The following is a 72,089-nucleotide window of genomic DNA, read 5'->3' as shown; positions in this document are numbered from 1 at the left end:
ACCAGCTGACTCCAAATACAGCACGGACCAAGATCCTCTGGATTGCTTATCAGTGGTGGATGAGTTAGGACTGGTCCTTCCAACGTGTTTCCAGTAGCCTGTCAGGAGACGGCCGTCTTCCTTCTGGAGGAGCAGGACCATGGGGACGAGCAGCTGAGCTGGAAAGGCTGATGCACACTGTGTCTCTGAACTTCAGCTGAACTTGACCACCCACTGATGTGGCATGAGGCACCTGTCCAATAGCTTGGAAAGCTTGGGTGGATAAGCCCCCCTTGTCTCAAAAGCCCAGCAAAGAAGTCATCTGCTCCAGCCAACAGGCAGAGCAAGGGGCTGCTGTAGATGTAATGTGGAGTGTCTTGTAACACCACCTAGCTGGTGGGGAGCAGGATTTGGAGTAGGAAACAGCTGATGGAAAAATAAGAGCAGACCTGAGTTGCTCAGAGCCAGGAAAGGGAATGAATTGCCACGCTCAGGCCAGCCCCAAGGTCAGTTATCTTGTCTGACTGCTGTATTTTACCTGCAGTTCTCATTCTCAACTCAGCTTAAGCAGAGCAACAAGTCCTAGGAGAGAAGTCCAAACCTGTCTTTGCAGATGGACTCATTGCTGCATTTGTAATGCAAGTCCACAGCCCTGGCTCTGAGGGGCCATTCGAGACTCAAGTCTCATTCTCGCATGCATTGCTCCTCGTGTACTGCTGAACAGATGCAGTTCATTTTGGAGCTGACATCTGGTGCTGTCAGAGTACATAACTGGTGCTGATTTGCAATGCAAGCTGAATACTCTGACCTTTTCCGTGCATTCATAAGAGATGATAGTCTGTATGCACTATATAGATAAACTAGTCAGTGTGTGGTATGCGCATTTGTTTGCAAGGATGACAAGGAAAAAGTAAATACACAAAATGAAGCCCGCCAAATTTGGCCAACATAAAACCTCACTAGTCAGCTGAAGAAGAGATGACAGATAAATGGAGGGCAAAATGTCCTGATAAACACAGGCATTTCCTCAAATCAGGATTACAAATGCTGCTTCTCAGTTCAGTCAGCCTCCTCCTTACCCATGCAATTAATGTTCCCAATCCTCTCACCTGACCTGCAGAGGATATTACAGAAATACTGTGATGCTTTAACAGGATGGTTGCCTTCATCCTTCCAAAATCTGGGAGGGCAATATGAGGTATCACTGAGGCTGGGACAAAGAGAACCGTGTCAGGAATATCTGTGCTTCACAGCATAAAATGAATCGTGACCTATCCATGAAACCTAACCTAGCACTGACTTGAGTGGGAACTTTTATATCGGGCAATGCAACACCCTGTAGAAAGGGTAGCTCCAGTCTGGAAGTAAGGTCTCTCAGGACAGGCTAGGCTTGCTTTCCCGTACGTGGCTCTGGGATTTATACTGTTGTATGGCTGGAATTGCTTGAGGTCTTTGCTCTACCCATTTTGTCTCTGCTTTGTGGTGTAGTCTTTGAATATCTCAGTCTTTCATGCATTTACCCCCACATGTCAGATTGGGACCTGGGCAATGCAGAGAGAGGCTCTTTAGGGAGAGGCTTTGCTTTACTTAGCCATTAGCATCCAACTCTTATGCACCCCAAAGCCTGTTGGCATGGGGAGATGTAGGGTCACACAGCGGAGACCCTTAGCTATCAGCTGAGAAGGGTGCTTCGTGCACTTGTGAAGTGTGAAATGAAGAAGGGATAGTCGGAGCGAGGGGGAGAGAGGCCAGGACCTCTCCTCTGCAGCCTCCTCTGCGAACCCTCACGAAGTCACACCCCACTGGGAAGGAGACGTGCATCCCCAGCTGTGGTTTGAACTTGCCCTGCGTTTTGAATTGCATCAAGTGGTGGAGTGATTGCAGGGCTTGGCTGTAATGGCAGAGTAGCTTCGATAGTGTCAGTGCAGATAAAAGTGAGATACAAATGTTTATCTGCCAAGAAGCTTGGGCACTAAGTGACATATTTAAGGGAGAATTGAACAGAGCTATCCAAAGCCAAAAGTTAGAGCATCCTTCCTCCATATAAAAATCAGGGTCCCATACCTGTCTAAAGACCAACGCATGCCCAATGAAGGGCAAGACTTCACACTGCCAAGAGAGAGTTGCCTGGGTCCTTGAGCCTCGAAGAGCCACAGTACGCTGACCCCTGGCTTAGTAAATTATAGGATTTCCCTTGGCTCCACCAAAGGTTTGCCCCATTACAGAGATTAAGAATCTAGCTCAAAATCTTCGAGACACCTTTAGGACAGAGGGAAACAATTTTCTTGTTTTTCTGAAGGCATCATGGGGACAGTCACAAAGGGGCATCCTGGGTTCCCAAATTGATGGCAGAGGAGAGGGACTGCAGCTCTCCCTGGGGCTGGTCTCCCCTGTGAGCTCAAGGGGTGAAACACCTCCCTGGGCTCCACAGGTTACAGAAAAGGTTTCACAGCCTGTACCTCTCCCGCCGTGTCCTCTGCAGAGCTGGCTTTCGGCAATGAGCAGCCTAACAGATTATTGCAATGGCCTTGAGATCTGTGTGTAAAAGTCAGAAGTAAAAAAATTTCTCCTTAAAAAATTTGCTCAGAAAAGTTGAATATTAAATGAGTAGTTCCTTCAGCAGTGGGACTAATAAAAGCTGATTCCTTACAGGTCTGTACTTTGTAGTTTGATTTTTCTGGTAGTCAGGAAGGGGCAGACTCCAGGTGAATATTTTCCTGGGTTTGGGGTACTGATAACATCTTTCCTCATGTGGACTCTTGCATGGCTGAGTAAGGATGAGGTCTGATTGCAGCCTTTCCACCACTGGGGACAGCAGCCATGTTTTTATGACAGCCAGAGGATCTCATTTGCTTTTGAAACTGCTGTTCCCTTTCAAATTTGGTGCTGAAAGCCCCATGGATTCAGAAATTACTCGGGGAGAACAGACATAGACACATAGAGGTACATGGAGTATGATTGTGTGAACCTCACTTGCTTGGGAAAATAGGCTAAAAAATAATAAAATGCAGAACCCTTGTTATTATCACAGCTGAACAGTCCTTTCTGACATATTCTATTAAGTCGCTTCTGTTTCACTCAGGTTTTGCATTACTGGCTCTCCTTTCCACGAATGACCTTTTCCATGCTAGGCTTTGTAAAACTATTGCCATTCTTCATTTAGAAATTTGCTAGAGTGTGTTTGCAGAAACCATAGGTTTTTTTCTGATGAATCATTCCTTTTTGGGGAAAGGAACAAAGAATTATGCTGCTGACCTTTCTTTATATTTAACAGAATCTTTTTGCAAGTTGAAAATCTTACCATTGACTCTAAGTAGGAACAGTTTTTCCTATCCTGTGTCAGTGTGTTTATTTGACCATTTCTTAAGTACATCAGTAATGGTATTTATAGCACAACGTGTTTTGTGGGGAAACCTAACTTTCTCATTCCACATAAAACATAATTGAGAAACCGAAAGAATATTATTAAAACATGTACGGAGAGAAGGATAGGTTAATAGAGTGAAGCACTTAGTGTGCAATATTTTGATGAGAGAGAACAAAACCTATCATCTATTAAGCCATATTTCAGTTGGTTTGCAGCTTTTGGGTTGTATTCAGGCTTCCTATCTCGTGCACAGTGCAACCATGTCCCCACAGAGCAGGAGGGAGCAGGGCTCTGATGGCCAGCAGTGATGAATTAATTGAATGTCTTGCCGCTGTATTGCATTGCGCCCTGACGGGTGCCCACACCAGCATGGCCCTACGAGAGAACAGGAGGTAAACGAGATTTAGCTTGACCTCCCCAGCTGGATGAAAGGTTTGTTTGATGGCTGAATGTACACAAAATACTCGTTCCGTGCAGTCTTATTGCCTGCTCTGGTAGTGTTAATTACTTAGGTCATGAGGACTTTGTTGGTGTAGAATTTTATTTGCTGCATGAAAAAGTTACTAAACATTCACCTTTACCACTAAACTAGTTATTCCAGCCGCTCTGTCGCTTATCCGAGATGTGTTACCCTTGCAATGTAGTACCTAAGCCTTGGTAATATATAACATCACCTGGTGCCCTGAGCAATGACGCTCATTAGTGATTTGTGATCCCATGGTATGTGCTAAAGGTAGACAAATGAAATCACGCAACTCCAAAGAGCTCATCCAGCAGCTCCTGTTCAACCCAAGCACATCCCTTTTGTGTGCCTGTCAGGGGTCTACGAGAGCAAAGCTATGGGTTGGTGACTTCGGTTGTTCTGAGATGTCATGTTATAGATCTAGCGAGGAGCTCATGCCCAGTTACAATTTGCTTCCTTCTCTAAAACGTGGCTCCTGGAAGTCTCCCCAGTTACATCTTGTGTCGTGATCATGTCAGCCATCTCAGGGATTCACTGCTCCCGATACCTGTGCGCGGGGTTTAGAAAGAACACTGGTTGTCCCCATAAATCATCACTTCCCATTCTGTCTGGCTGTATCCATAATGGGTTTTCATTCTCTCAGCATCTGGCTCGTATCTCACAGCACTGAGCAGACCTCTGAGCTGGGGGACCCTGTGGCATCGGGTTCAGCTATTCAACCTAATATTCTGCTGTTAAATGTGTTTAGGAGAGGAATACCTTGTGCTGCAGCCCCTTCCCATGCCACGATTCCCACCAATTGCCAGGGGTGACTTGCAAAGCTGCCATTGCTGGTGCTACAATTAACTGAGGACTTCTTCTCAGCCAAGGAGTGGAGAAGTGGCACCGAGAATTCCCATTAACTTCAGCAGCATATAGGTGCACAGAAGGACCGGTTCAGCCTGGGCTGCCAAGCCTCCCAGCTGATTTGAAACAAATCTCTTTTGTTCTCCCTCTTTGTTTGATGCAGTAAATAAAAATGAATCTCCCCAAGGACCAGAGCATTTAGGCTTAGTGTATTTTTGTTTGTTCAGAGCATATCAGTCTGTTGTTCTTCCTGGCTAATCAGATAGAGCGGAAGCTAAAACAATCTCAATTTGTTGTTCCATTTTATTCTATACATAATCACTACTTCTCGTCTGCCTCTAAATAGCTGCATAAATACACATTAAATGCAGTGACATCTCTTTTGGGACTCACTCCAGTGTTTCCCGGTTATTTTCTCTCTTTGAAAGAGATTAGGTTCTCAGATATGCCATGTTTCTTCTAAAAACCTCTGTACTGTGCACATGCAGGAATGGATATTATAATGCTGGCCCCATTCTTGTCCCCTGCAGACATAAGGGGTTTGATGACACTAAATGACTGCGTAAGAATAACATGTGCCCACATACCATGTGTGAAAACAGAAAAAAGTTCTCAGTCTGGGTAGCCATGAAGGTTATCTTGGACTGACACTTCTTGCCCTGTTCCCTCTTCTCTCAGCTTTCTTTCCTCCTACTCTGTCTCTGACTCTTAAGCTCCCATCCCAGCTTACAGGGATCACTTTGGGTTGGTGGTTTGTGGTTCCTGCAGAATGGCTGGCTTCTCTTTTGGTCTGGTTTCTACCACCCAGGAGACATGTGCTGTCACTTTTGGCTTTTCAAAGAGCCTCCCTGCTCATCACAAGTCTAATGTGTGGATATTAGCACTTCAGGCTTTCAAGATTGAGGTAGATACAGGTGTCAGAATCTGAATTTCTGGCTGGCCGATAACTGTCCTTCTAGTACAAAAAGAGACATTTGATGCCATATACACTAACTGCCAGCTCTAGAAAACCATGAGCAATAAAATCTTTGCAGAATTCATAAATTAATTTTGGCCATCTTCCTGTGCTTTCTGAAATTGTTTCTCAGAGATGGGCAGGAGGAGGAAAGTTCCAAGTGGCTTTCAAATTCACCCATTCAGGTAGTTGCACAGCATCGTTCCCAGAGCAGCAGTGACCTCAGGCAGGCACGTTCCTCAGGGGCTGCCACATCTGGCCAGCCTAGAGCAGGAGGAGACTGAGCCCACATCTGTCCTCAGCATAAAACACAGTCACATTGTTCATTTTAGCTTTCATTTTCAGTTTGTTCATTTTAGCTGGAAAATCAGGAGAGCAGCTTTGTCAGTTTAAGCCAACCCATAGGTAGGTTTTTGCAGGGTGGCATAATGAGAACTGCTATATATTTTTCCAGAAGAGACTGTAGTTAACTAAAAATATTTATTGCAGGTTAACTATTTCACTCTAATAGTGAGGCATGCACCCAAAAGATATGCATATCATGGGAGATGCACATATGAACATAAATACGTGCACATGCAGGCATGCACATTAACTCTGGTGCTCTTCATTTAGGAAGACAATCCCAGCTATTTGGTAAAGCACTGGGACAAATCCTGAGGGTGAGCACAGTTTTGCCTGAGACAAACTCACAACTGAGGTCCTATAACACAAATGAAGTTGAAGCCCAGTTCGTGGTGTTTTGCATCCTTTTGTATTCCACGTTTCCCACATCTACATGACAATTTGTCACGGCTGGTTATGTCGGCACATCATGTTCAATATATTTGAGGCACAAAATGAGAGATGATGAGAGAAGTTCTGAAACATCTGAAACAGGAAAACTCTGAGCTTAATTGCAGCATTAAGCCTGACCGTGGCACTAAGCGGGAGCTGGAAGAGCTCAGCTCCAGGGGAAGCATCTGCTGAGTTGCTCTGTATGGAGGGCCGCTGCACACTGCTTTGCCACTTTGGTTATCGAGCGGTGTGATATCACTGCCCCCAGTATCCCCAGTGCGTAAGCGAAGTGGTGTGGGCACGGGACAGGATGCAGGATGGATGCCCACCAGCCCTGCCCCGAGCATATAGCGTAGTGCTGGGCTTGTCATGCTGCCCGCTGCCTCCAATCTCAGAAAGGGGAGTGGGAATATGCTTGTAGAAAAGCAAAATATCCTTTTCCTTTGTCTGTTTTTATCCCCCCTCCCAGATTTGCATGTATCTAAGAAAGGAAAATGTCAGGCATAGTGCTAACACAGTCATCTGACAGCAGATAGGAGTCGGGGGGGAACAAAACTCTAAAAGTTTATAACAGAGTATAGTATAAAAAAACCAGCTAAACCAAAGCAAACAGCCTGAGGAAAGAGAGGGAGTTCTGCATTTCTGCTGCAGAGAAATGCACAAAATTTCTCTGCAAGAAAATGTATCTATTGTGCTGTCGACTAATTAATGACACCCAAGTTGAAAGTGAGGCGAAAAGCACAGGGGAATCTGAAAACGCACTGGAAAGAACATGCACATTCAAAAGAAAAAAAAAAAAAGTCGGATGTGAAAAGCCAAAGGTCGGGCGAGGACTGAGCAAGCCAAAGGCAACTAAAGAGTTTTTAGTGCGGTGCCCAAGAGCAGGGCAAGGCTGATCTCTAGCGGCTGCGGGCAAAGCAGCTGCTGGTGGCTGCTGCTTAAATGTTCCCACACATCTGCTTTTTTGGAGGGGAGGGGTAGCTTTCGGGGGTGTCACTCACAGCACCTCGACCCAGAACAGGGTGGAAATTTGTCCAGATTTTTTTTTTTTTTCCACCTTTAAGTAATACACCAGAATGTATTTTCTCTTGCAAAGAAGCTGTTTCTGTAGCAGCACTACCATGTGTCTCTTGGAGCAGAGCTCTTTCTCCAGTATTGGGCTGCTTAATAAGAATTGTCTGGATAAAAAAGGAAAACATTGATTTTAGATCTTTCTAGAATTTTTTAGATTCTGGTTCAAAACAATTGTTTCTTTTCTATTCTCTATTGAATACTTGGTTTCTTTTTACTTTCTCTGTGGTGTCCAGTCTTGTTCCTGCTATGACTGATGGAAGGGGAAAAGGTGGAAAAAGGAGAGGTAAAAGCCAGATGTGTAGTATTTTTCATTTGTGTGAAATAGTTTCCTTCCTAGTTCTAACAAAAAAATAGAAAAAGCAGTGGCCTTTCATGCATAATATTTGCAGTGCTATTAACAAGAGAAATAAAAAGACATTATTTCTTTGGAAGAAAAAAGGATGGTTCCTCTCCAATAGGAAAATGCAACTCCTCACTAAGCAACGTGCATGCTAATGCCATCAGCTAGACAGCAAAGCAGTTCTTGCTCAAATGTGCACCAGTCGATTAGCGCCTGGTTCATGTTTGCTGGTTTCTCAGAGTCTCTGAAAGGGCAGTTGGGAAAATCAGACGCCTTTTAGTCACCACTCATAGGAACCAGGAGGAAAGAAGGAATCCAAAACACATTTCAAAATAGCCAGAAATGATGAGCACTGTGTACTTTGGAGAACTATATAATATTGGATTTGTCAGGCAAGTCATGTCCCTCTGGGTTGTGCTGCACCACCTAAAACCACTAATTTGTTCTTAAGCTGCAAGACTAATAGTGACAATACTACTGCTTTTTCAGTCACTGTATGTATTTGTGTTCTACATGATGCTAACAAGACACTGAAACAGAAACCACACATTCAGAGCATCACTTACGTGATTATATATGTTCACACATCCTTAACGTAAGGGCTTTCTTTTATTAGCTGATAAAACACACAGCACTGCTGTATATTTCTGTATGTTCCATTAGCAGTCGTCGCTTAATAACATTTGCTGTTGAACATTGCATAAGTGTAGGGAGAAAAGCCTACAAACTTCAGGAAATTATTTCATCCATCGCTGTTCTTTGAAGCAGGCCATTTTTTTTCCAGATAAAATATTACCTTTCCTTAATTAAAGAAGATATGATTAAGAATACTTCAAATTGATCTAGCACAGTTCATTCAAGGGTGCTTTGCCTATCACATCCTTCCCACCCCAAGCTGTTTTCATTCTGCCCATACAGCAGCTAACACCCTGTGATCTATTCCCTGGCTGGGTGTCTCACAACAACAGCTAATAATACCATCACCAAAACCACAATCACTTCAAGGAAAGACAGAAACACCCAATCAGCCCATAACCATAATGTAGTGGGAAGGAGCCAAGTTGAGGCATACAGGAGTTTATAGAAAGGGCAGGTTTGTTTTTTTTTCTTTAAGTGTCCAACACTGGTCTAATTGTCCTCCCACTAAAGGTACTAGTAAGATCCCCTTTTTTAGGTGAGTGCAATCCCTCTGATGTTCCTCACATTTGAAAATCTTGGGAATTAGCATGTCTTAGGGCATCTCTCACTTGGTAGTGGAGCTTGGCCAGGGATAGCGGCTTGCTCTGTGCTCCTCACTGACCTCTGTGCTGCCATAGTCAATGTCCATATTTTGGCTGGAGATAGACCTATACTCCTCAGATTGTGCTTTCAGCCCAGGGAATCTTTTTTTTTTTTCCTACCTGTTGCTGAAATCTTTCCTTTTTGGCAAAAGCAGGGCTGTTCCCTGAAGCAATGCCTCACTAGTGACAAGTGCTTATGGGAAGAAAGAGACCTTGCTCCTCAAGAGAGGGGTGACAAGTCCCATCCATCTCTAAGCCAGGGCAGGTCTCAGCCTTTCCATCTGATGCCTGTGTCCTGAAATTTCCTTAATGTCTATAATGAAAGGATTTACTACAGGGCTTTGGGGGTTTTAATGTCAATTTGGTGTTAAAGGGAGGAAGGTGTGCAGGTCTTGCACAACGTAGTAGTTCATGCCACGAGTTGGTCAGGGCTGGAGGCTATTCCAGGAGGGCACAGCAAATAGGCACGCTCATGCCAGCATAAACTGGGAGCACAAACCTGTGCAGAGGAAGCTCCCCAATTTTGGCACCTTTCCTGCAGTTCCTTGGAGAGCGGTTAGGGTTTTGTTGAGGCAGACGCTTTCCCAGGCTCCTGCCATAGGGGCACTGTGAAAAATCAGGTATTCAGGGCTCACACCCTAGCATTTCAAAGCAACCCTGAATGCTTTCTGCTGGCTTCAGAGCCGTTTTTTTACATTTTGCTGCTGGCTGTCCTTCTCACGGCTCTGGCAGCCAGCACTGAAAGCATTTGTTGCCCTGTGATGAGGAGCTGCATGACAGCCAACGGGCAATAAAAGTCCTGCAGCAACCCGCTGCTGTCTGTACGGATCCTTAGGCTGATTCATGCCTCTCTCTCCAGCAGCACAGGCCTGACATATCCTGCTCTTTCGGGCGTTAAGGAGAAGCCAGTCAACAGCTTTGCGCTTGGAAGAGACAGCCTGTAGAAAATGCCACTCGCTGAGCCTTGCCGAGGAATCCTCCTCGTTTGGCCATGCTGGCAACGAGCGGTCCCGGCTACAGAGGCCACGTGTCCATTCGGTGGGCTGTCCTGCACAGGCAGGTGTAAGGGAATGAAAGAATTGCCCTACTTCGATGCTGTTTGAGGCTCTTCCATAGGAGGAGTGATGTTTCCCATGCAGGGTTTCCTTCCTCGCTCCCTGGCAGTGCAGGCAGGACAGGCTGTGCTCCACCTTGAAAGGGGCACCAAAGGGAGTGGTGGCTCTTTCTCCTCTGACCCCCATCCATGTAAGGCTATTGTACTCCCTCATTTGGAGCTCACAGTGATGGAAGACACACTTAAAAGCCTTCATACTTATTTATATACATATTTATATAGTTGCTACAAGAGCATTGAAGTCTTCTTTGTTATGGGCTTCTGCTTTTCTAGGTTTTCCAGCTCATATTAAAGTCATAATGTCCTGACCTGCATTTTAAAGTAGGGTCTCTGGGAAGTGCAGATCATGATCTGTAGATAAGTGTACAATTTCCTATCAGCCTGACAGTCCCACATGGTGCTTTGCTGCTCTAGGAGCGTAGAGACACTGGGAGGGTAGGAGCCATCAGCCCAGCTGAGTGTGGGGCTCGTGGATGTGCAGAAAAGCCACAGCTGCTGAAATGATAATGGCTAATAGAGAAGGACCCAGTGATACCTGAGCAACCCCAGGATGCTTTTAAGCCACTAGGAAGCCCTAGAAACAGCCTGCACAAGTATACATAGGACTGTCACGTGCATATGGTATCTGTTCTCTGCATGCAGTGTGTGCACAGATAAGCATGTGTGCGGTGCACAGAGTGCCTGGACACATCTGCACATCTGGATGTTCTTCACGTTGGCCAGAATTTTCCTTCCAACCAGATGCTGGGGGCCTGGGCTCATGGCTTAAAATAGCATTGGAGTAACAGCCATGAGCTGGTGCAGTTCATGTCCCTGGTGCTACCTCCAGCTGTCCAGCAGCTTTGTCCCGTTCTGCAAAGCCCCTTTGAACTTACACTCACATTTCTGTTCACATTATGCAAAATAGGAGCACCTCCAGGAGCAAAGGCCTGCTGCTCTCATCAGTGCTTGCAAACTGTGTGTATCAAGGGGAAAGCCCTGCTCAGCTTGTGTGCTCGCCATCATTTCTCACAGGTAATGGTTCCTGCTAAATCAGCCCCAAAACATTTCTCCAAACAGTGCTTAACTGCTTACCTGCTTATAAGTAAACCACATTTAGCTGCCTTTAACACTTTTCCATCACTATTTTTATGCATTAAGATCAATTTCATGAAGTTTCCTAGGTAAGATGATTGCCATCAGCAGGAAGAATGTAGTAAATTAATTATAGATGTATGTTAAATTACTTTCATTACCACCCTCAGTTCTGGGAGAGAGTCATGTGAGCAGGATGACTGATGAAACAGTGTTTTTACATATTCCCCCCGGTAATGGATATTTTTTCTTGGCTGCCAGTGTTGTTTCTCAGCTCAGAGAAGCTGGAATTACACATTTCAGAAAATGGAGGTTCAGTCTAAAATTAACCGCCAGCCATTGCCAGACAACTGTAGCTAAGACAGACTTGCTGGAATACAAGCTGTCTCTTCGGGGTCTTCTACTGGCAGTCCTCAGTGATTTACAAAGGTAAACTTTGGGAGGAATTGTCCTCTTAACATCAAGCACATCCAAATACAAGGGAGAGGGAGTCACTTGCATTTGGGGTGTTGTTTCTACGCACTGTCAAAGACGTAACAGACACGACAAAAGTCAACATGAATGGAAAGTTATTTTCCATATTCACCTTATAACAACCTTGGTGCAGGGTATTTTCTAGGGATTAATGACCAGGCCAGTTTAATGGCTCTCTGCTGAACTTCAGGCTATCAACTTTTCACAGCCTATCATTAATCCCTGGAAAATATCTAGGTTCGTGATAGATACAAGTGAAAAATAATACACAGTGTGAAGGTAAGTATATTGCTAGTGTTTCATCATGTCCTGGCCCTAATTGCTAACTTCAGATGCACTTCAGAATACAAGTAAATTAGCTACAGCTTAGTTACACTGTAATTACAAAGCTGCTTCACTGCACTTCTATTTATGTAGTGTATAATTACTATCTTCTCTGGCTGAAAGCTGAAATCATGATAGTATTGTCCCTCATACTGGAATGTACTACACAATACTATTTTGAAGGATGTCTGTAACAGGTAAGTCAGAGGACAAATTAATTCAATGTATTTCTAGGCAGTGCACTCACAATCTTTTTTGTTTAAAAAAAACCCAAAAGAGCAATGGTTTGCTAACAAAAAGGAAAAGAGAAAAAGATAAACCCAAACAGTCAGGCTGTTTTCCAAAGCGTTGAGCTTAGTGAGGAGGACACCAGCCTTCTGGATATTTGGGACTTTCTAAGCCAGTCCATTGATGGAGGTCTCCAAATGCAGGTTTTTCTTTAGAGGGGTGATGGTTCCTCCTTGTAGACCTCTGTCTAAATATCATAATACAGATGACATGTTTGCGCTCCATGCAGGAGGAGCCCCACATGGCTGTAGCTCATCCTTTGAGCAGCAGAGAAGTTTTACTTCTGGTCTTAATTAATCAGCACAGTTATCTTTATTAACTTCTTGGATGAGATATGAGGACCCATTCATCTTCCCCGTATGAACCCACTAGCACTGTTGTCTGACAGACTTCTGACAGACTTCCTGGAGAACACAACATCTCATAAAGGAGCACGTGTGCTCAAAAAATCTTTCCACATAAATACTCACAATGTTAGGGTTAAGTTGACTTTTGGGAGTAGCACTAAGAGATCTCAAAAAAAAAAGGAAGTCCAAAGAAATAAGAAATATGAATCATCATACCTCATGTCCCAGGTCATGAGCTGTGAATAGACTTTATTACCTGGGTTGTCGTGCCTGGAAGAGTGGAAAGGAGAGCCCAGCTATGGAGAGCAAGTTGTGCTGCCTCCTCAGTCCCTGGCTGTGGTCTGGGGTCGGGAGTCAGAGCAGGAGGGAGCTCCCTTCTTGTTTCACATTGCGACTGGCACCTGGCTAGGACCTACCCAGCACCATCAAAGATGCTTTGAGGATCCATCCTGCCACCACATTTGAGTGACTCGCAGTCTTTTAACACATCAATCCTGACATCACCAGGGAATGCTGCCCTCGTGCAAAGCTTTAGCTTGTGGATTTTTCCTCCGATCTGTTGGAGTGAAGCTGGGACGTGGGTGCATGCATGTGCACGCAAGGTAGGGACTACCTCGGAAGTCTGAAGCACATCAGAGAGATTTCCTTCCCCAAGCTGCCTCTGCAGGAGTAGGCCCGCTGTGGTTTCCATTAGACTTGTAGAAGTGCCAAACCCCCCCCGTAGTCTGCTGGGAGAATAATTAGACTTGGCAAGTTTGCCCAACAAGCACTTATTATACATAGTATTAATGGGTGATAGGTAGAGTCTGTGTTTTTTCCACTTAATAATGCATGGATCCTCCTAGATATCCTAAGGATCTCTCTCTGGAGAGTTGTGTTTTGTGATCAGATGGCATAACTAATGGCCAGGGCTGATTACATACTGATTAAAAACTACTTAAGAATCTCATCTGTCCAGGAAGGGAATGCCAAGCCCTGCAGTACGAGGGAAGTGCTTGTCCCTATTTCATTTCAGTTACACCAGTTCATCTGTTGCTAGCACAGGCACTGAACGACTCTGCTTTGCACATCAAAAGGAATCCAGGATACATAAGGAATCTGATGTGTCTGAGTTTAGCCAGAATTAGACCTTGAAGCTGACATCTTTGGTGAATGGGTATCTTCGCCTCCTCAGAAGCTGATTTGACCAGGAGAGCATAGAAGCACATTCTTGTGTGGTGCCTATCCGAAACTGCAGTGTTCCCACAGAAGGTGGGTATTTCTTCATGTGACACATTTTGGTGGGACACCTTTGCACTGAGCAGACAGAAGTCTAAAAAACTCTGGAGAGCCTACGGGAAGCCTGTTTCTCTATGTTTTTCTTCCCATGGATTTAGTCTGGTGTGAAAAATGACAAATTAATGGGCTGGGGAGTTGGTAGTGAAAAATGGACCATTCAGAGATGATCGTGGTGGGATGATGGGCAGTACCAGCTGAGGTGTTTGCACCATTAGGACTATCGGTTAGTTTGAAGTAGATCCAGACTTTGGCTCCTACAGGCAAAGTGCAGGATTCTGTCCTGTGTGTGTATTGAGGGACACCCCCATCCTTTCCAGCATAAGATACTTCTTAGCTGCTTTCGTAGTAATAGACATATTTCCTTCTTATCCCTCCTAAAATCTGCTAGGCATGTATGCCTTAATAGGTAAGACATAAAACAGACATTCACCAAAAAGCTTTAAAATATATGCTGGCCTGCTGGGACTGCCTCTAGCCTTTCCCACAGCATTGGCTGGGAAACACTAATTCAGCTAAATGCAAGCTTCTGTTGTGATTTTAATAAGCCTTTGCAGAGAAGCAGTTTCTGCAGTGCTGAACATGCAGTCTCTGAAGAGAGGGTCCTTTGCTGTGTTCAGTTTACAAAAGATAGCTGACGGGGACAGCCTTGGACACTTACGGCCAAATATCTGTCACTGAATTACCTGTGAATTCAGAGAAATCAAAATGTAAATGCATCTTTCAAACACTGGGAGGGACTGTTACATTTGGAGGGTACAAACCTCAGTGTCTGTGCTAGACTCCCCCTGAATTGACCTGTCCCTGCTGCAAGAGGCATGGTGTTGCTCCTCTTTCCCTGTCTGGCTTGTACTGTAACAGGTTTCTTAGGCTGTCCAGCAAAATTGCATCTTGAATTTCTGACTAAAAGATGATCTACAACTCTTAAATGACTTTGTAGTGTGTCAAGAATGTTGACATGGGGGAAAACTGCTTTTAAAAAGTATAGAAACAGCACGCTATGACAGCGTTCGGTGTAAAGTTACTGTGTCTGAATAAGGTAGTTTAAAAAGAGAAAAGAAAGGGAAGTCATTAGAGGAAGCATTTTCAGTCCAAATTCATCAGTAATACTAAAGTTGAAGAGATGTAGAGTATGTTTTGGAAAGTAGTAACATATAAACAAACAAATAAATACTAAAAAAAGAAAGACTATTTTTAAATAGCATCCAAATTTATGCCTTTTTGGAGGGAGAGGACATAAATACAATTTTTCCCTTGCCTAAATATCCTCTCTAACTGTTTGATTGATGGGCTAAGGGCTTGGGTATCTCAAGCCATGTAGGACTGAGTTTGTCTAAGCCTGCGCTGTTGAACATGTGGAGATTCACCCTCTGCAGACACACTGAAGTTGCAGGCACAAATGTCATAGCAGGGTCACACCTTGAGAGCTTGTATGTTTTTTAAAGGGGAATTATATGATGCCGTTACCTGTGATAGCAGGGTCTTGACCGTGGTGACATAGACAATCCCATTTACCTATATATGGTCATTTTTTTGGTGTCAGAATGTAAATGAGCCTCTCTCCAAATACAAACAGAAGCATAGCAATACTTTAGCAAGTGCCAAAGCAGACGGCAAATCAAGTCTTCGCTTCTGAGCCGCACTGCCGTTATGGGAAGCTTTGCTGACAGTTATGAATGTCACTCATCACAGCACCCTTACATGGTTCTGATAAGCCTAAATAGTACTATTTTATAGTCAATGTCACTGTCGCCACAGAGGGCACGAAACTCGTCTTTTAAATTCATTCCTCAGTGTAATCTGAATGCACCTGTATTGCCTACTAGGTGTTTTCTGAACGCAGCCAAATAAATTTGGTGTCAGCTGCCTCAGGAACTGTCCTTCTGAATAATGTCTTGTGTTGTCTAAAATGATTGCATATTTCAAATGTATAGGTTGGCACTTCATTTTTCTGTTTGCTTGCTTGCTTGCTTGTTTTTTAACATAGTTACTACCAAGTTACCTCTACTCATTCGTGGTTCTAGACTTCTCTGGTCTCCTCATGTCTTTTGCAATTTCTGGACATGGTTCATTCTTTTTATTAAAAGGAGGACAATTATATTTTGCTCTATTGCTGCACATATTGCCAGTGAACATCCTTCCCCTTTGCAGCCATGAGCTCCTCTGTGTGCCAAATGTGGAGGACTGCCCAGAGCAGTGTAAATACACACCAGTGGTGGTTACAAGACTGAAAACTGTAGCCTCCTGCGCTGCCTTAATGAGACAGCCTGGTTTTACACTCTGTTCCTTAAGTGCTGGATACTGGCGTCATCTTGGCTATCACCCCACTGAAGGTTTTCATTTACAGTATAAAATACAAAGCACTAAAGCTCTTCCTTGTGATGAGCTCAAACCTACAGCTGACCTTGCAGAGCTGTGTCCCCCAGCCTTGCTCATCAGCCCTGGTCTCAGGCAGTCTGTGTTGCTTCTTTCCCAGGCCAAGACAACACTATGTGTGGCAAAGCAGCACCTGGCACAATGTGTGATGGCAGAAAATGTCCCCTTCTAGTAGCGTGACACTGCACCATGTGGCACAGTCACTGCATTATCATTCTGTTAAAAAAAGGAGGTAGGAAGGTGTACAAATTTTGCCACTTCAGTGTAAGTAAGTGTTGAAATATTTGAATTTCTCCTCCATGCTTTTAAATTTGGAAACCTAAATATAGGGAGGGAAAAAGTGAGGGGAACTATAACTAAGAAATGAGTACGTGGGACAGATCTAAATCCAATCCACAGTACTTGTTGCACCTCCCCATCAAACACAACTCTTGCCTCACCAGCAGAACGCAGCTGCAGGGAGTACTGTGTTGCTGCCTGGTCTGTTGGGTTCTTTTCTGGTTGTTGGGAATGATGGTTCAGCATCAAAATCAGGCTCTTGTAGAAATTCATGAAACAATGGGCAATTGCTTCTAATAAGGTCACAAGCTAATGAAATATAAAAGATGTCTAATAATTGCACTCCAGTGAAAGTGTTAGCAATCATCCTTGCATGGCTGAGATCTCAAATATGCCCCTTGTGCCTAGTACATATGTTTACGGTACAACACTCACACCTCTTGACTTTCCTACACAGGTGCTTTCCAGACTTAAGCATGCATGTAAATGCGAATATTGCGTTCAATTTGCCACACAAATCACTAAATTAGATGCACAGGCAGCTTCTACTCTTTCACAAGAGGTTTTTCTAATAGATATTTCATATTGCACCAGTCATTTTTAATAACTAAAAATGTTCTTAGGAAAGTTAGTTTGAGAGTTTTCCAAACCTGGATTACAGCTTGAGCCTGCAAGGCGTTGAATTCATGGGATTTGATTCAGTGAAGCATTTCTAGGGCTGCTCATGTGCTTATAAGTACACAGTTACTTGGCATTGCTTTGCTGCATTGATTAGTGAGATGTTGTGATCAGCGTTTTGAACCTACGGTGGGGGCAAGAGGCAGGGTAACAGGGAAGAGGCAGGCCACCCACCACTGAAAACCAGCCGTAATCACCAAAATTGTATTAAAATAGTCTGCCTTCCTACGTGATAGAAATTGTGCCATAATCTTAAAGACGGTATATGTTTCTATGACAGGAGGTTGAGTAGGTTAAATGAAGTAGCTGCTTAATGTTAGAAGACTTTAGAAGCCATAAAGAACTACTTATCCAATGTAGCACTTTTTGCCCTCAGGGACAGGTTAACAAAGGTGTCTCTTTTCCAGAGGATTTTCACAGATAGCTGAACAGAAAGCCTTTTGATTGAAAATTTTATCTGTATTAACAAAGTTTTATGATCTAAAAAGCTTGCTTTGGGTTTCTGCTAGATAAAGAGCCTTAGCATCATCTCCTGCAGTAAGGACAGCTGGGAATCTGGGTCATTGTTCCTCGAATTAATTGATATGACCTGGTGGGAAGGTATGAAAATCACCTTGTCAGATCCTTGCCAGGTCATTCTCTGCTGCTTTCAGACTCATGGGCCCACACAGCTGGAGGTGTGAGTCAGGCTGGCCCAGATCACTGAAAATGTCAAAGAAACTGTGTGGCAAGGAGTTCGCGGTGGTGGTCCTGGAATAAGAGGCTACGACCAAGAGTTGTATTACCATCTGCATGGAGCCAGGACTGGAAACCCTATGAGGATAAATTCCTTACTGAATAGAAAGGCAGCATTATCCTACAGATCACAACGGGCAAATGTAAACTCATTTCATTTTTTAAAAAGAGTTTTATTAAGTATAGCAAAGCTTCCAGAAGGCATATTGGAAAATGTTCAGAGCCATCTATCAAGACCTTTTTTACTGAAATACTATAGATATATTTAACAGCAACAAAGAGTGTTAAAAACACAGCAACAAAAGCCTAAGCATATTGAACAGATTTGTTTTTTCAGAGAAAATACAAGATACTACATAAAGATAAAATTTAAGTCCTACTGAATTCAATGACCAAAGACCATTATTTATTAGTGGAACAAAAGATTTCACAGAAAAGGTTTTGCACAAGAAGAGTGGTCTAAGTTTAAGAGTATACTGTATTTATGAAAGTATTTTTACAAGCCATTCTTCATAGTGTTTACACAAGTGATAATTAAATACAGTTCTTCAGTGACAAAGTCATGAAAAAATACTATCAGATCATGTAAGGGTACCATTGAAGCAAAAAAAAGGAGACCTAGCCTTTGGACTGGTGTTAGCTTCAGCTTTGAATGATCTGCCTGAAAAGTCCTTGTTTTTATCTAGTCACTTGGAGCTAAATCCACAAAAGGCTGATGATTCAACCACATGATGCCATGCTCAGCATCCATGGCTCTTGGGCAACAGCTGCTTATTATAAAATACAACAAGTGCCTGCTGTTAAAGTCCAGATCTTCCTAGCTCAAAATTATCACCACTGGGTGAGAGCCTCCTATGTAGCCCCAGCTCCAGTTTTGCATCACTGACCTGGGGAAACTTTATTTCATGCAACAGGATGCCATGAAGCCACCAGGTATTGCAGTGCTAGCAACAGGGAGGTGCCTAACCGGGCCCAAACAAGGGGGAGGCAGCTATATTTGGATTCCCTCCAAGATGGATGCAACTTAACCAGGTTAAAAAAATATGGCACAAGGCTGCAGCTCTACGACAGCATTTAAAATCATTAATCCTGAGTAGTAGGAAGCACAAAGTAAGCAGGCTGCACTGCAGAGAGGGCTGTGGTTTAATGCATGAATATCCGTGGTATTTCCTCTTTTCTAGCAGGGGGATACCTGCTCTCAGCAGAGCTTTCAGGCATCTAACTCAGGGCAGTGGATCCCATTTCGGCTCTGGCATGCCTAAGTTTTATTCACTGATGCAATGATGCCCATAGCTCCTCTGTGCTTCAGCTCTTCATTTGTACAATTAATTAATAGTAACAATACTTACTGCCTCACCAGGGTGTTGTAAAGAAAAAGCATGCTAAAAATGGTAAAGCACTCAGATATTGGATAATAAGGACTTTGTAACCTCCTAGGGAAAATTTTAAAGAATTGGCACTGTTCGAATGTGGATCAAAGTTTAAGCCTTTTAAGACTAAATTTCTGCCCCGCACAGACAAAGGACCTGGAAGGACTCCTGTAGCATGTCGGCCTTGTGCTGGCCCCGTGCATAACGTCACCTTTCTCAAGGCATTTTGCTAAAGGCAGAGGTCCCTGAGAAAGTCCTTGGTCGAGCCATGATGAACTACCCCAAGTCAGTTCCTTCCTCGCATGCTCCAGCCACAAGGACAAGGCTGCCTTGCTGCCACTTCATGCACGGGCATGTACTGCCCTTGTTCTCTTCGAGCAGTGCTCTCATGTTGTGTTTAAGATGAGTGTAGGGTCTATTTTCCATTTCCATGAGACAGAGGTGCAAGTCACAGTGCAGCTGCCAGTGGAAGGCAGCACCAAATCCCTGGGATAAGTCTGACGCTGCAGTCAAGGAGAGTCAAAGAGTTTTGACTGCACGGTGAGAAGATCCATCCACCACAGTACTCAATGCAAAGCCCGTTCGGGCTGCTGGAAGGGCTCTGCATTGACTCTGATGGCCATTGGCCTTTTCACTGAGTAGAGCTGTAGTACAGGGAATAAAAATAGGGTGTAACTGACACCCTTACTCAGCCCCTCTGGGACATACCTAAAGAAAAATGTTGCAGGACCTTTGGTATGCAAATGGATACTGCACTGTGTCCCAGCACTTTATAAGAAACTAGACTTGTTATGGTTCTAGTCTTCTCCTACAACAAAGAAGAGGATGCATCTGGCAGAGCATAGAGCAAAATTTAAAAACCTAGTGTGATTTCACAGCTGGTGTCCACTTAAGCAACCCAGAAGTAATTTCCCATTCAGTCCATGAGAACAGGTTTAAACTTCATTTGTGCCATTCACTTCCTTCTTTAGTCCTTCTTGTTCCTCTCTCAGAGGTTCCAGCTCAGGCCCATCCTGTGCGGTTTCTTTCTTGCAGTTATTTCTGCCTTCATTTTCTGTCCTTACAGATTTAAGATCCTCTTCTTTTGCCTTTATTTCCTTCTCCTCCTTGGCAAGCATACGATAATTATAATAATTCATGATGAACAGGAAGGTTCCTGCCAGGACCATCACAGCTCCACATTTAATGAACATATATTTATAGTCCCCAAAGGTATCAATAAGAGTTCCTGTAAAACATATATTAAAAAAAAAAGGCGAAACTTAGAGATGAAGGCAAGAATATTGTGTTTTCAGATCCTAAATATAAAGGGACTTGGCTTTAGGATAAAATAATACATTCTCTGGACTTCTGATCTCTTCCACAAATACTCTGATCCTGCAAATACTACACACGTGTTCCACTATATAGCCTGTGGGTAGTTAACATTGATATAGGTAACACTACCAATAATTTGTACAGTTAAATAGAAGGATACAGAGAACCTACATGGCAAAGACTGGACTTTTCAGGCACACCTATTTATTTTTTCCATGTAGAAACCAAGTCCTCTGATCACAGAGTCTGCTGACAGTCTTTCCATTTACTCCAATGATCACCTACAAGGATGTCCATTTGACTTGGTAGTCCTCAGGCTGCCAACAAAAGCGGCAGCTCTCAGGACGACCTTCGTGAGATGGCACTGGCCACTGGGTCTCATCTCAGACTCTTGACAAAGACCTTCCAATTTATTCTACCACGGGTCGTTCACCAGGATTAGAGGAGACTCAGCTTTTGGTCACAGCTGCCCTTTCTGCATATATATTCATGATCTAAAGATGAAAGGGCACTGCGTGGAACTGGAAAACATTAGTTCCAGGGAAAGCAAAGATGATGCTGTCAACGTCAGATAATTTCAATGCCAAGACAAATGTGACAGGTTCCTCTCAAAGGTTAATGCCTCTGCTACGGAGTTACAGAGTAATTGAAGGGAGATGGCTTAATTGAAATGTCAGTGTTCTCCATTATGTCAAAATGTAACACAAATCTTATTGGGATTATGATCCTGGCATTAATTCCCATTTACTGGCGCAAAACAGACCATTCTTAACATCCCAAATCCTAATTAAAGTAAGACCCACTCCTAACCTGGCCTTCACAGTACAGATAGGCCTCCTTGAAACTGGCCCATCATCCATTAGCTCTCTGACTTTTTGGCATATGTTCTCCTCCTTAAAAAGAGGGACCTTTAATTACTTCCTGACTGACCCCTAATGTTGAAAAGCTGATGATTAATTACCCCACTGCATTACACTAACAGGGGATTTTATGGCCACCAGATAAGATTTCTTGATCACAAAAATAAAAATTTTTAACTGGTTTTGGTCAACGGTTCTTCCTGAATCATTCCTAGATGTCTTGGTACACCATTTTCAATGCACTGTGATTTTCATGTTACTGGTGAAACATCAGCTAAATGCTAATTGCAACAATTTTTCCTTTTCTGCTAATCAGGATGACCTAGAGGTCTCCTAAATAGGTTTCAATGAGAGTTTTAATGAGTAGAGTATTGGAAAATTCAACAGTAGGATAGTCTTGCCTCTTTTCCTTTGAGAATAAGATAAAGTCATAAAACACACTGGGAACAATTTACTTAGTTCATTAAAGCAGAACCCTGCAGTAGGTTATTAAAATGCCAGAGAACCAATAAATTTGCTGCTTATTAAAATGGTGGGGAAAACCCTACAAAACTAATATTATTGATTATTACATAGAACTGTTTTAGCCTCATTAGCAGTCTCTGGTCATTAACTTAATCCTCCACACAGAAAATTATGTAATTCAGAAAACGGTCATTTTAAAATTGTATTTTCTTTTGTTTGTCATTAATTAAATAATGACTAAGCAAGAGGATACAGCTGCTTCTGTCACACTGTCTGAGCTACTTGGTAATATGAAGAATTAAATGGCTCTGCAAGATGTATCATACAATTAGCCAGATCTCAGTTTTGAATCCAGGAAATGGGTTTAAACTGCCTTCTTCCTGTGCATTCTTTAAACTTACTATGATAACGTCATCTCAAAAGAATTAGCAGAGTTTAACTTTTATACATCCAAATACAGATAGCACACACAACCTAATTAAACATTTTAGCATACCTAAAGGTGACCAGTTTCCAAACCCGTTATTCAAGCTTGCATACAGGTGAAACGCAAATTCCAGGACAGGGCATGTACATGGGATGGTATCTATACACTGAGAGGATGTCACCTGTAAAGTCATTTAATTCATAGCCAACTCAGGTTTGATAAGGACTGCACTTGAGCCAAATGCCAGACTCAAATACGGTATCTTCCAGACATGGTGTGTTCCTTGTAGAAAAAGAAGTGAGCATGTGCTATAGAGGGAAAGAAGCGAAGGCTGTTAAAAATCACAGGAGATCAGTGCGCCCACTTATCTTCAGATGACTGTAAGCCCTGCTGGAGGTTCAATATTGTCAGCATGGACCTTTGAGGGGTTTTGCCTTTTGATATTTCAAACCATGCCATCCAAAATAAACCTTTTTTTATTTTTGGAACAGCCTTAAATCTATCAGATGCACTAAGATGATTGAAATCCGTAAGTGGAAATACTCAGAGCCTTAGAGACAAATAGCAAGGCTTAGGTTTGAGTCAACAACAGGATTTCATAGAACTGTTGTGTTTTACTGTGCTTAAATTGTGGTGGCCTCCACCCTTTTGCAACAGGAGGAGTCTCCAGGAAGAATTGTCTGAAGTGCAAGGTTCTTGGTGTTGCAGGAAGTTTCGTTCTGCAAGTTCAGTTCGAGTGTTTGAAGGGATCAGGGACTAAAAGATCACTCTCCAAAATGTTGACTTCAGCTGGAGGACTACAGAGAAAGGAGTAAAGAGAAAATGCTGGAGGAGATACCTAGGACCTGCCTTCCCTGGCCAATTACTAGTGGAAAAACGGTGGGTGGGACGCACTTCTTACAAACTGTGCTTGCAAGAGACTAAATACAAGTGACAACCCCATGGAAGCAGAGGAAGAAAATACACTCACCTCCAATAGGTGGTCCCAGCAATATCGTGCAGCACTCCGCAATGGTGACGAGGCCAACAGCACTGGTGAACCGGGCAGCTCCCACAAGGTCCATGAGCGTTTCAAAGAGCATGGCACAAACCATGCCGAAGGCCAAGCCAAAAAAGCTGGAGTAGACGATGAGCCCCGTGTAGCCAGAAGCCAGCGGGCACAGAAGGTGGCAGGTGCCGTTGAAAGCAATGGAGAAGCTGAAAAAGTATTGAATCCGCGGCCTCACCCACTTGCTGTTTGCAATGATGCCAGTGGTAGGTCGGGCAATCATATCCACGATAGCAAGGATCGAAAGGAGGAAAGCAGCTGAATATTCGTCAATGCCGATGTGCTTTGCATAGGGTGCCAGAAAAACAATGGGGGCAAAAAACCCCAGGAACATGAGCACGTTTCCGATCAGGTAAATCAAGAACCCTCTGTGCTTAAAGAGAGAAAAATCAAGGTACTGACTGATTTTTTCACAACAGTCCTTTCCTCCTTCCTCTTCTGTTTTGTTCTCCATGGGGACATTTGTGGGACTACTCATTCCCATGGCTTCTTCAGTGACCTCTTCTTTCAGAGCATCCTTCCCTTCCTCAGTCACCTGGGGTTTGACTGAAGCTGGGGCTGCCCTGATGGGTCTGAAGAGAGCTCCTGCCACACAGCAGTTTAATAAAATTGCCCCAAGAATTAAAAAGCTGCCCCTCCAGCCAAAATTGTCAAAAAGGAACTGGTTGAGAGGAGCCAGGGTGCACAGCATCACGGGGCTCCCTGCCATAGCGAGGCCATTCGCGATGGGTCTCCTCTTCAAAAAGTATTTCCCTATGATTATCACTGATGGCTGGAGGTTGAGAGCAAGGCCGAATCCTGGAACAGAGAAAAGTAGTTAAGATACACAAAGGAAAATTTGAGACCCATTTATCCTCAGCTCATTGTTTAAGGCAAATTCATGGACAGTTGGTCCACTGGTGGATCTTCAACACGATAGCCTGGATGTAAACTTTGCTCAAGATATCCCTGAGCTTCTGGCTGCCACATTTGGGTAACCAGACCCCCACAAAGACACTTTCTGTCAGAGAACGCCCCTTCCTCTTGTACTGCAGATCTCTTGGGTGGCAAACCTAGCACAAAGAGTTTGCTTCAGAATAAATTGAAACTATACCCTCAGTGAATATTGGCTGGTTTTGTCCAGACACAACAGCCTTGTTGGAGGAGAGGATGGATCTACTAAAAAAAAAAAATGACAACTCTTAGTTTGAGGAAGGTTGTTCTGGCTTGGCTAGTGCTCTAACCACCAAAACGCATCCTTCTCAAGTGCAGCTGGGTCTGGCACCCCCTTCCATGGGCAGCGGGCACCCAACACTGCTGCCGCGCAACAGACCTGCACAGAAAATAACCTCACCCTTCTCAGCCGCTAGTAATTTGGTGGGGTGAGCAATTCAGGTCTGATGCAAAAGAATAAGAGGTCTGCAAGTACACAGCAAAACAGCTACTGAGGATGCTAATTAAACAGGACCCTAGGGTGTTTCTTTTAATTAAAATTTATTTTTATTGCATTTAGATATATAAATGGTATTATAAATCTGCATTGCTAATTTAGTTAGCCAGCTTCTCTTGCACAGGTGAAATCTGAAGGCAGAGATAGCAAATGCTGTGATGGTCTCAACTTTCTGTGGTTCTGTTTGAGAGCACTAGCATATAATAATCTCTTCTTTTCAAACATTTCTATGATGTGCAGTATTTCCTTAAAAATTTAAATTTTCAGAACTCCATCAAAATGACATTTAAAAATCGTGCCACATATTTTCCACCCTATCATCCAGGAAAGAATGAGCCACATTAGAACAAAGCATAAATGTAATCCTTGAAGTGATTATATCAGAGAACATGAATCCTGAAAATAGGGTCATGCAGATTTTTTCTTGTTCATTAGTCTATATAATTAGTTTGTTTAACTGTGCAGTACATAATTAGGCATATTGCTTTACAGAAGAGAATTTAGAAAGGTCAAGGTCCTCAAAATTAATTAAGGAACACTATCATTAGTTGCTGATAGAGTAGAATCCAATTGATGCAGCAGAATTCAACTGATGTTGGATAGCTTCAGTTTGAAGGGGTTTACAAAATTATGATTTTTGCCAAGTCTAAGTTTTTTTTTTTTTAATTACTTGGAAGTTTAGAACATTAAAAATAAATTGAAATGGCGACATATTAAAATTAATCTTGATATGAAACATTCTCAGCATGAACTTTTCTAGATAGTCCACATATTTGGTAGGGCATGTCTTTGGGAAGTACAGCCTGCTCGTAATGCATAAGGGGCCAAATTCATCCCCAAGAGAGGGCTGACCCGAGAACTACAGAGGCAAAACACAGCCTTGGTTAGAGAATACCTGAGAAAATGCAACACAGTGGATTAGACTTTGCTTTAACTCTGTATTTCCCAGGCTGGTAGGTAAGGGCAGAAATTGAACCATCATTTCCACAAAATCATTTTTGGTAGGGACCTACTACATGTTGTGCGGAGAAGGAAAATCAGACTGGATGCCAGCTACCCACTTAAACAATAATAAACTCAAATTTTTTATTATGTGAACATTAATTTGCCAGTCAGAAAAATCTAATTTAATATTACCTCATGCTCTTCCCATTAATTAAATTTGGAGAGTTTCAAATTGACTGACTGGAATTTCAATTTACTTTAAGCTTTTGGCTGACTTTAGTTGGAAATATTTATATCCATTTTATTCCAGTTTTCAGAAACTACAGCAGCTTTTCCATGGCTGAAATTATTACTCAAATAACCACATTTTCTCCCCAGGGATAGGACAGAGAGGCCTATCGGTGGCATTGCATGAACAGAAGCAAGCCCGTGCCAGAAGGAGCATCCTTCCCTAGATTAAATACATCATCTCCCTCATATTAGAAGGAAATAAGTGGCGCTACAGGAATGAGATGTGTAGCTATTGAACTTGCTCTTACTTTATTAGCAAGGGAAGACCCTACCAGGTATTTCAATGCTCAACATTTATAGCTGAGGCAAAGACTCTAGTCTCATTAGTCAACATGCTTCACCCTAGATCCCATTTTATTTCGTGGCAGTCTAATTGGTACAGATTGAACTAAACCGACCAGTCATTATTGCCTTGTACGTAGCTTTGAAATTTGCTGCTTCTACCTCAGACTTGAAGAAGAGGTTGCATGCCTAACCCCCTATTTAATGCATCCAGGCTGGCATCTATCCAGGTCGACAGCACTATAGGGAAACAAGTGAGGAAGAGAACGTGGGGTTTACGGCATATGCAGAGCCCCTCGTGCAGCTCACAGCTCGGTGCCATCAAGGACAGAGCTGCTTCAGAGCCGCCTCTGACAGCGGAGCCTGGTCCCTGCTCTGCATGCAAATGGAAAAAGACATAATCAAGAAAGCAATTGAGATTGCCATATCTAATCCCTTCACTGTAAACAGATACTTCCCGCTCTGCTCCTCTGAAAAGATTTCTATTAATATGCCAAAGGCACAGGATGGTAGCAGAGACCTCCTACTACCATCTTGTTTTTATCTCCATTCCTGCGAATTGCATGCATAGTCTTTTACGTCAGTCTGCTTCCTTCTCAGGCTAGTAGGAAGGAGGCTAGAAAGAGTGTGATGTTTACAGGTTGCTTTAGAGTCACTGCAAATCGCCTTTAAAGAAGTCTCTCGCCTTGTACAGTAATGCTGCTTCACCTGCATGATGAGCAGGAAGCTTCATAATTGCCCTTGAACACTTCCATGTTAGGCCTGACCAGTGAAAGCACTTCAAGCATAATTGGAGGCATCAAGCATGTTAGCAGGATTACAAGCATCTTCCCTTCTCTGTCAAATTAATATTCCTTCCCCAGCACACACACCGTGCCTGGAAATGATGAGTTATTAGCTAAGACCTCATCCATACAGCTGCCCTCATTCAGCAAGCAGGAGGAAAAGATGTACACAACAAAAAACGTGCTTTGCTGTGAGGAGACATCACAGGATTAAAGGCGAGGAGGTACGGGGGCAGTTTGCCCCTGTACCCTGTTGCTGGCACGAGGGTTACGTGTGTGCATTGAGCACAGCTCGTATTATCAGCTCTCTGGGGTGGGCAGCGGACCAGGTTTGCCGTTATTATTCAGGGACCAAAAAAGAGCAGGGTCTTCATAAATCCTAGGCCCATTGGCGTTAGGCACAAAATTCCCTCCTGGCATGTTTTTAGACAAGTACCTTTGAAATAGGAGTTGGTGCCTTCCTACAGCACTGTTCCTTGCCTGAGCCCTTCTGCTCACCAAAACGCATCTATTTTTAGCAAAGGATTTATGGTTTCTATGTGCTAATCCAGTGTTAGCCAATTTGCTAGACGACATTTGTTTAGCAGGGAATGATGCAAGCTCATGCATCAATAAATACTGAATTTATCCATGGGAGACCTTGCTTATTTTTATTTCTCATTGCTTTGTTTCTGGAATCTCTTTCAGGGAATCTGCAGGAGTTATTCATTCAGCAATAACAGTTTCATCTAACTACAGTGACTCTCCTTAGAAAGAGTAAGGTTTAAGAGAGGAAATCCTACATGGGGATTTATTCACTACTGTACAGATTTAATAAAGCAATATTGGTGTAGGAGAACAGGGTGACAAACTTGCTGTCCCAATTTACTTTGCTAGTGGCTGGTTTTATTGATTTTAAATGTTGAGTTCGCACTTCTCATATTCAGAAAGCAGCAACACTTAATGCGGCTGCAGAGAGATAGGGAACATTCATTAAAACGTACACCTTGCAACCTCAAAAGCCAATTTTGAGCTCATTTTGTCATGTTTTCAGGCAGATGTCCTAGCTGCGCTGGAAGAAGCATTGGCTGTACCTTAGCCAAAATAATCAAAGAACAATGCTTACAATTAAGCATCTATACTCACACAGGTGGAGAACTCACTCCATCTAGCCTTAAAAGCAATAACCCAGCAACTGCAGGCTTTAAAGATGCTGGACTGAGCCTATGCCTTCTCCTGTTTGAGTTTCCAATATGGAAATTCATATTTCAATACAGACAATTCAAATTGTAACTTCAATAAGGAAATACAGTTTTATATTTTTCTCACTAGGTAGAACATTGCATATTTTCAATCAACCCCAGTAATTATTATTTTCAGATAAAGGACCTCCCAACCTCACAAGCAGGCAAAGGGCAAGTAAACTAAAGCAAACCCCTAAAATCTCATTTCATATAGAGACAAGATAATGCACAGTAATATAGGAACACAGGTGCTTTCTTCATAGTCACACTTGTATCTGGAAGGGCTTGCCTTGCCCAGGGGAGAGCGCAGTCAACCTGCATTCGCTTCAGCGGGAGCTGAGGACACTGATGGCCAAACCTACCGTCACCTCTGGCCGAGAGCGCTCATCTGCAAAGGGCACATCCCCTGCTAAGATCCCACACCCGATGCTCAGCCAGGAATGCAGCGCTTAAGCGAGGGATGTGCTCTTTGCTAAAGTTCATCTGGAGCAGTTAATAAGCGAGGGCCCTTGTCTCACCGGCTTTTTATCTCACCAGGTTCCCACTGCGTTTGGCTGAGGTGCCCAAGTGTGGACACCCCAAGCCATCAGAAGTGAACCTCAAGCGCGGGTGGAAAGGAGATGCTTCTTACCTGTAATGAAGCCCACGCAGATGTAGAGCTGCAGGATGCTGGTGCAGAAAGCGGCTGAGACCATCCCAATGCCACACAGCAGGCCTCCGAATATAACCACCGGTCGGCTGCCGTAGCGGTTTACTAAAATACTGCTAATGGGACCTGGGGAAAGAGCGCAAAATGGTCCTTGAGGTAGGTATCGTTTGACAGAGGGCATGTTTGACCCAAAACAGGTAAAACTCTGCACTATCAGTGCCCCCGACAGCTTCTAGGGTGACTTCAGGAAGAAAATGGAAAAAGATAGAAAGATGATCCGCATTGTGTGGAGAGGGCAGCATGTCCCATGCCACACGGTGGCTGTGTACTCCGTGACAGCTCCTGTCCCCAGGACTTTAAAGTGTCATCAGAGAAGGCAAATGGCAATAACAAATCAGGTGAACACATGATCCAAGCATAGGAGCTTCTTGATTTATTGTGATGCTAAACCATACACACAAAGCAGTGGTTCATATTATGAGGCTGATACCATGAATACTGTTGCATTTTTAATGCAGTTCCAATAGTGCTGACCAGGACTGAAGCTTCAGCAGAACATTTGTTAATTAAATCTTGATAGCAGTCTATGTAGGTAGAAACAGTTTGGGATGATGGATTAGCTGGAGCACAAATGAACCAGTTTGGTCTTGCATTTATGTAAAGAGGTGGTTCAGGAAAGTGCAAAATTATGAAAGAGGGAAATGGCTTAACAAAGACTCTGCACGCTGAAAGGAAGCACTTAAATCCGAGGAAGTGGAACATGCTTTGGGCGGAGGAGGAAAGAAAGGAGGTCTTGCGTACAGTAGTCTCAACCAGCTGGAGGACCAGTAAAAATCAGAATCACAGAATAATATATGTCAGAGGGACTTTGAAAGTCTCAGGACCAACCTCCTGCTCAAAGCAGAGCCAACTCTGAAGTTAGCTCAGGCTGAGAAGTCAGAATGAGAGAAAGCAAACTGAGCAGGAAAGAGTGGTCCAGAAGTCAAGCTATGAGATGTAAGAAAAAGATTCCGTATTACTCAAAAACCCTGAACCAAAATGCTGCAGAAATGATGCTGGAAATGAGGAAGGAGGATACAGGCAGCATTTAGTAGCTTATCTTACCTGACTATTTCTGGTGCTCCTCAGCACACAGCAATGGTGTTTCGGAGCCCAGTGTGCCCGTTTGCCTTCATTCCTGCTGTTACAAGCAGCCCACACTGTCCACATACAGATTACTGGAAACAGGTATTATAAGCTTACAGGCATCTATGAAGAATTTGACTGTGGGATCTACCTCACCAGAGCCATTTGGTAGGATATTTACCTTTGCTTAAATAGTCTCAGCCAGTAACAGTGGCACAGCTCTTTGCAGACCCTGCAAACCACAGCACACTTGAGCAGAAGAGCTGGACCCAAACCCCCAATATCCCCTCAGCATGGCTGACAGCATCTGAACAAGTTCTCAGCTCTTATAATGTGCAAGAATAAAAAACAGTAGGTATGACTCATTTAATCTAGGGAATGAAGTCCATTGTTACATCTGTAACATGTAAAATACTTTCCACTAGTTGTCTAAGGTCAAAACACTCATAAATGAAATACACACAAGCATAGACTTAACAGCATCCTTGTTACTGTGTGATCTGTGAGATGGTCCCATCGAATGCCCCATTCAGTTAAAATATCCGTAAGTGTATAATTACATGGAGAGTTTTTTCTCCTAATCCTGTAATTGGGTTCACATGCATGCATCCTTTTGCTGCACAGAGCACTACAGAATTCAACGAGAAGTTCTGGGGAAAGAGATATATATGTCAGATCAGCACAGGAGGAAAGGGACCCCTTTCTCACTGAATTTCCCCTGGTCAGGGCTTGGACTTGCATCATGCTTGAGCTGGTCTCCATGAGTCCTGTAATTCAAAAGATCGAGCCAGTGTTCCTCAGAACAGCACCAGCATGTTCATCTGCAGCCTAAGGGCACGTAACTCTTCCATTTTTCAATTTTCCACATGTCCGCATTTCTCCAGAATCAATCTAATTACTCAACTAAGAAAATGTGGTTTCAATTACCTTCTCCCACTGAAAAAGGGTTTTCACATTAGCCCTAAAAGTATAGGATGTTGTACGATGGAACACAGCATTTAAAGCCCACAAGATTCCTCCTGAGGCCCCCTCTCCTGCTCTGACTCAGGGCAGCTCCCAGGTCTAGCCCAGCTAGACCTACACTTTACGAGACACCAGAGAATCCAACCCAAGACCTCAAACAGTTGGGAAACCAAACTTCCCTGAGCTGCTGCTCATAGACCAAAGGTTTTGTAATAGTCCTGAGCAGACCTTTCAAATGCACTGAAGCAAATGCAAAATCACATCCCCAAAATTACTTCCACTTAAGTCATTTGGACCTACAGAAACGTCCATAGGCTTTAATGGAGCAGCCTTTCAAAAGCTGTCCCATCTCTCGGCAGAAACCGGTGCACGCAATATGTCACATAGCTGTGCACACTTCAGCACGCAAACCCTGCCAATTTGGGCAGGCGCACGAAGCACAGACACGTACACCTTCACCCTGCCCAGATGTCTTCGGTGATCAGCATCACACCCAACAGATCTAAATGCACCTCTCCTGCCCTGCCCTGCCACATGCCACCTGTAGCGTATTTCTCACAGAGGGCTGATGATTAGCCATCAAACATTGGATAACTTTAACAACGGTGTTGTGGGGATCTTCAGAAAACATCAAATAGCTCAAGTCAGGGCAGAGGAATTAAGAAGAGGGAACAACAAAGCCAGCGCCGCAGTTGAGGGAAATAGGAAACACGATTACTGCTTTGCTTGCAGCTATTGCAAAAATTAAAAGTGTGACAGCCCCTGGAAACACGGTGGAATTGAAAAGCAGGACCTGTCATTTACCAGTTATTCAGCTAGCATGAAAAGAATAAAGATGCTGTGTATTACCACACAGAAACCATTTCCAGTAACGGTGTGTGCAGCTTAGATCCCAAGGCACCTTTACTTGCTAATACCTGCCTGGTCAAACATGCAGGAACCACAGGCTCCCTGTCCTGGCATCCAAATGAAATCATTCTTCCTCCCTGCGAGCCAAAGATGGGAGAAGCTAACAGGAGTTAGGGTGATTTTTCCCTCTTAATTTACAGTCAGGTAAAGACAGGGCAAGAGAAACAGCCGGCAAAGCTCTCAGAAAGCCGCCATTTACCTGGCTTGACCTAGCAGAAGCAGCCACACGAATGCTATCTAAGTCCCTGAAAAGTCACGGCAAGGAGCAAAAGCCATCTCAGGTGCTGAGCGTGTCCCCAGCGCGTGGCTGCTCAGGGACCGGAGCAGCTAGGGCTAGTGTCACCCAGCCAGCGCTGTCCCCACAACCCCACCACCATGGCAGCACTGCAACTTCTAATGAGGAAATGAGAAGTAAAATTTAATCACCCCTTTGCACCCCAATAGATAACAAGGACAAGGCTGCCGACACGGGGCTGGTAGCAGGCAGTGCTTTGCTGCAGGGAGGGATGGCATTTCCACCCACCCAGCCTTAGGAAACAAGGCAGCTGCTTCCACAACCCAGCAAGTGGCTTCCTCCCTCCTAATGAACTTCCAGCCATGGCCATCATTTATCATCCACCACAAGGGGATGACACGAGACAGCAGAGGACACGGGGGATGCTGAGCTTCATCCTGCCGCTGGCTTCGCTCAGAGCCATGCCTGTGGCTCTGCACCTCCCCTGGCTCACAGGGCACTGCTGGGGGACACGCTCTCCAGTGGAGCTACCATCGTCCCCCGGGTAAAAGCAAGGAAAGCCTGCTCAGAAATGCCTTGCTTTACACCCCAAGCCCTTGCAGAGCAGGGTACACGCAAAGGGGGTTCTGCCTGCAATAAAACTGCAGTCTGGAGAGTAACAGTGTGCACCAAATATCCCCAAAAGATGCTGCTGGGATCATGGCGCTGCTGAAGACTGATGTAATGTAAAGCACTATCCTCAGCCTATATAAATCATGCTGGTTTAGTGCCTGTCCCGTATAAAGCCTCTCTTTTCTCATACCTGTGGCAGATTTCCATTCGTTGTTAGCTGGTACATGAAAGGCCATGTCAAAGAAGCTGATCTTGGTGGCAAACAAAACACAGGAACTCGCCGGTGGGAAATACAACAAAGCCTAAATCATTTGTTAGCTTGTCCAATTACTTTTCACCTTGAGTTTTGTGTTTGCAGAAGTGAAAAGGACCCTGAAGAGGAGATTGTAAAACCATAAAGAAAATGCAAAATACCCTGGACTCTCCTCTCTTCTCCTCCACAAAGCCAGGCCAACTTGTCATTTATTCTTTTAGAGCTGCTGAACTATGATCCAGAGAGGATCATAATGCAGCGTTGGCATTTAACAAGAAATATCAATCCAGACTGGCTTAAACTCTTGCAAGTATGACAGTGCTCAAAAAATAGACACCTGAATTGCCTTTCTGTTTTCCTCAATAAGCCTGATGAATTTTTTATGAGCTGCAAAACTTCCAGTGTTGGTGCAAAACACCAATGTTTTTTTAACAAGGACTAAAGTATTCTTCTCTCCCATACCTCTGACCATATATAGAGAGAGATCTCCCTTATTTGTAAAGTTTGGTTTGTCTTTTTTTTTAATTTAACCTAGTACTAACAGAAACACTTTTCCCCCTTTTCAGTGGAACCTGGCTTAGATGAATTTCTGCTGAAATACTTCTGTGCAGGGCTCTCAGAGAAGCAGCTAAGAGCTGAGACTCTGAAAGGCTGACCCCGTAACCCAGAGGCCTCCATGCAACGTGACTTTTTTCCAGGTTTCACAAGACTGACCTTCTGATAGTGTAAAGTGGCACAGAGCCATTGCAAACATGTCTGCTGGTAAGACCATTTGATGGCCATGCAGATGATAAAATAGCAACACTTTAAAATAGTCCACTGCATGGACCCCAGTGCTGGCAGATTTGGGACCACCAGTGTCCCCATCGCTGGGGCTGCAACGTGCAGCTCCGCTTTTCCCACTTCCGCAGTGACAAGCGGCTCTAAAGAGCTGTTACTGTACAGGGACATTGGTCAGCACCAAAAGAACTGCCCGGATAGTTAATATTTTCCAAAGTGCTGTGAAAACACAGATAATACTGAGGAACTCAGCGCGACATGACTGGCGTTGACTATGTGGAGTCACTGGGGACGTAAGAAGGAGCGGAGCGTACTCAGCTGGGAGGAAAGGGGGGGAAATCATTTATACTAATAAAACAAAGTCTATTATTACACTAGTAGTAAAACAACGACAGGAGCAGGCCTGCAATTTCCTCAGTAATAATCTCATTCCCTCGGTGGAATAACAACACTGCCTTTGGCCTCGTAATTTATCCACCAGGGTACCAGCCCATTGTAACACAGCAACCTCCTCATTACCCCGCAAATGAAAGCAAGTGCCCCCGCATTATTAACACGCTGCCAGAATCCACCAACCTCCCGAGGCGGAGGGGATCAGCATCAGCGATCAGCACCCGGTAACGATGCACAGCCCGAAAGGGAGGTGGCCTGAGAAAACACCGGGCACAGTCGCAAAGGCAGGGGGAATGGGATGGGGGGGTTTAAAACCTGCAGCCTTTCAGTCTTTTGCCTTGCTAGAAGAGAAGTCCAAGGTCCAGGACCTGGATGGCTCGTGCTCTTAAGTGTTTGTCACCTTGGTCTTGGAGAACTGCTGCTCACCAGCTGACCCACGGTAACTGAGCCCTGCACGTGCCTGCTCCAGATCACCGGAGAAGATTTGGTGGTACCTGGTAATAATACAGTGTATTAGTAGTCTCAGCTGCTTGGTTCAGATGGTTTAGTTTGCACCGGCGATGGCGAGGAGCTCATGCACAACTGGCGCTTCCTCAGGCAGTGCTGCTGGAGACGGGACGGCCGCACACGCCGGTGCTGGGGGACAAGCAGCAGCGAGCAAACACCTCAGGTGACAGCCATGGTATCAAACACCCCTCTGCCAGACCCCAAAGGGCAGCTTCCAAAGACCTGTCCACCCCTAAACTGCCCTGATGCCTTCTGTTAGTATTACTTTGCACTGCAAACAATCATTTTTAAATAAGGAGGCTGAAGCATATGCAATAGCAGCTCCAACAGCTAACCAGCCACCAGAAGCTGACTCTCTTTCATCCCCGTAGGTGAGGAAAATGGTCTGTACATTGAAGGAAGCAATGGCTGCAGTTTCAGCACAACCCCTGTAAGATGTATAAGCGAAGCATGGGAGAGACTGCCTGGACACGCGTTACTCGATCATCAAACTGGTCAGTCCAGGCTCTGTGGTGCTGGGTCTCCGGGGCAGGATTGGCACCGTATCGAGCTGAGAAGGCAGTGGGTATAATGATCTGCTGCAGAAACCAAGCTGCGGCAGCCCTCCCTCCCCTGCAGCCACCCGGCACGTCCTTGGGAAGCCAGGGACACTGACCTCCCATCAGAAATACATGCATTTGCCACTGCAGCATCCTGCTGTTAAAAAAAAAAGGAGAAAAACAAAGCAGACGAGGCCCAAGCTTCAGAAAGACAAAGCGTCCTCTTCCTTATCCAGCAATCTTATCTGATCAGTGCTTCGGCATTTCAATTTCCAGATTATAGAGCTGACATGCGCTGCTCCTGCGGCTCACGGAGGAGCCACAGGCCAACAGCTCCAAAACTGGGGCTGGAGCCAAGGTCCTTCGTGTCACTTCATATTTAGGCAATTAAATAACTGCTCCTGCAAGGGGATGGCGTCGCAGGTGCCGAGCACACAGCTGCCTGCGCTCAGTGGTTTCCCCACGCTGCTGGTTTGGATCTCACCCACAGAGCAGATCACAGCCGCTGACCTTCAGAAGGTCATGACTTCATGTTTTTTGAATTTCTTTCCCATGATTTTTTTTAGCTAACCTTTTGCTTTGGCAGGACCGCAGACTTCTATCCCTTCTGTCATTTGAAGCCCAGCTGCAGAACATGAGTTCCCTACATGGCTGAAACACCTATTGCCTGAGATCAGCAGCCCTTCGTTACCAGTCTTAACACACTGCTCTACAAGCAAATCAGTCCCTACCTGGCCATGCTTTCCAAAAAGGGTTTTGCCCACCTCCTGGAAGCCCTACATAATTTGACCAAGAGACCTGTTAGGCTGCAGAGCAGTCCAGGGGCAGAAAAAGCTGCAATGCTGCGGGACAGGTTGGCATCAATGCTTTCGTGCTCCTTCCTACGGCAGCACACAAAACGCATGCTGTACTGACCGGGGAAAGCAGCTTTCACGTGTTTGAACTTCACCTGTGGAAGTGGATTATAACTTACTCCTGGACTTAACACCTGCCTGCGAAGCATTAACAACTCCCCAACCAAAACTCTTTGCTTTCTTCTTCCTAGTTCTTACTAATCTCAGGTTTTATTAAGTCTATCACATCTCTATTACTGCTGCCTGGTGACCTTGTTAGCTCCAATGAAGGGCGAAATGATAAAGCTTTGTGGCCAAGTCCACGAACACAGAAATATTTCACCTGAACCTATAGTGCTATTATCGCTGTTAAGTAGAACAAGGCTATTTAAAAAAATAAAAAATACAAGCACATACATGGTGACCTTGCAGGGCTTGTGTGCTCTCTGAGAGGCAGGAGAAGTATATGAATCTGCAGCGCCATCCATTACAGAAATCAAATCATTCCTCATCCGGCTTTCTTAACAAAATCCACCATCATAATGGCGCTGCTACCCCAGGGATTGCCCCAGTGTGGGAAGACGTCTCGTTTCAATGACACGGGGAGGCTGATTGACTCTTGGTGGGACTCCAAGAGGTGGTGACAATAAGCAAAAGGAGAAAGTCCAGCACCAGGCAGCTGAGTCGCGGGTATGCAGGGAGCACCTGCCTGGGCTTGGGCAACGATGGCAGGATGCTGGATATCCACTGTGGATAAGCAGAGATATTCCTTTTGTTTCAGCCTACACAAAAGATCCAGGTGGAAAAGCACACACCTAGGGAAATCCTAGCGAAAGCCCTACCTGAGAATTTTTTTTTGTTGAACCAATGCTGTAAGCATGTAAGTAGAGACCTGACGCATGATACATTACTGCAAATATCGCCTGTCCTCCCCTCCCTCCCTTCACTCGTAACCCTCACTCAGCGCTAAGGGCTGATGAGGAGGTGCTCGTGTCATTTCAGACACCCTCGGGTAACTGAGGCGTCCCACGAGGTGGTTGGACACAACACAGGACCCAGAGGACACAGGTGCTGGATTTCCTGGAAAGACCAGCGAGCAGCCGGCTGCGCACCGCAGATCCGCACTGCATCCATACGGGCTGAGCATCTCTGAATGCAAACCGTGCCCAGGTACTGACCCTTTTATTTCTCTGCTAAGCCCACGTTATAGAAAGCGATGGGAAGCCCACAGAGCAACCACCCAGGCGTAACACACAAGGATAACCTCTGCTTTTTAGGAACGAAGCCACTTGTGTGGGAACTCACAGGTTTGGGGCTCTGGGTTTCTTGAAGAACAAGAAAAAGCCCCACCACATGCTGCGGCAGCTCATTTCTTAGCAGCAGGGGATGAAAACAGCAGCCACAGCATGTGAGCACAGTATCTGCTAAAGGACTCATGCCTTGGAGAGATTATTTCTTAAACCAGATGACAGCCCCGTAGGATGCTCCAAGACAGGCAACCTGCTCTCACGCAAACAGCTCTCTTCCCCGCAGTGAGGGGGATGCCCAGCCATTTCCACACACAGAAAATCCACTCCAAAATGCTGGGCAATGCACAACACACAATTTTGCCAGGCAGCCCCAACACCGAGCTTTTAGCAGGAAACACGGTAAAGCCTCCACCGGTCAAGGCACACCCTGCCCCAGCACTTGTGTTCCATCAGGCAACATCTGAGCCAAAACTGGCTTGCAGATAGCTTGCATGTCCTGAATCCAGGCCTGGGACTTGCTGCTTGTCCTTAAAAAAACCCCACACCTCCCTTCCCATGCCTCAGTTTCCCCTTTTAGTGCTGTGGTACTTCACAACTATTTGCAAGCACTGGGGATGGGTGGAGAGCCCTGGGTGAGGTGTTCTGGAGGCAGAGAAGGTTTTGATGGAGTTTGGACCAGACCAGGTGAGAGAACATTGGCAGTTTTGATTAAGTTAAGAACTGCAGAATCAAACTCATTATTAATATAGCTTTACGCCACTGCATGTTGTAAGGTGCTTTCTAAACCTGTCACTGCAATTTATCATGCTAGCACTGTAATAAAATACAGCTATAAAATTTTGGATTAAATGTTCAAGGTCAATGGTCGACTTTCAACTTCCCAGTCTCTTCCTTGCTGCTTTAGCAGATGCTCTATTAAGCAGTTACAAGCTCTGGGAGAAAGTTTCTTTGGAGAAAAGACTCAGTTGTGGAGCATCTCCAGAATTAAATCTTCAGACATTTCATCCAATTACAAAGCAATAAATAATAAATAACAAGTAATAAACGCTGACTGACTTGAGGATAAGGCTTTTACTTCAGAAACGCTCTCATTTTTCTTGTGTTTGCAAGAGGTGGCTCTCTGCTTCTGTCTTTGCAAAATAGACACAACATGATTCCCTAATTTAAATAGAAATTTGGATGTGTGAGAACAGCAGCCTGGAGATTTTGGGGAGAGTATTACAGCAGTGCATAGCAAAACTGAGACCAAGACTCCACTGCACTATATACTGAATAAAAAACAATGTATGGTCCTGATGCAACTTAGCTTTTTATGTATTAAGGGTCAACAGAAGCAGCACATATTTACATCTACAAACTGCACACGAACAGGCACAAGGCTTAGCTGCACAGCAGTTGCAAAAGAAAGAGTGAAATTCTTCAAAATGAGGGAAAAAAAGAGGTCAGATGTCTCCTGCTCCAGCCCCAGCTATTCAAGCTTATCAGCTGAAATGACTCTGTGTCAGGATCTGATCTCTGAGTTTCACTCAGATGACTTCTGTTGTTTCATTACAATGATGAAAGGAGCATTTTGGCCACAGAGACACTGTTAAAAAAAAACCCTGAAAATGCAGATACTGTCCTAGGTTAAATTATTCTCTCTATTCTGGCACGTGTGCCAGAAAGCTGGCTCATTGTTCAGGCTCTAACAGTTGGCTATAATAAAAGACATTACTTCTTCCCACGACCCTTACCTCTCTTATAGCCCTAGAGGAGAATGTAACAGCTACAAGAACATTGCTGCTGTTAAATTAGTGGCATCAGTATTTCTTATTTTTGGAATGTTTGGCTGCTTCCCCCGATGCTGAATAGGGCAACTAAATTACTAGCAAATTAATACTGCTTATCTTTTCTTTCCTGGGAGCTCAGCTGCCTCCTGCTTTCCCTGGGTCATGGTTATCTCTGGGGACTCATCTGTGGCCTAGCTTGAAACGTGTCACCCTTAAAAATGGGAGAAGTGCAGCTCAGTTTGGTATTGTGAACACAACATGGGCACACGGCCCAAGTCAGGAGGTGTGAAAGCCCAAAGGCTTTTGGTTTTGCCGTTGTAATTTTTAACGTTGTCTTCCTGAACAAACCTCATCCCTGTACATGAGGCAAGACCTTGGGAACCTTGGTCTTGTGCTGGCCTAGCAAAGTTCAAGGAGGCAGTTTGCAAAAGGAAACCCTGCCGAGGGCATGCAGCAGCACGACGGGTGCCCTGTGATGCTCCACAATGTTTTGACAATGTTGGCATGTCCTCGCCACCCCCAGAGCCTGATAGCTGGGAGCTGAGGTGCAGCTGAAAGCACCTTTAGGGAAGGATGATGGCATCTTCCCTGGTCCCTTATGGGCAGATCCTGGTTCCTTTTCTTTCCGTCCATCAAAGACTCTGCTCTGTAATACTTTTCTCATTTGGGGTAAGGAATGAGGTCTTCACCCGTGACAAAAAAAAAAAAAATAGAAACGTTGCAAGACAGAAATCCCTCTTTATCAGATTGATAGGGTTTCACCCTGCAGGATTTGGTCAGAAAAAAGCAGTTTTCCTTAGTGCTCCTCACTCACAAACCTCTCAGTTTTCCCTCTGCAACTGGAAACGTGGAATTGCTGAACATGAACACTGGCAAGAACTACAAGTACCCTATCATAAAGTCCAGGCTATCCACTTTACTGCACACTAATCTGTTTTACTACTTGTATTATAGTGACAGAATTGTTTTCTGCAACCTAGTTCAGATCAAGAAACTGGGGGATAAGACACATTAAAACTTCTGCAATATATATTGCCAGAGCCTTGGCTGGTGTAAAACGGCTTCCTAGGGGAATTAAGCAAAAAATGAAGGGCAGAAACAGTGTTGGCTGCTGATTTTCAGTTTTAGTCTGAAAAACTGGAACTGCTCTGGTGCTACAAGCCAAAGCCTCAGGTGGTCACTGTAAATCTGCATCCATTCTGTCAAAATCAACAGAGCTACTCCAGTGGAGATCTGGGTTAGTTCATGCGAGTATTTTCAGAAAATACGCTTCATTTGCATTATTTACAAAATGCAGACATAAGCTCTGTTACACAGTAAGCAGCACAGCCTGAAAACAAGTCCCCACACCAACGAGCATGCCACAGAAATGAGGGACTGTCAAGCAAAAGCTGTCATCAGTGAGAGCGTCAGATCCTCAGCACCCTGCCAAGGCGCCGGAGGGAGCCGAGCCGGCCAGCCGGGTCACTCCTCGTGGGGCACATCCCTCTGCTCAGCTGCCAGCCTCGCTGGCCCCGAGTCCTGGCTCCGAAAGCCACGGCACAGCCCAGAGACGTGGCCGAACACTGGGGAGGGGACAGCAACGCTACAGCTTTTCCCTCAAGCCAACTGAGCAAACAGCAGAACCTGTGCACTCTTGAGGAAAGCTTTTGATTACGCGGCCACCTTCCAAATCACGGCCATCTACTGCTGCTGGAGCAGGGGGTGGAGGTGAGGCAAGTTTGGGGCTTTCCTTTCGTGGCTGTGAAGCCCACACCTGACACCAGCAAATGCACCGTTTGGCCCCTGCAGCCCCCCAGGACATGGGCCTGATGCCTCACATGGGAGATGCTTGGTGCCCCCAACACGGTGCCCACGCGGCTGTAGACTGCACCCCCCTGCCCCTGCACGCAGGCTGCAACAGTTCTGCCTCACCACTGATTTGGGAAAGGGAGGGAAGCAACGGACAAGCCATGGCAATAATTACCCAGTTTAGCAACTCTACTAGTTACTCAGGACTATGTTGAAAGCTTACTTTGGCATTTTTAGAATTTCTTTTTTTTTTTTCAGAAGATTAGCAAAAATCCAGTGTTAAACTATTTTCTAGTTTTTCAGCAAAGTAAATCAAGCTTTGCCGCACGGGCATCCTAACAGCTCTAACAGGCACCGCAGCAGAGCAAGACTTTGGCAGCTCACAGGAACCAGCACCCCATTCCTTTAATGAGAATTTCCAAATCACTGAAGTCGCTCATAAGTCAAACCCGCTCTGGCATTAAATGCCCAGTCAATCAAATTAGATGTGTTAAATACGCTCTTGGGCACGTGTGTTTCATTTGCGCCATGTTCTGCAAACTCCCACCCCAACCCTGTCTGTAGCCACTGAGCAACTCGGCGTCTCAGCCTGGATTGCTGCAGAGAGAGGGATGATCAAACAGGCATAAATCTTATTCGAGAGCAGAGCAGAGGAGGGGAGGACTATTAAATGGACATAACTGAGCAACTGCAAGGTAAGTGGGAAGGTGCAAAGGTACAATCACCTGCAATTAAGTCTAACAGTTGTATCATCCCCCATATTACCGTATAATAGCATAAGGGAGGGTAAAGTTAAAGCTCCTTGCAAAAAGGCAGAAGACGCTGAGTTAATTGGCATAAAAGTCCACTACAACATCCCAGGTACAGAGCACACAGCACTGGCTTGAATACTTGGAGAGAAAGAGAAGAAAGTGTGTTGGAAAGCCTGCAGATGGGAGAAGGCAAGGGCAATCAGAGCAGCATTTCACCTGCTCCAGCACCAGCTCGTGACCTGCACCTGGAAAGGCTCAAGCCCATTCTACACCCCTGTGAGTAACTTCAGGCACTGCCAGGTGCAGGGTTAATCTGCAGAGCATGGTCCTCGCTCGGTCATGGTCAGGCACGAAGCACCTCTTCCATACCAGACAGTGGGGGGGACACATTTTTCTTGGAAGACAAAGCAGAGCTGGCAACAACCCAGAGGCAGTCAGGGAGCCCCCAACCTACAGGTAACTAGTTTGGCACATTTATTGCAGCGTTACGGGACAGGCAATGAGATACTGCTTCAGCACATGGCAGTCTGCAGAAGGGACGTGATTTTGGGGGCCGCTCCATCAAGGTCTCCCCCTCACTCCATGGCAGAGCAGGATTTCCCACTGCTTCGCTGTGGATGATGGTGGTTGAAATCTTAATATCATCATCCTGGTGCAAAGAGCCCCAGTTAACATCTACCCGAGACTGAGTGCAATGGAAGATACAGCATTTCCCCAGAAAGACGACTTGCACTGTATGATGCCCTGAGCTACTGGGAATACAGAGAGAAATGTGTTAGGGACCCAGCCATCAGGGACAGCAGGGGTCCCTGCTCTTCGTGGGACACATTTAGCACACTCGCCTATATTAAAACCCCAACCGCAGCCTTCCCAACAATTGATGTCCTAATTTTAGCACCAGACCACAATTTACAGCAGCCTCCACTCATTTGCATACTTTTGGTACCAAATATTAGCCATCTCTCTTTGATTTCCAAACTATGCAGCTTCCTAGACTCTCATCTGTAGACAACTGAACACACCAAAGGCATGGGCTGCCTACTTTTCCTTTTTTTCCCACCTGACTGCTTCAGAGACATTCCACATGATTTACCCCAGCCCTTTAAAACAGCGTTTAAGTAGCATCTAAATGACAAGCGGTCCTTTCGCCTGCCTCCCCATGGCAGTGTTTCCCTCGCCCACTGCAACCCACTTGCTCCTGTTCAGCCTACGCAGAGCCCGGTTGTTTCCTTTTCACTGCAGACTGCTTAATTATATTGCTGGGGCTGAGGCAAAAGTGCTTTTCTCTGCATTTAATTTCAAGCCGCAGTGGAAATCTATCCCAAAGCCACAGCGCTCCCCAGGGCTCAGGCTCAGCATCCCATCAGGGAGGCCAAGAGGGTGGCCTGGGACAACGGCACTGGCTTAAGCAGAGGATTTCTCTTTCTAAATCGCTGCTTGGGTTTTCCCTCAAAGTGCTCCATTTGTGCATTCTCAGATAGGAACCCGGCCCTTGCAGAGCTACTCTCCGTGGGACCAAGCCTTTGCAGTGGGTTACCATAGAGTGGATTATGATAGGCTCCGATTCAAGCATCGCGTTCGCTTTCCAAACTTTTACAAAGCATCTTTACTTTCATTACCAGCTGCGCTCTCCAAAGAGCACTACAGTGCATTATTAAGGGAAAAAAATAATCCCTTTTTAAAAACAAAGAATATTTTCAGAATTGCTTTAATGGCCAGGGTAAATATTGATGAAGTTTCCTGCAGTTACAGAGCATGGTTCCTGTCTACCTCCCATTGCAGATTTAATCAAAGGCAGCCCAAGTTTTTCATTGAGTCATGAAAGTGATATCAAAATCATAAAAAAAGAGCAAAGTTATATGCACTGCTTTGCAACTGGTAAGAATGATTGGCGATTTCATTCCTGTAATTATAAGCTGCCACAATAAACAAGCAGCTACTTCGTTTATTGTTCTCCACACTCACCTTTGGCTGAAACCCAGACCCAGCTATTTCACACCAGCATATTCTCAGGGCTTTTTCACTGATGCCCACGGAAAACTTTCATAGGTAATCTTCTGATTTCAGGGTAGGGGACCACCCCTGCTACCCTCAGCAATGCACCAGGTCCGGGTCATGCTCCTACTTCACAGCCTCTGGGTGCAAAGTTACCAACCTGTGTCAAAGTAAGGCAGGAGGGTGCCAGTGCCTCTTCAAAACAGCTCGCCTGTCCCCTCTCCACTCGGATACAAGGAGCAGGGCTGGTGCTGCCTGCCTTTAGGGTGAACGGAGGGGCTGGGTGACAGGGCCAAGGCTGCGTTTTGCTTGTGGTGTCAGAGAAATCGCCCAACATGGCCTGCGGCTGGCAGCGTGGCCGGGGAGGGGGATGCAGCAGTGGGACACATCATGCAGCTCAGCCTCTTGTGCACAGAGGATACCGCACCGCTTTATTAATGCTTCTGTGTAACACCGTGCCCATATTAGTGAAATGAGCCGTATTACAAAAAGCAGCAAAGGTGCTGCAAACCCAGCTTGAAAAAAAGGGGATGTCAGCACCAAACTGCTCACAGACCACGTTTTCAAAGGCATTTAGAGTCCCTCAGATGCCCAAAAGGCACCCAAAGGTGTCAGAACATGCCTGCACCCACTGAACATATTGACAAATTCGGAAGGCACGAGGCCTATTTGAAAATCCCAACCAACACCAATTTACATCTGAAAAACTGCCCCTTAGTCCCTCCAGGCTCCACGTATGTCTTGTTTCCCTAAATGACATTGGAAACATGATCAGAAAATGAACCTGTTGACAGTGCCCGTGCAGATGGCCACTGCCGCTTTCCCTGTACGCTGGCCCAGAATGGAGATTTCCGATTTATTTTTGCTTTTACAACACAGCGCGCCGCAGGGGCTGGTGCAGGTTTACTCACCGGCACCGTACGTCGTGGCCAACATGATGGAGGAAACCCACGCGATCTCGCCATAGGACGTGCCAAAGAAATCCTGGATTTCTTTGAAGAAGATGGCTATGCCTTTGGGGAAGGCATACGCAAAGCCGATCGAAATGAAAGCGCCGACGACCACCACCCAACCCCAACCGCCATCCGGTGGACCGGGGGCTCGCCCCACGTTAGCGGGGGGGGACATGGCCGAGCTGGGCAAGCGGCTGCCCAGTGTTCCTCAGGAAACCCTGAAACACAAAGTGCAAAGGTGCAGGGTCAGCCCCGGAGACGCTGCTCCCCCCAGACCCCCAGTCCGCTGCAACAGCATCGCCCCGACGCAGCTTTGATCTAGTTAGTTATTTCTAACATCGCACCCCACCCCTGCCGTTTTGCGTTGCCGTTTAATGCAAAGAATATCAACTATATATAATAACCCCTCCTGGCATCCATACTGGGGCGGGGGGGGAGAGCAGGACGGTGCCAGAAATACCCCGTGGAAGTGGGTATAAGATAAGAAACGGCAGCTCCGACCCTGCGCACGGCCCCACTCGCGCGTGCCCAGCGCCCCCCGGCCCCCCTCCGCAAGGCTGTAGCCCCCGGACACGCGTGGGACACCCACCCACACCCCCCCCAGGCAGCAGCAGCAGCAGCACCCACCTGCGGGACCGCGGTGCCCCCACGGCCGCCGGGACGGGACGGGACAAGCCGGACCAGGGCAGGGGGAGCCGCCCGCACCGCCCCACGCGGGACCGGCCCGCCCCGGCGGACGGGGACACAGACCAAACCTCCTCCGGCTTTTCCCTGCCTTTCTGCTTTTCCCTTTTTCCCCCCCTTGGTTTTCCTTGATGCCCCCCCAAGCCGAGGCGCTGCAGGAGGCAGTAGCAGCACCCAGCTGCCCCGCGGGTGTTAATTAAACCATCCTCAGTTATTTAAATGGCAATTTTTTTTTTGCCCCCCCCCCCCCCCCCCCGTGTTTCCACCAGCATCCCAGCTCTTTTCTCCCCAATACAAAGTTACAGGCTGCTCTCCTGCCCCAGTACCACTACACCATTGCAGACTCACCCAGCTGTCTGCCCACTGTTAACGTTCACCAATTCGCTGTATATTCCAGTTTTTACATTGAAGTCCATCTAGGGAAACGTTAGCAGTGTTTGCCCTTGCTGGAAAGTTGCAGTTTCGCTACTAGACACGCATCTTGCTCAACCTTGCCTCCCCCTGGCTTTAGTAACAGCCCCACACGTCTTGGAAGAATTCAGCCTCATGCCCTCCTGGCCCAAATTTTGGGGAAATTCATCGGGAGGTGGCAGGTGAGTGTCAGCTCCCTGTTGCCTCCAGCCTCCCGGGAGAGGGAGATCTTCTTCCCTCCATGTGTAACCCTGAAGATTGGGGTATGATCTGGGCAGATTTTACGAATCATTTTGGCAAAAGACATTTTGCCTGCAAATCGATTACCCTACCTGCATTGCATATCTGCCCCTAAGCAGAGCTTCCATTCCCCCTTGGCTTCTCTGTATGCGAAGGCTCCGACCAACTCTTCCCTAATCTCCTATAAAGCTGTAGTCAGCCTGTTTTCAAAAAAGACAACCTAACGCTCAAAAACCAAGTCACCCTAGTTAGGTGTGTGGAAATCAGCCGGTTTTAAAATCTGCATTTAAACACTGCTGCTGATCACGTTTTTCTTTCCTCTTCTTTTTGAGCCAAACGCCACCCATGTAGCGATGTCGCAGGGGGCAGTGGGCTTCCCCGTCCCACTCTGCCTGAGACAGGAGGTCCCCGCCTGCCCGCACTCTCTGCGTGGGAATGCTGGAAGCCCTTCCCAGATAGTCCGGGAAAGAGCAAATCCCTGTGCTCACGAAGGGCTCTGTAAGGCTTTGCTGTTGTCCTGTCTCACACCCTTCTGGGTCTGTACACAGCTCTTCCCTCCCCAAGGAATGGGGAGACAAAGCTTGCTGCTATGGGCTGGTGTTTTTTCTCTAATTTTGAATTAACAACATGATTTTAACAGCGGTACCACTTTCGGTTCAGGTGCAAATGTCAGTCTCCTCCCTCTTTCCACCCTCCCTCCAACGCTCCCAAAACAGACCCTGTGTTACCGTAAATCCCATTTTTCTACATATGCAATTAAGCAATAATGGAGAGGGGGGGAAAAAAAAAAAAAATCAGTGCCTTGCTCAGTAATTTTCCTGGTACACTTAATCTAGAGCTTTAACAACACATCTGTAAGATGTTTTATTACTACTGTTTCTTTCGTCCTATAAAACTGAGTAAACTTAAAACCACCAGAAGACCTTTACTCTCAGGTGCAGGGTCACAGTGTGACGACCTGGAGAGTTTGTTTTGGTACAGCCCAGACCCACTTTATGGGCTGTAAGGATACCTGCTTTTACTGCATCGCTTGTACGATGTACAGTCCTGCATGCATGAAGGCGCAGGGTGCAGTGGCGGGCAGTCTGCCATCCCAGGAGACAAAGTCTCTCCAGTATGAAAATCCTGTCTGCAGCTGAACAAGGGGCTGGCCAAGGGGACACGGCTGTTTTCTGCTGTTTTCCTACAGAGAGATGAGGGTTTGGATTAGTGGAGTTTTTCAAATAAATGGGAATGAAGTTTGTTTCAGCAGCTGGTTTCTGTGTTCTGCCAAAAATAAAAAATTGGAACAAATCTACATAAACGCACCTGAGGTTGAACTTGGGCACATCCTTAGCAGCAGTGTGGGAGGTGGGGAGGGCAGATGGAAATCCCTGGGAGCAGAGGGATGAAGAAGCAGGTACAGCTCCAGCCATGACCTCGGCTGGAAGATGGGAGTTTCCTTTTGCAGAAATCCTAAATTTGGTGTCACGTTAAAGACAGTCCTCCGCAGCAAACCCTGGCATGACACCTTCTGGGTAAACGTTCACACAAACTGGTGGCAAACTCAAAACTGGAGCAAGAAACTAGTTGCAGCAGGAGGTATTGGGGACAAACAAATGATTTCTAAAGATGTCTGAAAACAATTAGTCTTTGCCCTTGTGTTGCTGCTCTGAAGAGATGCTCACAAGCAAAGCGTGACAGCCTGTGGGCAGAGGGTGGGACTGACAGTAGAAATCCTGGGCTCACTAGGTCAAAAAGGACTTCCTAGCAATTTGGGGAGACTTGGCCTCATCTCACTGCAGCTGTCTCCGTGAGTGTTCCCCCTCCGTTTCAGGAGCACAGGTTTCCCCCGGGGCCAGGCTCTGCTTACTCATCCGCAGCCAGCAGACGCTTCCTGGAGGGCAGGTTTTTTAATTTGCTGGCAAGCGGCAGCAAAATTGATTAAAATTGCAAAATACCTTTTCAAATGAGTCATTTCCCTATCACAGTCCTTCATGTAAATAAGTGACTGCAATTGTATTCCCAGTGCTCTGGGAGCAAGGCAGAACCTGAAACTCTTTCTCTCTCCCCAGAAGGGCCCATTTTCCAATTTTTCCAAAGCTTTCTATGACGGTTCCCATAGATATTTTAAGTCATGATTTTTAAATCAAATGAACTAACATCCTTCACTTATTGAAGCCCAAGGTTTGATGGACAATATTTAAAATATAAGGTCACAAAAAAAAGTGACTAGTGTTGACAACTTGAGTGTTTTTTCTTTTCCTGAAAAAAAAAAAAAAGGAAAAAAAACCTAGGCTCCCCTAAGAATGGAAGCCATTTCTATTTATTCTCAGTAGACCACTTTGGTATTTGGAAAGAATTTTGTTTGAAGCCTTTTACGCAAGGCATTTTATTGCAGCCAAAGGTAGGAGCTACAACTCTATAACCCCAACAGTGTTTTTCCTTCACTGAGTCTTTGAAAGTCAATTAAAGGCTTTAGAAATTGCTTCCACATTAAAAAAAAAAAAAATCCATACCTAGCTCTGCTGCATGAAAACAGCACCGGGTAAGCGAGCACCTAAAGAGCTAACTGCACTTCTTTAAAGCGTCTGTGATTCTCACTTCCATTTCTCAAAACTATTCCACTGTCATTTTCTATTTGCTCATAAAAAGCATCAGCAGTGAAACCCAATCCATAACCATGGTTAAAATGGAGCTTCTGAATTAATGAATGAGATTATAAGCCGCAATTGTCCCCAAAACAGAAGGGCTGGCCCCGCTGGCCCAGGATGCGATACCGTTACTTTCCTCAGTGCAATCCATCTTAGGGGAAAGATATCCCAGTCCTCTGAAAATAGGCGCACACATTTATGTTCCTAATAATATTCTTAACTTTTTTCAAGGGATCAATCCATACTAATATAGATTATTACTTGGGAAAAGGTTTGAATTCAGCAAAATTCTTGGCTCTGGACCCCAACCAGATACAATCACAAAATGCAAGCCTGGGGACAGATCAATAGTTCCCTGCCCGGCAAATGCAGAATTACCCTTATGCCCCCACGCTCTCCTCACCACTGAGCGTGACCAGGCTGATACAACACATTCCTCAGTGTTTAGCCACAAGACCTCCAGCATTCAGGGATTTACCACTAGTATTTTCATGCTCGAGGTTTTAATTAAAGGGAACCTAACTCTGCCCGGCGGCTCCTGGGGCACCAAAAAGCAGGAGGGATGCAGGCAGTACCCAACCAATGCGGCACCCACACGTGCTCCAAATGGGGCACATGGGTCGAGCATGGTCGATCCGCATGCCTTGACATCCCCATGGCTGTTTTGGGGGGACCTTTAATTTCCACGGAGCCTCCTTGTTGCGGAGCCAAGGGACATCAGTGCTGGTGCTGCTCGGAACCACCCAGGACGGTGGCAGAGCCTCGTGGCTCTGCTTTCCACCGAGTAACGTTTTACAAGGGGGTCAAGGAGACGTCAAAACAGAAAGTAATGAAATGTCAAACTTGCTTTTTTGCTGAACCCCAGTATTAATCGTGTGGAGGCCTGGTAGGCAGAGGGATTCATACAACACGAAATAACTCTCTCTGGAGCCAGCAGACCTCTTAGATGGCTCCAGCCCTGCATCTGTGCTGTCAAACCAGCCAGGTGCATGAAGCATCGCTGCTGGTTGTGCTGGTTTCCTGGAGATGATAAAATAAACCGAGCAGTGATATCACTTCTTCTGTTTTTCCCCTGTTGCAGGAGTTTAATCAGCAGCTCAAACCAAAACATTTGTGTTGGTAAAAAGATGGCTACAATTAATCTAAATCTAATAACTGGAATGTTTTCACTGGGGAATTAAAACAAATTATTCCTTTGCTATTGCATCTTCGTCTCATTTACATTTTAATCCCAGTAGAATCTTCCTCTGTTATATTTGGAAAATGACTGCATAGAAAGGGAAAAACAACATGGTTGAAGTACTCAAAGATGCATCAAGAATTGAGCTATTAACTTTTATGGCAGAAGACTGGCTATGCCAAACCCTGAATGATTGAAAATTAGGACAAATATTGCGGGTTTTTCCAAACACCGCTGAATGCGGAGCCTAGTGGCGTTTCAGATTGTGCACACAAACATGGGCAAACAAACAGCTGGGGCATAAGGTTGTGTTGAAGGTGTAATTACACATTAGCCAGAGCAGAGCAGGCCACTCTTTCATTTGTACCAAAAGTAAAGGGGACTTTTTACATCTTCTTCTGCTTTTTTTACATCTTCTGCCGCTTTCAGCCAACTTACTTAGAGTCACTGCATAATCCCAGTTTTACCTAAAATAATTCTTTTCATGGGATCCTGCGCATCCCTTCACTTAGGAAGGTGTGAAACGATGGTAACGTACTAGAAAGGCAGCAACCACCTAAATCCTTGGAGTTGTTTCCAAGGGCAGTGTCTGCTGCTGCCTTGAGTTACCCCAACACATGTTCCACACGATGCCTACTAGGTATCTTAGAGCTCTTTGCTTATGATGCTACTTTACTACATTTTTCACCCTGAACGAATTTAGCTGATCTCCACAAGGTCACAGCCTGCAAACACAGAGAGAGTTTCTGGGCGGTGGATGTACCTCCCGCGTACTGCAGCCCAAGGAGTTGGGCTTGGGCTCACCTCCGCTGAGCCCCCGGGTCTCCTGTGGCTTCTGATGGAAGTATTCTTGTGAGAGTTTCCTTACTCATTTCAGTGAAAAGAAACCAGGTTAGCAAAGATCTGCAGCACATACTGTCAAAACTCATCCAATGAATTGTGGCTGCAGGGTCCAAATGCATCCAGGCCCTCTACAAGCACCTTCTCCAAGGAATGGCCTTAAGCAGTTGTGACACAGCTGGGGCCAGAAGACCATTCCATCTCCAAGGCCGTCCTGCCACAAATAAACTCTCAAATAGTTGTCAACAGGACAGAAGGAGGATCACCTGCCTCAGGGCTGCCTGAATAATGCTTCAACAAGGTAGAGAGCTTTAGATCTCATTAAACCCTCCTGATGTTCCAGAGAGGAGAGACATTACAGGGCCACCATGAAGAGCAATTCCCACTCCAGACCAGCAAAAAGCTGGAACTGCACAATGTTGGCTGAGCCTGAAATCAGGATCAGTGCCTTGGGGACAGGGGGACCTCACATGGGTTTGCAAGTAGTCTCTGGGACACTATTTTTTGCAGATCATAGTACTCTGAGCCATTATATGATGCAGGTATTTTCCCCCCAAATTAACCCCACCTCACACAAGTTTTAAGGTATTAGAGGCATAGTGCATTAAAGCTACAGAAAACTATCATAAAGAGGCAGCTGGGGCTTTGTTGTCCCCCCCCCCAAATAAAACTGTTGTGACAAGTGATCGTAACTCCATGAGGGCTTCTCTTCTTGATGTGAGTTCTCCCAAGAAATCTTCCTTTAGGACTCTAGCACTCTGGGAGCAGGTACTGCTGATTCCTGCACATATGTTGGGTACCTTTGATTTGCTTCAAGGACAAGGATGCCCGGAGCAGAAGTCAATCTCGGCTGCCACCATGCAGCTTTCATCACCAGTGAGGCTGCCAGTCACTGCAAGAGAGTGGGTGGGAAACAGGACCACAGGATCAAGTCGGCAGCCACTCTGCAAATAACCAGCTCCTCTTCACGGAGTGGAGGAAACCCAGCAAGCTCCTTCATTACCTTTTAAATTCAGTTAAATGCTGGGATATGGAAACGAGAAACAGAATCAAACATGGGAAGAGATTAGTTTTGCATCAGGCGGTGTGGATAGCTGTGTATAACATCACCCGAGGCTGAGCAGCCCTCTGTGCCCTTAACACAGGGTGATGCAATACACAATATTACTGTAGGTAAACTCAGCCGGGCTCCTGTGCCTGCATTTTCTGTGTTGCTTTGCCCTTCTGACTGACCGTTGTCCAGCAGATCAAGCACGATGCTTTAGTATTAACTTTCAAGGTCTTACACAGATTGTTCTTTAGGAGCTTGTTGAACTTTTGACGCTGTACATCCATGTTACCCCACAAGATCAAAAAGAGGAGACTTTTGGTCCAAGTGTAGTATTTGTTCAAGCTTGCTGTAATCCCAGGTTTACAGACTGACCTTCCCAAGAGTCCCCTAAGTGCCACAGAAATGACTCTTTTTAAGACAGGCTTAAAAGATCCACCCATTACCTAGGTCATATTTATAGGGGATTCCATCACTTAACATTCCTAGAGACCTTTGTGAAACAGAGTGTTTTCAGACACAGAATTAATTTCTAAAATTTCATTCAGTTGTCAGCCCTCTTTCCTAAATACCATGCTCGGGGCTGAAATTGTCCAGGCTTCTGGCACTATATATCAGCAGATCAAACTTTGCAGCTGTAAGATGAAATCCTGGCTCCACTAAAGGTGATGGCAAGGTGCCTGCTGACTTCAGCACAGCCAAAGTTTCACCCAGAAACGATATTCAATGTTACTGTTTGTTGAAGCTTTTTTTTTTTTTTAATTACTCTAGTGCAAAGAAACACACGCTGTCCTAAAAGACTACTTTGTAAACTGCTAGCTGTAGCATTTCTGAATATTGTAAAACTAAAGTTAGTGTTTAAAGGCATAATTCTCCCTGAAGGGATCCCCTGCCTGCCCTCAACCCCTCTGGGTAGGCTTTGCTGGTGCTTTCCTCCTCTCTCAAAGGCAGCGTGCAGCTTCACTGGATGTCACAGAATTGTTCTAGATTTATGCTGGTATAGCTGGAAGGAAGATCAAACTGAGTATTCAATTACTTATGCACTCAAAGATATTTATTCCCTGAGATGAAACTCCTAAATCTGCTATTATTGCCATTCCCTCTTTTATTACTATTAACATGCTGCTGCTTTCAGATCTGTGGAGATGTCAGCACCATTTACTGGAAACAACAACTGAAAGATGAGAACATGACAGGGAAATGTTTAGAATTATTAATTGTTCGCACAAACAGAGGAGATAATTGATCTTCCTTAATTCTAGAAGAGTCTATAATCATTACACAGGGATTCTTCCTAAGACTTTTTTTTCAAGATCTTTTTCTTTCATAGTTTTTGTTTTGTTTTGTTTTAACCCAGATGCTACAATGATTTAAAAACCGAGTGAGGTGAAGAGCAACAGCTACTGCACCACAGGGCAGACCCCCCAGAGAGGAAAGGTGCTTTTGCAGCAATGAACACAGATGTTTGTGAATACGCCAGGAAAGGTGGGACAGGACCCCCTGCCAGCACTCAGTTCTTAGCCCAAAGTCTGTGTAAAGGTAAATGCAATGCTGAAAAGTCATCTTGCTTCACAGCATCTCGTATTTTCCTGCTTACGCTGACACCCTCCCATTGTTACATGCGACATCTGGGAAAGTCAGGCGCTTGCACACGCGGCTGTAGTTTATAATGATAGCTCTGCAGCAATAAGATTTCATAAAAGTCTGTATTTAAAGATGGGAAGGATCAATGATGAAAAACACAGGGTTTATACTGCAACAGCTTCTCCCCCCCCCCCCCAAGATCACTGACAGCACTTCGCTTGCTGTACTCTTCCTCTGTATCTTCATCCAGGTGTTGAGGGCCCTAGCTCAGGGAAAGTGTAAAATGAAAAACCAGAAATCTAAACCAGTCTGAGACACCTCTAACGTTTGGTGCTCAGTTTCAGACGTCCGATTTTCAGACAGCCCTGAACAGCCACCCTGAGGAAACGAGCCTTCTAACAGCCCCCACAGCCTGAGTCTCTCTTCAGTCTCTTGCCCAGACTCCGTTAGCCCTTCTTGGCTCCTGACATGAAACTATCAGAGCCAAACAGTGGCCAGAGGATACACGTTCATTGTTTCAAGGGGAAATAGGTGCTCAGTATCGCTGCTGATTTAACAGCCCTGAAGGTGAACCTTTCTGTCCACCCGCAGCAGAGACCGTAGCCCAAAGAGCCCAACAAAACCTCCTCGCTGCCCAGCCGATCGACTCCAGCCAGACCTGAAAAGGCTCTTTCTGCAAGCAGGGAAGCAACTCATCCCTCACACCTCTCTGGTCATGTACCTCCCGTACCCCAAGCGTTCCAGTCAGCCCCAGTGGATTAGCGACATCGGTACGTGCCCGCGGGGAACGGGCTGAGAGAAGCTGCTGGCTCGGTGGCAGTAGGAGCCTTCAGTCTGCCTTGACAAGGGCTGGATTTGAATCAGTAAGTAAAAAGTCGCTTGTTCCCGTGCCAGCTTTCCAAGGCATGCGGTCATCTTGGGAATCGCATCACTTCTGTACACAGGGTGTATCCTGACGTTTGTAGTGTGTGACCCAGGAAGCCTCCAAACCGCACCGTCCTGAAGGCGAGAGGGTACCGAGAAGATCCCTCCACCTATGACTTGTTTGGAATAGTCTTTCCCAAAGTCTGTATCACTGACTTTGTTTGAGAAAGAATACCAGTTTAGATAGATGTGAGTCGGTGTGGGTATTCTTGTGTTCTTAAGTGTTAATCCTTTTACATCTCACCCTTGCAAAACAAGCTAAGAAGAACCAAGAGTCTGCAAAGAGCCCAGCAATAACCTCCAGCAGCTGCACCTCACAGGCATCAGCAACCTAAGAGCAAGATGATCTTCTACTAACCATTAACAGCAGGATACACACCAGCTACTCACATCAAAGTGGCAGACTGATACTTGGCATCAGTATCAGAGGCAAACATCCCTCTGAGAATATCCACTTGGAGATTTCACTGTGAGGACAAGCAGTACCTTCCCACAACCTTCGCACAATGGCAACTTTTGCAGCCCAGGTGCAAGTACTCAGTGAACATTTTAACTTGAAGTAACCAGTGGACATATTTGTCCTTTCAGAAAGATTCTGCAGAGAGAAATCTAAAACATCATCCCTTAATAAATGACTTGCAGCAAGATTTTAGCAACAGAATTAGGGAACATTTAAAAACATATTTACATACTATCTCAAGATTTACATGCATGTATGCCGTGCCTGTTCATCCGCAAAACTTCAGGTTTTGAGTTTCCACCATCTTCTCTACAACCGTGAGTGCAAGAAATACATTTTTTGTTTCAAAAAGAAAGCCAAGAACATGAATAGAACAAAAGACGCAATACTAAATATGCTGAAATAACTGTCCGAGACTCAAATAATTCCATTACGGCCAAGCCTCCACCCACACATAGCAAGATTTCTGATGAAATAACAAGAATTGGTGACATCGTATATGCTGTCAATAAAATACTCAGCAGTACCAGTTTTCTCTGTTTTGCCAATGTACATCATCAGAAAATAGAGTGCCAAAATTGCAGTTAGATCTTTCCAAGAACTTTCTCAAAGAAACACATTCTCCCCTCCCCTTTTGTTGTAGAAATCAGACCTCCTCTTTTCCAAAGAAAGATACAGTCTTGCTTCACTTACCTCCTCCATAGGTGGTAGCACACATGATGGATGTTATCCAGGCAATCTGGCTGTAGGAGATGCTGTAAACAGCCTGGAGCTCTTTAAAGTAGATTGTGAAAGCTTTAGGAAAGGTATATGCAAACCCAACTGAGACGGAGGCTCCAAACACCACTGCCCACCCCCATCCGCCATCAGGGGGTATGTAGCCCAGGTCTGAAGGGACCAGAGGAGACATGGTCAATCTAGATTTCAGAGCAAAAACCACTTCCCGGTGTCCTGCAGAGCAAGAGATACATGTGTTTTACAGAATATGAATTTCGTGTAATCAGGCATAATTTTAAAATGTAGTAAAGTAATTTAGACGTACATAGGATCACCCACTCTTAAAGCCTTGATCTTTTGCTGGCTATTAAGAGTTTTATTGTTCAATTCTAACACAACCAAAATCACCCTTCCCTCTCCAACAACCCTATCCAGTCCTTCCACCTGTATTTTAAATACACACCCTCAAAATACTCCTACAGCTTCTGTGTTCAGGGATGGACCTCCTTCAGAACTGAAGTTAATGCCTCCGTTTTCTCTTCCACATCCAGCCGGTAGCTTGGTGTCTCACCTCGGGAGATGGCTTCTGTAGGTTGTCCCTGTCACAGTTGCTCAGCCTGTCCCTCCGGAGAGAAGCAGATGCCACTGTTGTACCGTTTTTAGGGTAAACGCTTCATTGTGTACTTTTCAGATGTGGGTGGGAAACCTTATGATTTCCCATTATCCCTGCTTAAAAGAATAATTCCCATTACGTGAGCAGCAGGTGATCAGCCCCACAGTGTGTCCAGCTCCCCCGTTCTGCAGGGGGACGAGGCTTTTTTGGCCGCTTGCTTCCCCCAAGCCAACTGTGAGCAACTGCTTGCAAAGTGGCTGAAGTTTCTCCCTACTTAGGGGCAGCAATTCCTCTTGTGCCTGGCGCCTGCCAGGTTAGCAGATTATGCTCAGGAGCAACACAAATCAAAGAGGGCATTCACGCATTTGCATTCTTCCCATTTTCCCTGGCCATTAAAATAAAAGAAGGGTAAAAAAAAAAAAAAAAAAAATAGTAAAACGTACACGCTTCTCAGGAGTTAATCCACAAGTCTCCTTTCAAGGTCAAGACATTAAACCAGAGGGGAGAGGAGTAGGTCCCACAGCAAAGGGTGCCAGGTAGGTACACCTGCGTCTTTGTGGATAAAAGGTGGTTTATTGCCTTTATATATTCCAAACTCAGAAGCAAGTGAACCTGATAGGAAAGGGCATCATCAGAGCTAATGGGAAGGAGCAGGCCCAGATATCAGCTGGACATATTTTGCTGAACATCAGAGGTAGTAGTCAGCTAACTGGGGAGAGAGCGACCTTTGCTTATCTTGCAAAAAAATTTTAAAAAAAACCACCTTAGGAAAAGTATAGTGTAATTTGCATCTATTTGAGAGTCCATTGCCTCTCCAGAGATGCAGTTTGGATTCAAACTGTAAGTAGGAGGACACTACTGGAACGGTAGAGAAAAAACTATTATTTTAAGCTAGTGATGTGCTTACAGATATACTCCTGAATTAATGCTTTCTTTCGTCTACTTTTAGTGTTATCACTCAACAGCTGTAATATGGGGCCCTTACGCTACAGGCTTCAAGCTCCCCCTATGTTTGGACAACTGTTGCACACGCAGTAGGCAGAGACATGTTATCTCCTCTCCAACCACAGCAGCAAGCTGGGACAGCCCCAGATTGCGAATTGAACTTACAGCATTAAGACAAGTGGCTGAAAGACAGTTCAAGAACACTGTATAAATATAATGAGAGCTGGTTCGTAAACTCTCAACCTGCCGTAAGCATTTATTCCCTGCTCCTCCCATGAAGACATTGTCCCAGAGCCTCCCGCTTCTTGTTAATCACTTACCATCTAACTCAACTTTATCCACTTCTGTTTTATAATGGCTTTGTGCTGATGGTGTTATACAGCTCAAAGGCTTTCTTCTCTTCCCTGGTGTTATCCCCTGATGGTTTTACTGAGAGCAGTCGTATTCCTTTTAGCCTTTACTTCACCCAGGTGAAAAAGATGTATTTTTCCTCTCTCCTTAACAAGGACCATGGGAACAGAGAACTTACCTTCCTCTGGTTACCCGTATCCACACTGCCCATCATTTTAGTGGCAGCTGAAGGTTGCAGAAAGGAAGATAGCCCCAACCAAGGAGAGTACCATATTGCTTTTGGACGAGATTTCCAGACACATCAGGAAATACAGAGACAAGTTTAGGAATACCTTTGCAAAATAGTCTTCATCAGACCTCCATTCAAAGTTTTCAATCCACCCCCCGAAAGATAATTGTTGCTTTTTTCTATTGTTAACTTTTCTTCACTGTCTTTTTTGCTAGAGACTGAGACTGTTCAGCTCCATTTACTTTTTATTTAAGGAAATTTATGTAAACCAATGCTCAGTGTTGCAAAGACATCACTGCTGGTTCTGGATGCCCTCAAAGGGTGAGAGGTTACACTGGAGAAGGATCACCACACGTCAGTCTCATTTTTGCCCTCATCCCTTGGCATCCACTACGAGCCACTGTGGGCAAAAAGGACTTGTGGTCAGATCCAGTCTACAGCACATGGAGATTGCACTGCACATGTGGCTGCAAGCTTTGCTCCACTGAGACCCACGTGAGGATTCATTGCCATTTACAGCCCGAGATCTTCACTGGAAGACGAGAGGAAGGTCTGGTGGAAGAAGTCCTTGTGCTTAATTGGCCTTTAAATTAAAGCCAGTTTATTCCATTGCTTGTCCAGGATTATCACAGGTACATCTGCACAGACATGTCCAAGCAGGCATGACTACCGTTCACGTTTCGAGGTGGCCACATGCCTGCGAGTCTGGGACAGGAGCTGTGCAGCCACGAGAGCCGTGCTATGCTCTGGGTAGCACACCTCTCTGGTGTGCAGGGAAACGGGCAGGTAGAGAAACCCGTGTCAGCCTGTACCCTCACTCGAAAGTACTCTTTAAATGGGCCAAGAGCTGCTGCACTCTTCACTTAGTTGCTCCGAGGGCCACCTGGCAAATGCTCACGTAAGAACTACTAAACTCAACATAAAGGAAAACCCATACAGCCCTAGACCTCTGTCCAAAGCAGAGGAGCAAAACCTGATTGTAAATGGAGGAAACATAGTCCAAAATGCTAATATTTAATAAATCCAGCCTTTAAGAACTCTAATTTCTACCTGAGTAACATCCAGGGTGGCAAGTTTTTGGGTTTCCTGAGGTTTCATTGCTATATCAGAAGAGGTCCAACTAAGAAGTCTTTTACAACAACAAAATAATAAATAATAATGAAAATGTCCTGTTACAATATGAGGGATGCTATGTTATAATTTCAGCAGCAAGGAAGATTGTACTTGCAAAGTTTCTCCTGTTCTGATATTAAGTAATAAAATGGTCTGATAGAAATTCGTGGAACATTATTTTTCCATTACAGGCATCCAGAATATATGGATCAAGTTATTCTGACGCAGAATCTTTATCCCCTATCATCTAAGTTTTTCCATAGAAAAAAATAATTGTCTTCTAGCATTATATTAACTATACTTCCTTACTGTAGGGTGGGATTTTAAAAGAAAATCCAAGTTAAAGAGTAATACCAGTGATGTTGAAATGACTGTCCATTGACAGGATGTTTAGGAGCTTTTATTACTTATCAAATATGCATTTCATTGCACTGTTTCCATTTATGGTTATTCCACCCAATTTAGGCTATTCAAATATTATGGAGAATACCAAGCTCCCAAAAACATTGACATATCCTAGAGATTCTGAAATTAGACAACATAAAATTGATTAAGGGGTGAGCATAGTGAGGACACATTTCCTTATTTAACATTATGTTTGGTATTCACAATCTACCAAAGTTTAGGATATGCAAAAATTCTCAGTCCCCTCAAATTAAAATCTTTTTTGGCAGTGCTTTAAAAAGGTTGAGCCTGAACTTTACATATATTTTCAGGGATTAACAAGAAAGGTTATTTTTATTACCACCGATTCATTCTCCTTGTAAAACTGTGACTAATTGTACACCACCTTTAAAAGTCTCACATTATGAATATATTTGTTCATTTAATTTAATTTTCTGTTTAACGGGAGATTTATTGAGAAGACATTAGCATAAAATCAGATTATGGTATCAGCTTCATTGTCCAGCTTTTCTATATCAAGGCTAATTCTTACATAACACAAAAAAATCAAAGAGAGGAACTGAACTTAAATGAAAATGTAGTGTACACTAAAAAATAAAAATCACATCAGTTGACTCTTACTTCCCTGACTGTAAAATAAGGCTTCCAGAGGCTGACTTGGAGGAACTGAACTTCAGGAATTGTTTTAACAGAGTTTAGTAGCCTGAGCAATGAACAGACAGTAACATGATACATTTACATTCTCCCCTCATTTCTCCTGTGGCACCCCCATGGTTTGAGGGGACATCGGCACTAACAAGGGCCCAGGACCATTCTCTCATGGGGCTAATATTACCACTTCCATTACCACTCTCTTAGCCATGCCTTCGTCACCTTAAAGTTTCTCTGTACCAGCCCCCCATCTTCTACAGGTTTGCTCTTAACTTCCATGTGGCACCATAGCAGTTCCTTCTCCACTATCCACTTCAAGGAAATCTTCTATGTTGGATTTTCCTTTTTAATAACTGTTCTCTAAACTGTTTGATGTCCTCTGGGAAGCCCTTGTTTTGTTATGTCAATGCCCATTTACCTCCAGGACCATGCTGGGTTTTTCCCCTCAATATTGTTCAGGCCCTGCCACACCACTGAAGTAAAATTACAGACCTATAATTTTCTGGGCCGTATTTAAATGAATGGAGACACTACATTTCATTTGTTGTTCTCCAGTTGCATTGTGCATGGAATTTAATTTGTCAGCTCTTTGAGATAATCACATCTCACCCCATCCTTGACAGGTTTTATCTTTGCTTTACCCAGAGAGCATTGAAACCTCCCCCCCCCTTTATTCACTTGTTATTGTGGCAGAGGAAAATCATGAGAGTTGCCTTTGTATAGCCATGGTCTGACTCAAATTCACTTGTAGGCTCTCATTTTACCCCTATTTCCTTTTTGTGAAGTTAGACATGTCTGGACTTCCCGCTTCTCCATCCACCATTCCCTATAGGCTTCCTACTTTATTCCTGTTACTTTTTTAGAGTTAGTTATTCATTGGTCACATCTGGATCTTCTTTATCTACTATTCTTCCCACCTCTTTAGGAAACTGGCTGTGGCTACTATCAACAACTTCAGAATACAGAAATTCCAGGTCTCTTGCACAGTCATCGCCCTTATGTCTCAATCCAGTTGATATTACCGTCTTCTTTCCTTAATTTATTGAACTTTTGTCTTTTGGAACCAACGTATACAATCACAGTCCTCCATTCTGTAAGCCAAATCAACTGGGGACCATTCTTGGACTATACAATTATTTTCTACAATATTTGTTTTATTTGGTAGGAGGTTTTTTTGTTGTTAAATGAGACCGCTATGACAAATCAAAACCAAGCCTAATGCAGCTTCACCTGTTGATCCAGGGACTCCCTGGTACCAAGTTTCCCTCAGCCCAAACAAGCCACCATGCACCAGACATACAAACTTACTAACCGCCGTTCAGTGGGACTGCTCTCGCTTCAGCAGAGGTGGGTACCACTTGGACTCCCCTCCCTGTAGCCCTCCGGTTGCTGGCTCCCCTGGCAGTGACCTACTCAGCTTTTAAAGCCATGTGCTGAACTCTTCCCCCACCCCAGATGCAGCTGAGATCAAAGGTTGAGATCAGAGGCTGTATCCTCAGATGCAAGACCTTTCTGTAACTTGCAACACCCTCTGCCACCTGACCCCTCAAATTACATCGAAAGGCAACCACATCCCACATTAACTAACCTTTCATGAACAGGGATTGTCCTTCACCCACCAGGGACAAATTCAGGGCAAACTCCCCATTTGCGGTGCCCAGAGTGCTGGCCTGTCTCAGATCTCTGTGGATGTTAATAAATTATTTGTCAGATATCCATTTTCCTTCCTCCCTCTCTTCCCTGTACATATTAACTTATTCTTTCTTCATGACACATTTCTGCAGGCTCTGCTTCCACTGTCCTCTGGGGCAATTGGCATACGGAAAGCACCTATCTTTGCCCATCCTGCTATAGCAATTTTAACCTGGCTGAAATTCTTTTGCATGACCCCTAGGTCACCTAAAATCCTGCATCAGACTTAGTTTGTTCACTCAAGAACAAATGAAGGGATTCACAGGCCATGGCAACACTTATCAAGGGGTGAATTTCACCCTGGAGTGAGGGCAGGGGGTACAGAAACTTCCTGAATTTCTTGCCAGTAGCCGAGCAGTTGACTTGGACTAATGAGCGAGCAACGTCCACAACACGAGTCCGTGCTTTGCGGAGGTTTATATAACCCAAATTCAGTAAGAATGTTTCCACAAGACTTACGTTGCAAATCCCCGTTTGGGGGATTTAAAACATTCCCCTGCCGTGTTTATAATCCAGATGCTGCAACGCACTACTTAAGCACAAGAAAAAAAAAGAAAAAAGCTGACTGTAGGTGGGCCAGGGTAATGTTCTCATCCAATCTGAGTAGAAAACTCAGCAGGAAGGTAAACACAGACAAAGAGAAAAATGATTCATCCAAGCTAACTTTGCAAGTCAGCATCTACTGTAACCTGTATTTCCTGCCTTGTAGCCAGCCACATGCAGTCATCCATGCTATTTCATATTGTCCCAGCAAAAATATCTTCCTTGCAAGGACACAATGAATGCTTAAAACCATGCCCTAGCTCCCAGTTTACATTAATAAGAAAGGCTGCCACCAGTGCTATCGCAGCCAGCTCAGATGTTCTTCTCACAAATACAGGACACAAACCACACAATAGTAACAGCATGCTAAAAAAGTCTCCAATGGTCAAAAGACAGCAAGACAAATTCTTGGGAGAAATCCATCGAGGGATGGATACATACAAAGATGCCACCTCTGGCATTGCAGATTGCAAATTGCTGGAGACTGGGGAGTATTGACAGCTAGCTCTATTCTTGTCTCCCCAGGTATCCACCATTAATTCACTGTTAGGGAGAGAATACCAATTGGACATACCTTGGTCGGATCAATCTTACGGTTCAGCTCTTTCTACCTCACTGGTCATGGCTTCTACCAGTTATTCTATCTAAAAATGTTTTACAACCAGAAATATAACAAGCATATCTGGTGTTTTTCTGTCTTCTAAAAGGAATAAATCCTTAAATGAGAATTCATTACAGATTGTTCGAGATGCATGTGGTCCTCTGTGCTCTGTCCCATAGGAGGTCATCAGATGCTGCCTATTGAAGAGGCTGCAATCACACCAGACCTGGAGTTCATGGGAATCATTTCTTTCAACACTACACCTTTAGGAATGTTATTGTAAAAACTTAATGGCATTGCAAAAGGTGAAATTCCTTTAGACTTTTAGAATTAAGTAGCTTCTACACTGCTAGTCTTTTTCTTCCAAAAATGTTCTTTCTCCTTTGCTTGCAGACACTTGCTAGTTCCCTTGGCTCTGAGCCATTTTAGACTGATGCTTTACCAAATCAAAACATGAATTTACCTTTGTGAAATTATATTGTCCCTCCTTCCACCTCTGTGTTAATAGCAATTGCCTAAATTATAACGGTTTTCTGCTGATAGTTATTGGGCTGTGACCATTTGTATGCACTTCAGATGCAACAGCAATTCAAACTATTGAGAATGCTTTTCAAAATCACTTTGGAAAACCTTGGTCACCTCCATCGGTGGTCGAGATAGACAAAAGCAGCAGAAACTCTCCTTTACTATTTCATTGGCCTATGAAAAATTGAAATTTGAATGACTAATCAGATGGCTCTTTCTTCTCAACACTTGCTCTCCATATACTAGTTTTGATGTAAAATGTGGTACATGCTTTATTTCTTTTGTTTAAGAAAAACAAAATGCAAAATTGCAGAGTAAATACAATTTAAGCACTTCATTTATTGGCTGTGGGAGGTTAATTTGATGTTCACCAAATATCCCTGCCCCGAACTTTTCAGAATGTTTGAAGAAATCTGTTACTGAAGGAATATGAACAGAATCAAACTGGAAGGGTATAAACTAATTCAAAATTTGTCTGCAAATATTTTCCTGCAGCTGATGTATCACATACCATCTTGACTTCAAATTAATTAATCTAATGAAATTTAGAACTGAGCTTACAGATAATCAAAAACTATATATGTATCATTAAAGAGAATCAAAAGTTGGCACAAACCAAGCATACAGTTCATACCTCTTACATTCGGACTGGATGTTGCCAGCTTTCTGTGACAGTAAAAGCTGCAGAACAGAGGTCATGTGCAGGTCTAAGGAGACATGGGAAAACAGAGAGCATTCCTTTAAATGGATGTATCTGGTACTATTTTGGTTGATGTTTTATGAGTATGTTACCATTGCTAGTACTTAGTGACACTTAAAGATCTATATAAGCACATACTGTCTTTTAACAGGTCAGACTCCACACTTTAAAGATGGTAACAGCCTGTCAGGGCACACAGCCTCCTGTCCTGTTAAGCTGTTGGGCTGTGGGGCCAGGCTCTGTCCTGGTCCACAGCCACAGAAAGCAGTAGGACGTAGGAGAAACCTGTGACCCACTTCTATAGAATGCATGCAGCAATTGTCCTTCCACACTCCGAAGGCCTCACCATCACTCAGGTACTATGAAGAGTAGGACATCATGCTTTACCTACTTACCTTTTGTTCCTCTTCAGGCAAACGTATGCCTTCTTTACTCAACACTTATGACACGCAGGAAGCTTCCCTAACCCTTCCAAAACAGTCAAACCCAGCCACATGTTCTCCAAGTGGAGATTTTTAGCATTTTTTCCATGAGGAAACACAGTATTTAGGGGTTTGTACATGTGCTCAATCACTCTCACTATCTGCTACCATACACACCTCAACTTTTGAGATGGTGTCTGGTTTAAATTACATTTTGTAGAGGGCCAAAGCTTTCAAAGATGTAAAGAGTCTGTACAGGTTTTGTGTGCAATTAGTTGGCTGAAAAGGAAAGAGATCCCACTGCTGCCTCCCCTACGGGAAAGCTGAAAAACACAACCTCTGTTACGCTTCAGAAAATCCGCTATGGAGAGAGACATTAGAAATCAGTTAGCTTTCTCACTCATGAAACAACTTGTTAAACTGTAGCTTGATCACATAAACTGAGCTAAAGTTAATAAATAGCTGCCTTTTACAGTGGATATTTGCATTATTATTTGTGTGAAGTACAGAAACACGTAGTGAGGCACATGGGACCTTAACTAGATGTTAAGAAAGGGGGGAGATTCAAGCTTTGTCGGTCTAACTTTTCCACCTTCGAGAGGCAGAGAGGGGAGTACATGTTGCAAAGAGATAAGGAGAAAGCAACAGCTGGGTGGTTTTTTCTCCACCTATTGACTGCACACGAGTGCCCAACTGTGAGATATTCCTTGCACACAGCATATGTGAGTGTACTTCTTCATGGCTTTGGGTCTATGAAGAACCAGAGCATGGATTCATGAAAGTGGACTGCCATGGAACAAAGCTGGTGGATTATTTCATTTAAGTAATCCTATTTTATTTTTGGGGGGTGGGGATGGGTGTTCCATTCCTCCAGCAAATGCTTCCAAAATAGCATGCCTTGCTTCTCAAAAGATGTCTGAAAGTAAAAACAACATGGCCAGAAAAGAATTCCACCCTTCTCAGGACAAAAACAGTCTCTCAAGTGCCCATCTATTTCTCTCTTCAAAAAATACATCGCAATTTACTTTAGTGTCCAAAGAAGGAAAATCTTCTTTGACGCTTAGAGAGTATAATCATTTGCCAAACTGTGGCAAAACTGTTCCCTTAGTTAGCTGTTAGCCCTCCTCATACCCGAAAAGGTTAACCTGCCCATGCCAAGTTATCTCAGCCGTTGCTGTGCATTATTTCACATTCTAATGCATGCCAAGCGTTAAGAGGATTTCACAAGAGCTACTAGGAAATTTGGGGCACAGGGGGCCAATTCATTTATCTATTTTTTTGCCATGAGAGCAAATGAGAAATTAGAGAATCAAAGAACATGGTCGAACTACTCCTGTCCCAGTTTTGGCTCTGATCCCCCTTCCTGGCCATTACAAACCCAGAGTGCCTTCCAGATATGTCTTTGATGACTTAGCTGAAAGTTTGCAGGTATCTCCATAAACATATTTTATAAACCAGATAATGGCTACTACTTAACTCATAGATACACTGACATCTTCTTGAAAGAGCCATGAGCACTGCAGTGAAGCAGAAGAACCATTCAGATGTATCTGAAGAGTGAGGCGCTCACTGAGGCCTCTGCCTCAACTGCTCGGTTCAGTTTCTTTTCCCCTCTGGTTAAAAAAAAAAAACAACCAAAACAAAACCACAAACTTATAAGGAGATAATTCCAGTTAGCTTCTGAAACTTTAGCTTTGTCCAAACTGTGGACCGCAAGTTAATTTGATTTGTCCTCAGGAAGCCAGTGCAATTTGGTTATCTTTTTCTTGCAGTCTCTTGTTATTTTGCTTTGATACAACTTTTTCCCTTGGGGATCGCAGAGGGAGGTCTCTTTTTTGTTCTTGTCAGCTTCAGCTCTTTCTTGATTTCTTTAAGTCCCAACAGTTCATTACATACTAGTGTGTTGCCATCACATGGCGCTAGAGGATTTTCCCTTGTAAGTCCTTAGAGTTTTGGACAGAGCAAAGGTGCTCCAAAGGAGACAGCAGACAGGGAAACTCAGGTTAGGATGCTTTTACCATTCAAGTATTTGGTAACTACAACTGCAACTCCAAACTGGGGATGGACAATTTGGACTCTCACTATTTTATTAGCAAACTCCAGAGACAGCACAGAACTACAACCAAATCTAGTTAGACCTGTCTGCCTAAGAGCAGCCATTAGTATTTCATGGCCCCAGCTGAGTCCTTGGATGTGGAAGCAAGTAGAGAATGCGTACAGTTTAGCGTGCATTGTTGATTTATTCAGCCCACTAAAGTAAGTTGAACAGCAAGCCTACCTCCTCTGTGCTGGCTTCATCACTTTTTCTGCTAGGTCTTCAAGAGGACACATCCGTGGCTTTTAACAGAGCAGCTGCAGATCTGGACGCGAATGCAGGAAAGCAAGCAGTGCCTTTGCGCTGCTGGCTAACTTCTCCAGCAGAGAAAGCTGCAAACAGAAAAGATATCAAAATTATCCACTACATGTTGTCCTAGGTTGGAGGAAAGGAGCTCAACTATATGAGGGACAATGCTGTGATCAGACAAAATAAACGAGTGATAATACAAAGAGGCTGGGACCCCTGGGTGCTGTAACTGGAGAGCTGCAGGCTGCTATTCAGTCTGACTGGAGGGAGTGTACCATTCCGAACCAGTGACCAGGAGCATGGATCTGTTAGCACAAACTCACCCAAGGTTAGAATCATCATGCAGCAGCCTCCCGAAAGGTGGGTACCGCACTGCGTAGCTCACGAGCGGTCTGCCACATCAGCCTGCTGCACAGACAGCCTAGGCAGCCGACCCAGTCTGACTTACTGATCGCATGTGGCAGAGTTCATCTGAAGATACACAACCACCACTAGCCTGGACTCCCAAATTGCTTCTGCTGTGACCAAACTGCCAGGTGAACAGTCTTCGAATCACACCCAGACAAGTTTACAGGCAGGGGCTGAGGGGGTGAGAGGGTGGAAATAATGCCTGCAAGAACCTGACAATAGGAGCGCCTTCCCAAACGAGAGAACTTCATGTTGTTTTCCTGGGCTGCAATGACTTGGCATCACCACTACAGTCATTAGACAGTCTCTGAAAGGGAACAAATGTTCTCGAATAAAAGGTATAATTTACAAGCAGATGCGCCAAGCTCTATCACTACATCAGAAGCCACATATAATGCTGGTGTTTTGCTTAAACAGCTAGGGGAGAGGAGGCCTCATTCTCAGCTCTGCAGCAGGCTCCTTTGCAACCAGCATCACTGTGCTCTCTCCATCCCCTTTACCACCTGGGAATTAACTTCGCTACTAAGTAAGGATGCTGGGAAACTCAGTAAGAAGCATTTCAGGGTTTTCCAATATAAAGTATTAACAGACTGGAAAGCCCGACTTGACATTCCTGCTGGGATGCCAGCTCCAGCCAAAGGCAGGGAGGAAGGGAAGGGAAAAGATGATGTCACCTGTGTGTAAGCAAATGAGAAGTTAGACCTGAATAGCCACAAGGAATGAGACAAAAAAGCAGAACAAAGAACCTTCCAACTTAAGCAACAGCACAGTACTGCCTTAAGAAAAAAAAAAAAAAAAAGGTGACATTACATATGGCTGAGACACACAAGGGCAGAAATAGAAGAACTGAACAAGCATCAAAAAGATATACCATTGGGTTAATTTTCAGAAACTTACTAAAATGCATGCAAGAGATTTATCACAAAACCAGCTGAACTCCATTGTATTTCAACAATAGGTTTATTTTAAGAAACATAACATGACATTAAGTAAAAATGCAAAATTGTGCAATTATGGCAAAATGTTTAAAAATCCACACATTTGCCCTCATAGGACTACAGTACTTCTTACTAACATACCTGAGCACTGAATGTTGGATGCCACTTCTAAACAGCCTTATGAACAGGGAGCTCTTCGATTTCTTGTAGAACATACATACACTGCATGTTTGGTGCACCAAAACTGCTTTTAGTTATTCTAAATTTTACTGATGGAATCAAGTGGAATTACAAAATGTCTCCTTCTAAAGTAACTAATAATTTTGGAAAAAGAGATTTACACTCACATAAGTCCTTACAATGGTAGAAATTCATTTAATAAAGGGAAAAATGAATGCAGAAAAGAAACACCACGTGGGGAAAAATGTACAGATTACTGTTTAAATATTATCAGTACCTTTGGTGCATTATTTTTTTTTTTTGTGCTGTGCAAGTTTACTTAAGCCTGACTCTAAAGCAAAACTTTACCAGGAATCTGACTTTCAGCAAAATGTAGAAGCATCTAAGAATTGGCAAAATGTCACAGCAACATTACTGTCTCAACAAACTCCTCACGCACAAGATTTAGTATATTCTACTCCCATGGCAAGTTCCAGGATTTAGCTTTTAAACACATTACAGACTTGGATCACACCCTCAGTTTGAATGGTTAAACAGAATGGAGATCTTCGTACTTTAGTGCAGATAAACAAAATTAACAAACCTACTGCAGAATTAACCACAGCATATTGTACTTCTATACATCACATGACCAGTCAATTGCTAACTCAATTCTATTTCATAGTTTCAAGTAATATATTGAAATTTGTTCTACTAAATAAATATAGAAGATTGTCAAAAAGCAGCAAGAAGTCTTGTAAATATTCAACCAAGCTTAAAAAAAACCAAAAAAACCAAGAAAAAAGTTACATAACACTTTGCAAAAAAAAAAATAATGGTTTTACACACAAATGCAACACTGTTAGGGAGGGTGCTTCAGAAAGCTTGCAGCTAGAGGTCTACAACAGCGCAAAGAGAGCTAGCCAAGGACTAAGGATAATTCTAAAGATGAAATTAGTTGTACTTTTAAAAAAAAAAAAAACAAACTCTTATTCTTGGCTATGGATATATATATATAAAAAACAGTATCCAGAAGAATACTAAACAAAGAAACAACACACCTCAACACCGTTGGAAAATGCAGTCTTAGCAAGAATTGTCAACTTCAACTTCAGAAAAAAAATTCAGGCGCTCGCATTTTAAAGAAGCGGTTTGGTGAATCTCTGGAAGATGAGGTATGTAATGCAAAGAGGCATTTTTTTTTTTTCCTTTTCATTTCACAGTTTTTTTTGTTTGTTTTTGCCTTTTAAACATTTTGTGCAAGAATTAGGAAATAGAACCAGGCGAGTATTTTCATGTATTAGAAAGATTCCATTTGGGAGCAGTAAGACCACGTAGTAAACAAACATTATCCAAATCCTCAGCCATGCCAGGGGGATAAACAATGAGCTAAATATTTGGCTTACTGAAATATCAGCTGTTAAGCCAGATAATGGTAAGCACTTACAGCCAGTGATGGCCACTGCCATTTCAAGTTAACTGCTTTACTTAGGTCAATTTGAGAAAATAGGTAAGAGTAAGATAACATACTCACAGCTCTGCAAAAATTAGAGCTGTAACAAATTAAACCTGGCAAATTACAGCTGATACGAGTTTTAGGATTCATTTTTTCCCTTTCAAATCCAGTTTTCACTACTGAAGTAGAGGCTGAACTTTGAACTTATTTACTTCTTAAAAATAAGCTAAATGTAAATACATAGAGAAAAGTGTTGCAATATATTGGATCCCTATTCTATATTTGCATCTAAGATTATTTAAGCCATGGACACTTATTGTCAATTTTGCTTTAATACACTGGATAATGAAGACAGCTCAGTAGTGCAAATTTTCACATTATAGATCAGAATGAAATAGAAGTTATCTGAGGGCTTGATTGCAGGGAGAAAAGAAAAACAACTTGTAAAGTTAAGCCACACTTCCAAATTACTGGAGCACATGCCAACTCTGCACATAGCAATGTACTTTAGTGGAGACAGAATGAACACTCCACACAAAAAGAAAAAAAATAAAATCAATATTATTAAGGCCATATCCTGTCACCATTCTGTGCAAGAATACCACTGCAGTAAAAATGTTATGTTAAAAAAGACAATATGATGACAGGACAGGGCCTCAAGACAGACACACACTCAATGAAAAATAACAGGCTGTCTTAAACAGTAGCATAAGGCTAGCCCATTTCAGACAAACAAGTATTAAAAACGTACTAGCACCATCAACTTTTGGGTTAAAGCCCTTTATGGGATGAAAAAAAGGTTTTAAGCAGTGTTAAAAAAAAATGTTTTTACAGCACTACATCTATGTGGCAGAAAATAGGTGTTGGGATTTTTCCTGTCCCTATCATTAAGCTCAATTTTAACAAAAATCCAGACAGGAAGTGGTACAATAATCTGAACAGGCCTCCTTCTGGGACAAAGGTACTCCATGTTCCAATTCTGACTTGAGTTTTTCTCCCAAATTGTAGTGCACAAACAAAATCACAAACATCTTAGCAGACTTCAAGAACAGTACAAAAAAAAAAAATCATCATGAATCAGGATCTACTATTCCTCTATGTACTTTCAGTCTCAAATTAAAAAAAAAAAACAAAAAAACAACAACTTAGTGATATTGCCTCAAATTTACCCGTATTTAAAAAAAAGAGAAATAAAGAAAAGTCACTTCAAAACATCTTGGACATCCTTAGCTATTAATGCTAGATTTTCTTTCACTGTAGTGCATAGTTATCCTGGCTCTTCCACTTAATTTGCTCTTACCACAAAAACACCCCTCTAGTATGACATGGTTAAGTGTTTACCAGAAAAAAAATGCTGATAATTGCACTTTGTAACCTCCTTCTCATTTCCCAGGAAAATATCAGTAAATATGAAACTGAACCAGTAATTCCCTCCCCAGACTGCAACCTTTAAAGAGCACCCATCCCCATATACAAAAAACTGCCTGTTTCAGCTTACAATAAATACTGACAGAATTTCTTTGTTTTCTTTTAAGACATGTTTTCTCTAGCATCAGATTACCACTGAAATCACTAAGGCCTGTTACTGAAAAAAAATTTAAATAACTTTCTGAAGACACTGCGGATACAATTTAGCAACAACACATTCAAAATGCCGACCTAAATCCCAGAGCTTATCGGGAGTCTCGTATACTTTCTGCCATTGGTCAGTAACCTCATCATACTGGTAGAGTGAATTCTTCCTGCTGGTTCTGAAAACATGTTCTTCAACAGTGACTTGAGTAGCTCTGACAAACAGATGGAGTTTATTTTTGAGGAGTACGAGTTTTATATATGGATTAATGGACTGATCACATGGAAAGTCTTTTTTTCGAGTCCACTTATTTTGTTCAATGTCATAGGCCTCTACGGTAAACATACGTTGATGGTTTCCACAGGTTCCAGCTATGTAGTAGATGGAGTCATTGTATACAGTTGCCAAGCCTTGGATTCTAGGCACAGTCATTGGGGTCAAAAATCCCCAGTAATCCTTCTGAGGATCATAGCAGAGAAAAAATTCCCCTGAAAAGAGAGAGGAAAAATAAAACATAACTTATGCTTCATTTCCAGAACAGCAATTCTGCAGCTACTAAGTTTTCAGGTATGTTCTTCCACAGACAGAAACAGTCTACCAATTTTTAAAAGCCTTGGTCCCATAACAAAAATCCTAGCACCATTGTCTGCTTTCTTTCAAGTGCATTACAAAAATATTAATAGCATGAGTAAAAACTACTTTGAGGTTCTATTCCAGCTGAAGAACAACGAATTTGAAGCACAACAGAAATACAAAATTTTACATATTTCCTAGCTATCCTTTACTACTTCTAAACCATGCTTAGTAATTTGGGACAACACCTTTCAAGATTCCAGTCTTGAAGTGTCTGAAGTATTTGTTTCATTCTGTAACATCTTCACAACATGTCATCTACAGACTGTGGA

General features: G+C 44.1%; 2 protein-coding genes across 4 annotated transcripts in view; both read right to left on the bottom strand.

The window, feature by feature from the left end:
- Positions 1-18,197: 18,197 nt before the first annotated feature.
- On the bottom strand, positions 18,198-56,373 carry LOC128137367 (monocarboxylate transporter 2-like). Of its 3 annotated transcripts, none has more exons than XM_052778242.1 (5): positions 55,980-56,373; positions 55,493-55,750; positions 29,119-29,262; positions 23,455-24,330; positions 18,198-20,643 (listed from the first exon to the last, which is right to left on the bottom strand). In XM_052778242.1, the coding sequence occupies exons 2-5, from the start codon at positions 55,707-55,709 to the stop codon at positions 20,351-20,353; spliced, it is 1,530 nt and encodes a 509-aa protein (XP_052634202.1). In that variant the 5' UTR covers positions 55,710-55,750; positions 55,980-56,373; the 3' UTR covers positions 18,198-20,350. The 3 variants fall into 3 exon arrangements, with proteins under 3 accessions (XP_052634202.1, XP_052634203.1, XP_052634201.1); XM_052778243.1 differs by having other exon boundaries at positions 56,088-56,373; XM_052778241.1 differs by lacking the exons at positions 55,493-55,750; positions 55,980-56,373 and adding exons at positions 44,754-45,013; positions 45,423-45,486.
- An 11,626-nt stretch (positions 56,374-67,999) lies between these two features.
- Positions 68,000-72,089, bottom strand: part of KBTBD8 (kelch repeat and BTB domain containing 8) — a 10,638-nt gene continuing 6,548 nt past the window's right edge. The window contains exon 4 of the mRNA XM_052777964.1: positions 68,000-71,672. Within this exon, the coding sequence (XP_052633924.1) occupies positions 71,209-71,672 (464 nt within the window). The 3' untranslated portion in view covers positions 68,000-71,208. The remainder of the gene's footprint in view (positions 71,673-72,089) is intronic.

This window comes from Harpia harpyja, chromosome Z (genome assembly GCF_026419915.1).
Source record: "Harpia harpyja isolate bHarHar1 chromosome Z, bHarHar1 primary haplotype, whole genome shotgun sequence".
NCBI classification, from domain to species: Eukaryota; Metazoa; Chordata; class Aves; order Accipitriformes; family Accipitridae; genus Harpia; species Harpia harpyja.
The sequence above is the reverse complement of the archived record's forward strand: the minus strand, read 5'-3'. Positions and strand labels throughout refer to the sequence as shown.

Coding starts and splice junctions, on each gene's coding strand:
- LOC128137367 (XM_052778242.1), bottom strand. CDS start 55,709: ATGTCTCCTCTGGTCCCTTCAGACCTGGGCTACATACCCCCTGATGGC. Junction 29,263..55,492: donor TGCTACCACCTATGGAGGAG/GTAAGTGAAGCA, acceptor CTCTTTCCCCAG/GTCCCATTAGCAGTATTTTA. Junction 24,331..29,118: donor CTGCGTGGGCTTCATTACAG/GTAAGAAGCATC, acceptor TCTCTGTTCCAG/GATTCGGCCTTGCTCTCAAC.